Source organism: Moschus berezovskii, chromosome 2 (genome assembly GCF_049115385.1).
Source record: "Moschus berezovskii isolate FMDL1 chromosome 2, NW_MosBer_1.0, whole genome shotgun sequence".
NCBI lineage: Eukaryota > Metazoa > Chordata > Mammalia > Artiodactyla > Moschidae > Moschus > Moschus berezovskii.
Genome location: NC_142461.1, coordinates 133,694,556 through 133,766,644, shown reverse-complemented (window position 1 = coordinate 133,766,644; position 72,089 = coordinate 133,694,556).

Below are 72,089 nucleotides of genomic sequence, written 5' to 3'. Positions count from 1 at the left end.
CTATACCTGGAGAAAACCATAATTCAAAAAGATGCATAACCTCCAAAGTTCTCTGCAGCACTGTTTACAATAGCCAAGACATGAAAACAATCTAACTGTCCAATGACAGAAGAATGGAAAAGAAGATGTGGTTCACATGCACAATGGAATATTACTCAGCCATAAAAAAGAATTAAATAATGCATTTGAAGCAACATGGATGGACCTAGAGATTATCATACTAAGTGAGATATGTCAGAGAGAAAGGCAAATATCATATGATATGATATCACTTATATGTAGATGCTAAAAAAGGAAACAAACTTATTTACAGAACAGAAACAGACTCACTGATCTTAGAAAAAAATTTATAGGTATCAAAGGGGAAAGGTGGGGGGCGGCAGGATAAATTAGGAGTTTGGGATTTACACGTATAAACTCCTTTATATTAAATAATCAACAAGGACCTACTGGATAGCACAGAGAACTCTATTCAATATTCTGTAATAACCCAAAGGGAGAAAAAATCTGAAAAAGAATAGAAAGAATAGATATATGAATATGTATAATGGAATCGCTTTGCTGCATACCTGAAACACAATGCTGTAAATCAACTATACTCTGATATAAAATAAACATAAAAATAAAACTTAAATAGAACCATCATATGATCTAGAAATTCCACTTCTGGATATTTTTCTGAAGGAAACAAAAACATTAACTTGAAAAGGTATGCTCATGTTTACTGCAGCATTATTCACAAGAGCCAAGATATGGATATGGAAGCAACGGAGGTGTCTGCTACTGATGGATGAATGGACAAGGCAGATGTTGAATAAATATTTATGATAATTTAGCCATAAAAGGAAGGAAATCCTGTCATTTGGACCTTGAGAGTACTATACCGAGTGAAATGATGAGAGAAAGACAAATATTATATGATCTTACTTATATTTTCAGTTCAGGCTTTTTTGCTTAACTTATGTGGAACCCAAACACGGAAGCAATTAACATAACCAAGCTGGTACAAACGATTATCAAGGCTTGGATATTTTGAGTATGTTGGCTATCTCCTACATGGTATAATGTTGATTGTTCTCAATTAATGTCTCAATTTGATCTCTATCAACTTCAATTGGTCTACCTGACTGTGGAGCATCATCCAGCAAAAACTTTCCAGCACGAAACTTCACAAACCACTTTTGACACGTTTGGTCACTCAGAGAACCTTCTCCATACACTGCAAAAATCGTTTCTTGTGTTTTAGTTGTGTTTTTACCTTTCTTGAAATAACAAAGCATAATATGCTAAAAATTTTGCTTTTCTTCCATTTTCAATAATAAAACAGCTACAAAAAATTTGCCAATTTTATTATTTTTTTAAATGCATGCCAATATGACAGCTGTCATAATACAGTCTAACAAAATGTTTTGAATGAAGCTGAAGACTAAGTGTTACTAAAGCCATCTTACAGGAAAATCCTGAACGAAATTTTTGGCCAAGCAACTACATCAAATTATTATGTTGTACACCTGAAACTATTAACTAAATTTTTTGTGTCAATTATATCACAGTGAAAACAATTTAACTCAGATTAATGTAAAGATGTACTGTGTTCTTTAATGGGAAGACAATATCGGAAAGCAATGTGTGATATGTTTAAATTATCAAAGAACAAACAGTAAAAATATGGATTATTTTCTGGAACTAGATAAACCAATTTTAAAGTGCACAGGAAAAAGTAAATGATCAAAGAAGAATAATCTGGAAAATTCTGTAATGAGCAATAAAGGTACTACTCCTACCAGTGTAAAAATACTATAATGCATCAATCATTAAATTATAGGATTGGCTCATGAAAAGATAGACTAATCAAATAGGATAGAAAGTCCAGAGATAGACTTGAATACCTATAGGAATTTAGTGTACAATGAACACTGAACATCAAATCAAAAGTAAAGATAGACTTTTTAATAAACAGCATTGGGAAAACTGGGTAGCAAGTTGGAAAAAATAAGGCAGATTCCATACTGATGCTATGTATCAAGTTAAACAAATAGATCCAATGGATCAAAGATTTAAATGAAGAAAATGAAATTTAGAAGTATTAGAAAACAGCAAAGGTGGTTTTTATTATAAACTTGTGAAAGTATTTTATTATAACTATTTAACTGTGACTCAAATTTTGGAAAGGCTAACAGTTAAAAGTAAGTACAAATGAAACCAACACTTTTGCATGTCAGAAATATGCCATTAGCAGAGCTTAAACAAACATAACAAAATAGGCAAGATATCTCCAACTCATAGCACAGACCAAATGCTTACATTCTCAATATACATTAAAAACTTTTAGGAATAGAGAAGAAAAAGACTAACTCTATAGAAAAGTAACCAAAAGATATGAATGGACAAGTCACAGAAAAAAACCAATAGCATAGCCACTAAATCAATAGCATATAAAATGGTGCTAACTTCACTAGTAAAAATGAAATTACTACTACTCTGAGATATAACTGCTTAACCATCAGATTGGCAAAATGCAAAAATGTTATAACATGCTGTTGGAGAGGAGGCTATGGAGAAATGGACACTTTCAAACTTTGTTGGTAGGTGCAGAAAATGAAATAACCATTAGGAAAGAATTTCTGGAATTATCAACCAAAATCTCAGATGCATTTACTCTTGATGTAACTGTCTAACTTTTAAGAATCTCATACATATGTGTAGGAGATTTATTTTGCTGCTGCATATGCTCTGTCATGTCTGACTCTCTGCAACCCCACGGACTATTGCTTGCCAGGCTCCTCCGTCCATAGGATTCTCCAGGGAAGGATACTGAAGTGGGTAGCCATTTCCTTCTTGAGGGGGTCTTCCCAACCCATGGATCAAACCCACATCTCCTGAGTCTCCAGCATTGGCAGGCAGATTCTTTACCACTGTACCACCTGGGAAACCTGTGTGTGTGTGTGTGTGCATAACATAGGAAGATACAGATATTGTATGTAACGTGCATACACATACAAACATACACACATGTGTGCCTAACTATATATCTATGCTAACTTGAAATGACGGCTTATTTTTTGCAGAATTGTGTATAAAAGCAAAGACTAGAATGCAGCATCCAGCAGTATGGGACTACCTGAATAAATCATAGTATATAATAAATTCTGCATCCACAAGAATGACTAAGGAATATCTGTATCAACTACTGACTTGGAAATATCTCTAGGATAAATTTTCATGTTAAAAAAAGCGAAGAATAAAAGTGTGTATATATTTTAGGCTATGTAGTGCAGGAAACACAGGAGAGGCAGGTTCGATCCCTGGGTCAGGAAGATCCCTGGAACAGGAAATGGCTACCCACTCTAGTATTCTTGCCTGGAAAATTCCATGGTCAGAGGAGCCTGGGGGCCTACAGTCCATGGGGTCACAAAGAATCAGACACAAATGAGTGAAAGGGCACAAGACAATATTTTATATAAAAATACATTCATATTCGCTTGTTTTTGCATAAAGGAATACTGAAAGGACAACAAATAAACTAATAAAAAAGGTAATTTAGTGTAGCTAAAGGAAAAAGGTGAGATGGCAGGTAGGAATGAGACTTCAATAAACTGATATTTTAAATTCAGACTTAAATTGAAGAAAGTAGGGAATACCACTAGACCATTCAGGTATGATCTAAATCAAATCCCTTATGATTATAGAGTGGAAGTGACAAATAAATTCAAGGGATTAGATCTGATAGACAGAGTGCCTGAAAAACTATGGACAGATGTTTGTAACATTGTATAGGAGGCAGTGATCAAAATCATCCCCAAGAAGAAGAAATGCAAAAAGGCAAAATGGCTGTCTGAGGAGGCCTTACAAATAGCTGAGAAAATAAGAGAAGCAAAACACAAAGGAGGAAAGGAAAGATACACCCATCTGAATGCAGAGAATCCAGAGAATAGCAAGGAGAGAAAAGAAAGCCTTCCTCAGTGATCAATGCAAAGAAACAGAGGAAACCAACAGAATGAGAAAGACGAGATCTCTTCAAGAAAATTAGAGATACCAAGGGAACATTTTATGCAAAGATGGGCTCGAAAAAGGACAGAAATGGTACGGACCTAACAGAAGCAGAAGATATTAAGAAGAGGTGGCAAGAATACACAGAAGAACTGTACAAAAAAGATCTTCAGAACCCTGATAACCACGATGGTGTGATCACTTACCTAGAACCAGGCATCTGGAGTCCAAAGTCAAGTAGGCCTTAGAAAGCATCACTATGAACAAAGCTAGTGGAGATGATGGAATTCCAGCTGAGCTATTTAAAATCCTAAAAGATGATGCTGTGAAAGTGCTGCACTCGATACACCAATAAATTTGGAAAACTCAGCAGTGACCACAGGACTGGAAACAGTCAGTTTTCATTCCAATCCCAAAGAAGGGCAATGTCAAAGAATGTTCAGACACACAATTGTACTCCTCTCACACGCTAGCAAAGAAATGATCAAGATTTTCCAAGCTAGGCTTCAACAGTACATGAACCAGACTTTCAAGCTGGATTTAGAAAAAGCAGAGGAACCAGAGTTCAAATTGTCAACATCCACTGGATCATCAAAAAAGCAAGAGAATTCCAGAAAAACATCTACTTCTGCTTCACTGACTACACTAAAGCCTTTGACTGTATGGATCACAGCAAACTGTGGAAAATTCTTAAAGAGATGGGAATACCAGATCACCTTACCTGCCTCCTGAGAAATCTGTGTAGAGGTCAAGAAGCAACAGCTAGAACCAGACATGGAACAACAGATTGGTTTCAACTTGGGAAAGGAGTACATTAAGGCTGTATACTGTCACCCTGCTTGTTTAACTTATATGAAGAATACATCATATGAAATGCCCAGCTAGACGAAGGACAGGTGGTATGAAGATTGCTGGGAGAAATATCAATAACCTCATATATGCAGATGACACCACCCTATGGCAGAAAGCAAAGAGGAACTAAAGAGTCTCTTGATGAAGATGAAAGAGGAGAGTGAAAAAGCTGGCTTGAAACTCAACATTCAGAAAACTAAGATCATGGTATCTGGTCCCATCACTTCATGGCAATTAGATAGGGAAATAGTGGAAACGGTGACAGACTTATTTTCTGGGGCTCAAAAATTGCTGCAGATGGTGACTGCAGCCATGAAATTAAAAGACTCTTGCTCCTTGGAAGAAAATCTGTGACAGACCTAGACAGCATATTAAAACGCAGAGACACTACTTTGCTGACAAAGGTTCATCTAGTTAAAGCTACGGTTTTTCCTGTAATCATGTATGGATGTGAAAGTTGAGAAAACTTTCACATAAAGAAAACTGAGTACTGAAGAATTGATGCTTTTGAACTGTGGTGTTGGAAAAGACTCTTGAGAGTCCCTTGGCCAGCAAGGAGATCTAACCAGTCCATCCTAAAGGAGATCAGTCCTGGGTGTTCATTGGAAGGACTGATGCTGAAGCTGAAGCTCCAATTCCTTGGCCACCTGATACAAAGAGATGACTCACTGGAAAAGACTCTCATGGTGGGAAAGATTGAGGTCAGGAGGAGAAGAGGGAGACAGAGGATGAGATGGTTGCACGGTATCATCAACTCAATGGACATGAGTCTGAGCAAACTCTGGGGGATAGTTATGAAGGACAGCAGCCTGGTGTGCTGCAGTCCATTGGGCAGCAGGGAGTCAGACACGACTGAACGACTGAACAACAACAAATTAAATGAATTATAAATAAAATTGACTGCATTTACATAACTTCTTTTCAATAGAAAAGAGTTATTTTCTGGAGAAGGAAATGGCAACCCACTCCAATATTCTTGCCTAGAAAGTCCCATGGACAGAGAAGCCTGGTGGGCTGCAGTCCATGGGGTTGCAAGAATCAGATATGACTGAGCAACTGAACTGACTGAATCAGATTAAATAAAAATATAAAGTTTTCTTAAAACCTCACGCCAATTTTTAGAGCAAAGATATCTGGATAAACTTTAGCAAAGTAAGGCAGTTTTAGAGAATTAAATGAGGAAAGTACCAATCTTTACTTTCAATGTGCCAATCTTTTATTAGGGTATTTTCCTTTTTAGTGGAAGCTGAAAACTCAAAAACCTTGACAAAACAAAATTTTAATGAAATCATTTATGTCAGGTCCTGAGGATGCAATAAGAATACAAATTCTTGCTCTCAAGGAGTTCAGGCTTATAGGGAAGACCATAAAAAAAGCATCGATTATTGCTTAGAAAATCCCATGGATGGAGGAGCCTGGTAGACTGCAGTCCATTGGGTCGCTACCAGTTGGACATGACTGAGCGACTTCACTTTCACTTTTCACTTTCATGCATTGGAGAAGGAAATGGCAACCCACTCCAGTGTTCTTGCCTGAGAATCCCAGGGACGGCGGAGCCTGGTCAGCTGCCGTCTATGGGGTCACAGAGAGTCGGACACAACTGAAGCGACTCAGCAGCAGCAGCATGCAATGTAAGAACACCAAGAACTCTATGCAATATGTAACATGATTGATTCCCTTCTTGGCCAAGGCAGTCTTCCGAGAAGAGACAAAAGCCAAAAGTGAAATGAAAGTGTTAGTAGCTCAATCCCGTTCAGACTTTGTGGGCTACAGCCCACACCAGGCTCCTCTGTCATGGTATTTCCCAGGCAAGAATACTTGAATGGGTAGCCATTCCCTTCTCCAGAGGATCTTCCCACCCCAGGAATCAAATCTGGTTCTCCTTCTTGGCAGGCAGACTCTTTACCATCTGAGCCACAAGCCAGACTCTTAAGCATGACTAGGAGCTTGAAGAAGACCCTGGAAGAGCGGGCGTTGCAGGCACAGGCAACAGCAAGTGCCAGCATCAGTGCTGATGCTTGTGGATAAATCTCAAGTTCCTCAGCCTCAAAGCAGCCCTTCACAAGCTGGCTCTGGCCTATCTTTCTTTCCTTATCTCCTACCATCCTGGAGGCCTGGACATGGGTAAGTGTGGCAGGAATTAGAAAGTCAGACATTGTGGTCAGGCGTTTACTGGCATATAAGATGTCTCCTGGAGTCGAGGATGTCAGGTGCTCTGAAATAGGAGAAGAAGCTGAGCTTATCAACAAAAGGCAGCAGCAGTCTGGGTTAGAGAGAAAAACTGTGACCCAGGGAGACGACACTCAATAAATGTTACAGAGCAAAGCCCACGTGAATGTAACTGCAATTACTGAATAAGTACTGTTCTAAATGCTGCCCTCAGAGACATTTTTTACCTGCATAAGTCGTGTTACACCCTTACGTAAAATCATTGCTTCTCATTACATTTAAAGTGAAATGAAAACTCCCTCATCTGGCCTTCACATTCAGGTCCCACAAACGGTGTGCCCTGCCCCCATCTCTCCCCATGCTCTGTGACACACACTCTCTCTCACAAAGGCCTTTAAGGCCCCCTCTGTCCACAAAGCTCTCTCCTTCTTGGCTCCACTGCCTATATCCTACCTGTCTTGCTCCTCTCACTTTAAATGAGCCTCCTCAGGCCTTGCCTCCTGACCACCTCTCCTCTCTACCACCTAAGTTATATCTCTAAATAAACCTATGTTACCACACCCTATATTTTCTCCCATATTAGATTTTGTAATTATCTGTGTGTAGTCAACTTTCTTGCCTCATGAAACTACAAGCTTCATGTCGTAAGGATTTGTTTTGTTGAGTACTTAGAAAAAAAGGCCCAGCACAGGGTAAGTAGCAAAGATTTGTGAAAAGGATGAGTACATTCAATCTCCATAGCCTTGCAAAAACAACTCCACTTTTTCAGATGTGGAAATCGAGACTCAGAAATGTAGTGTGATCTACTCAACATCTCAAAACATGGGTTCAAATCCAAATCCCATGATCCTAAATGCTATATACATTGTCTCCCAAATGAAGAAGGGCTTCTCATGAAAGAAAGAAAAGTCTGGAAGTGGCCTAGGTGGCTAAAGTGGATGACAACCTTCCCCCTGGCTCTGGTTTATGAGGTTGAGGTTAAGCACAAAGAGCAGGCTCTGTTTGAGGGGCTGAAACGTGAATAAGGTCTGAAATAAAGATGCAATGGAATATACTCTAAACAGGTTGAGTGAAGTGCATTTGCAAAGAAATAGGGCTTTCAGAGGACCCTGTGGAACTGAATTTAGAGACTGAACAGTAGTAAGAAAATGGGCAAGGAAAGAGGGTGAGACTTCCAAGCACCCACAGGGATCAAAGAAGAGATGGATATTTGACTGAATGCTGTGAATACTTAGGGAAGCACGTGGGGACTCTGGGAATAAGCTGCTTGGACATGGTTAGATGGGCTGAACAACCAGGAGTATCAGGACGTACTCAGCCAGTGTGAGGCTACAGTATTCACTACCATCCTTCTCCCTGGACAGACTTCTCCTCTGATGGCCTGTCTGTCCCTCATCAAATTCTGGCGTAACCCTTGGTTCCTCTGAAAACTCCTGCTTCACTGCTATTAGCTGAGCCGTGTCCTGCTGCAAGGGTCTGCTGCTACTGCTGCTAAGTCACTTCAGTCGTGTCCGACTCTGTGTGACCCCATAGACGGAAGCCCACCAGGCTCCCCCGCCCCTGGGATTCTCCAGGCAAGAACACTGGAGTGGGTTGCCATTTCCTTCTCCAATGTGTGAAAGTGAAAAGTGAAAGTGAAGTCGCTCAGTCGTGTCTGACCCATAGCGACCCCAAGGACTGCAGCCTACCAGGCTCCTCCATCCATGGGATTTTCTAGGCAAGAGTACTGGAGTGTCTTGCCATTGCCTTCTCCGGGTCAGAAGGGTCTGCAAGGGTCAGAAGCAAGAAAATAAATCCCAGTCAGTAGCAGGAGTAGAAATGTAGAAATACAAGGTGGAAATACAAGGTGGCCAGGGATGGGTTTTTCAGGAGGAGTTGAAAGTTCCTGGGGTATGTTTAACACCATATCTTATGCTCTTGGAAGTGGGTGTAAATCTGGGTTATCATCCTAGACCACTGAAGAATGTCAAGCCTAAAAGGAACAGATAGGAACATTTAAAAAAAATCACTAAAGCTCCTGACTTCAGACATGTTATAGTATAGTTTAGAAGATCTATATATTTATGTTATATTCAGAGATGGATTAAAAGTAACAACTGTACGTTTATTGTATCAGTCACTAAAAAGCGAAATATTTAATATTAAGAGTGGCTAAGAAAAATTCTACCTTAAAACTGGAATTCAGATAATCCAAAGCAGATATCCCAGGAGGTGTGGAGAAGCAGGCAGATGGCTCCTGAAAGGCGGCAGCAGTGCCCGACTCCCAGCCACCTTTCGCCTAGAGACAGTTGCTAGGCAGTACTAGATTTGCTCATAAATGCACTTTTTACCCAAGGATCAGTATTATGATAACACACATACCTCCTCCCACTCAATTTCTCTGCTCCTGTTTCATTAAAGGCAAGAGACTGATAAACATTATTAGTGATGGTTAATAGTCTTATGGATACTGAATCGTGCTGGGCTGTTTCCTGGACAAAAACATTATTTTTGACTCCTAGGAAGATGTAGAAAAGCCTGAAAGCTACCTGCTTCACTTGTTCTTAAATTTCTTTGAGTCTGAGTACAACTGCTGTCCAGGGAGCAGAATTACGGAATAATGGATCTGAGACTAATTTTTCTTTCAAGTTCTTTTGTTGATTCATGAACAAACTAATAATTAATTAATTATTACTACAAATTAATAATTAATCTAAATGCAACTCATTTAGATTAATGGGAAAGACACAAGAATTTGACATACATAAAGAAAACAAAGATGTTTTCATTCTAGAATTTTAAGGTTTTACCTTTATTTGTATCGATGCTAGTGAAGTGCTCAGTAATACAATAAAGGAGAAAGCGTTATTGGCTTTGTTTTTGTCAGGTTGGTTTATTTCTCTTCATCAGTTCTTGTCTCATTGCAACAATAATTTGGAGTGACAGACTAAAAGGTGCAGACCAACAGACAAGTTAAAGCTCAGTTCAGCTCAAGCAGACAAATCTTTTATTAATCAGACACTCCCAAAGGAGTCTTTCTATCGATCATCCTTTGATAGGTCATCCTTCCTATCGATCCCTCTTGGCTTCCCCCTTTATACTTCCAATCTCCTCCTCTTGGTTATGCCTGGTGCACAGTAGGGCTTGTACCCACAATCAATCAGTGAAAGGGAATGGAAATGGGCATACGGTTAAGGCCGATTGACAACTGTAAGGTATATAACAGCAGGCTATGGTGTCTGTCTTCCCATAATTCAGTCCGTTATAATTCCCGCCTGCCAATGCAGGATATATAAGAGACACTGGTTCGACCCCTGGGTCTGGAAGATTCCCTGGAGGAAGGCACTGCAATCCACTCTGATAGTCTTGCCTGGAGAATCCCATGGACAGAAGAGCCTAGAGGACTATGGTTCATAGGGTTGCACAGCGTTGGACACGACTGATCCCCTGAAGGAAGGGAAGATAACCTGGAAGAAGGGAATGGCTACCCACTCCAGTATTCTTGCCTGGAAATCATCTATTTAAAACCATAAAGTAAAAATAAAGGAGCATGCCAATTCTTTTCATGTCATTTATATACGTCTATTATTTAAATAAAAACTACATTCTTACCACTTTCACTCTCCCAAATCTATGATTTTGGGGGTCAAAATTTGTTTATTTTGTCTTTCTTTTCCTAAAGCCCTAATTCTGTAACTTACTTGAATATGCATGTAAACAATTTCACATCCAGGAGATTTTCCTATGGATCTAAAGTAACGTTAATGATCAAGTGAAGATTTTTGTTGTTGTTACAGAAGGAAATAAAATAGAACAATACTTCTTATATTTATTTTAGATATATTTAGAATGCCACATAAAATAGCTTCTTGTAGATTTCTCTTATATGTGAACTAGGGCACTATTCATAGATAAGCATTTTTTTAAAGGATACTATTAAGATGTTTTCATATCACTGTAGTTTATACATATTTACAACATCCTTTTTTGTTAATAAAAATTTATATAATGCTACTTTCCAGTATATAATGTATCTTCATTTTTAACACATTACATCTGGAACAATTAATAAACCTCAACAATTAAAGACATTGTTTTCAAAATGATTTTGGGGTAAAAATACCTCATGTCATATATTTTACATAGCTTTATATAAATAAGAAAGCCTTCCTCAGTGATCAGTGCAAAAATAGAGGAAAACAATAGAATGGGAAAGACTAGAGATCTTCAAGAAGACTAGAGATGCCAAGGGAACATTTCATGCAAAGATGGGCTCAATAAAGGGCAGAAATGGTATGGACCTAACAGAAGCAGAAGATATTAAGAAGAGGTGGCAAGAATACACAGAAGAACTGTACAAAAAAGATCTTCACGACCCAGATAATCACGATGGTGTAATCACTCACCTAGAGCCAGACATCTTGGAATGTGAAGTCAAGTGGGCCTTAGAAAGCATCACTATGAACAAAGCTAGTGGAAGTGATGGAATTCCAGTTGAGCTATTTCAAATCTTGAAAGATGATGCTGTGAAAGTGCTGCACTCAATAGGCCAGCAAATTTGGAAAACTCAGCAGTGGCCACAGGGCTAGAAAAGGTCAGTTTTCATTCCAATCCCAAAGAAAGGCAATGCCAAACTACCGCACAATTGCACTCGTCTCACACGCTAGTAATGCTCAAAATTCTCTAAGCCAGGCTTCAACAGTACATGAACTGTGAACTTCCAGATGTTCAAGCTGGATTTAGAAAAGGCAGAGGAACCAGAGATCAAATTACCAACATCTGCTGAATCATCAAAAAAGCAAGAGAGTTCCAGAAAAGCATCTATCTGCTTTAATGACTATGCCAAAGCCTTTGACTGTGTGGATCACAATAAACAGCGGGAAGTTCTTCAAGAGATGGGAATAGCAGACCACCTGACCTGTCTCTTGAGAAATCTGTATGCAGGTCAGGAAGCAACAGTTAGAACTGAACATGGAACAACAGACTGGTTCCAAATAGGAAAAGGAATATGACAAGGCTGTATAATGTCACCCTGCTTATTTAACTTATATGCAGAGTCCCTCATGAGAAACATGTATGGATGTGAGAGTTGGACTGTGAAGAAAGCTGAGCACTGAAGAATTGATGCTTTTGAACTGTGGTGCTGGAGAAGACTCTTGAGAGTCCCTTGGACTGCAAGGGGACCCAACCAGTCCATTCTAAAGGAGATCAGTCCTGGGCGTTCATTGGAAGGACTGATGCTAAAGCTGAAACACCAATACTTTGGCCACCTCATGCGACAAATTGACTCACTAGAAAAGACTCTGATGCTGGGAGGAATTGGGGGCAGGAGGAGAAGGGGACGACAGAGGATGAGATGGCTGGATGGCATCACTGACTCGATGAACATGAGTTTGAGTGAACTCCGGGAGATGGTGATGGACAGGGAGGCCTGGAGTTCTGCGATTCATGGGGTCGCAAAGAGTTGGACACGATTGAGTGATCGAACTGAACTGAACTGACTCTTAGCCTTTCAATGTCCAACAAGCCTCTGCTCTAGTCACCCTATGCCCTCCTCAAAGTTCCTGGCACCGAGCAGACATAATCTGATTTTCTCTGTCCCTCTCCAAACCTTCATTACTGCCTCTAAGTCTGTTTTACCTGGAAAACTCTTAAGGTTTTTGTCTCTAATCATTTCCTAATTTAGTTATCCCATAAAACTATTCTGAATTCCCATTCCTCCATAAAGAGTCCTCGATTTTTCACACTCACACTAATAGAACACCCTCAATTAGTAACTTAAGTATTTTTTAATTGAAGTATAATTGATTTACAATGTTGTGTCAATTTCTGCTGTACAGCAGTGATGCAGTTATATTAATAATGTTTGTATCTTCTTCCATTATGGAAGATATAAAACATATTTGCTATATATGTATTACATATATAGGATATTATATACATATAATACATATATCCTCTTCCATTATGGTTTATCACAGATATTAAATATAGTTCCCTGTGCTGTACAGTAGAATCTTGTTGTTTATCCTTTTTATATACACCAGTCTGCATCTGCGAGTCTCAAAGTACCGATCCAACACTCCCTCTTCCCCTCTCCCTTGGCAACCACATGTCTGTTCTCTGTGTGTGTGAGTCTGTTTTGTAGGTAAGTTCATTTGTGTCATATTTTAGATCCCATATATACTCACTGGTAACTTTCAAGTCAGTTGCCACCTCCATATATTCTAGAATGCTATCAGTCAAGAATCTTAACTCATAATGAGAGCTGATACTTACATAGAGCTTACTCTGCATCAAGCGCCAATCTACTTTATCTATAACAAACTCAATTATCCACATCAACTTTATGAAGTGGAAACTATTAAAATTCTTAAATTGGGGCACAAAGAGCCTGTATAACCTGCCCGCTTAGTAAGTGGCAGAATTGGGAATCAAATCCAGACACAATGGTTCCATAGACCATATGCCCTAAACCACGAACCCTTACTACAGGTTCCCTTCGGTTCAGAAATTCCTATACAATATTGAGATCACCCTCATCACCTGATCAAAGAGAAACAAAGGAGGAGAGATAATCAGTTACAAAAAGTTACATAAAGCAGTGTTTTTCAAAACTGAATATGCTGTGAATCACCTATGGGTCTTTTAAAATGCAGATTCTAATTTAGTTGATATAAGATGAAGACTGAGATTCTACATTTTTAACAAGTCCCCCCATGATGCTGACGTCACTGGTCCATGTATTTCACACCAAGTGACAAGAACAAGGAGAAATGTAAGCTGAGACTGGAACTCAGTTTTGACTTATTCCCTTCACTCTTATCCCAAACATTATGCTAATAGTTAAGGAGGAAGAAAAATGTGACTAAGAGAATTTACTGGGAAAAAATGTACTTCATTTTCAATCATCTTCTTGCTGATCATGAAAGGTGAGTACAGTTTATGATGCTTTTTTCCACATACATTTTAATATTGTAGTAGTATAAAAAATACATTTAGGGACTTTGCTTGTGGTCTGGTGATTAAGAATCCACCTTGCAATGCAAGGGACATGGGTTCAATCCCTGGTCAGGGAACTAAGACCCACAGGCCACAGTGCAACTAAGCCCGTGCAAGACTGTGCCACAACTAATGAAAGACCGTGCCACAACTAAGGCCCAACATAATCAAATGCATAAATAATTGTTTTGCAAAGTACATTTCCACAGTGCAGAGCTTTACCGGTTCTCTCAGATCTGCCTGAGCACTGAGCTTGTCCAAGATTTATCATCTATAAATTTACTATTCATTTCTCTGTATCCCATTGATTTGTTGCTCTGGGCAGTGCCTTGGGGATATGGGATTGAAGAAGGAAAGAGTATGTGGTAGGAAAACAAGCTTTCCAAGATACCAGAAAGCTGGAGTCCGGACACCACTTGTGAATATTTGGGCATTCAGTCTAGTTTTTCCTCTGAATGAGTTCATCACTGAGTTAGACTAGAAAACCAGAGTCCCAGATGTCAATTTTTTTTTTTTTTTACAATGGGGTATATATTTCCTAAAGAAAAGTGAAAGTCGTTCAGTCATGTCTGACTCTTTGCGATCCCATGGAATATACAGTCCATGAAATTCTCCAGCCCAGAATACTGGAGTGGGTAGCCCTTCCCTTCTCCAGGTGATCTTCCCAACTCAGGGATCGAACCCAGGTTTCCTGCATTGTGGGCGGATTCTTTACCAGCTGAGCCACAAGGGAAGCCCAAGAATACTAGAATGGGCAGCCTATCCCTTCTCCGATGGATCATAGTGACCTAGGAATTGAACTGGGGTCTCCTGCATTGCAGGCAAATTCTTTATCAACTGAGCTATCAGGGAAGCCCATATATTTCCTAAGGGCTTCCTAAGTAGTGATTTATGTCCTTGGTACACAGAGCACAAGACAAAGTTAAGCTTTCCAGATCTGGAAAGACTTGCCTCGTGTAGCTAGTGTTAGCAGTTGTAAATCCCTCTTTTCAGGGGCTCTGGTGGGCAAGGGAAGCTGCACTGAGATATGCCAGGAAATGTGGACAGCTGGTTTCCATTAAGTCTATGTGACCTTAGCCAAATACACAAACATGTCAGAACTTGAGGAGAGTGTGTGTGTTCTCTTTCTAGCCATCTATTACTATTTAGGGGCTTCCCTGGTGTCTCTAATTTATTTAACTAATATGCAGAGCACATTATGAGAAATGCCGGGCTGGATGAGTTACAAGCTGGAATCAAGACAGGCAGGAGAAAGATCAATAACCTTTGGTATGCAGATGATACCACTCTAATGGCAGAAAGTGAAGAGGAATTAACAAGCCTCTTGATGAGGGTGATGGAGGAGAGTGAAAGAGCCAGCTTAAAACTAAATATTAAAAACTAAGATCATGGCATCCGGTCCCATCAATGGCAAATAGAAGGAGAAAAGGTAGAAACAGCAACAGATTTCCTCTTCTCGGAGTCTAAAATAACTGCAGATGGTGACTGCAGCCATGAAATCAGAAGATGATTGCTTCTTGGCAGGAAAACTATGACAAACCTAGATAGTGTGTTAAAAAGGAAAGACATAATTTTGCAACAAAAGTCCGTATAAGCAACGTTATGGTCTTTCCAGTAGTCCTGTACAGCTGTGAGAGCTGGACAATCAATAAAGAAGGCAGAGCACTGAAAAATTGATGCTTTTGAACTGTGGTGTTGGAGAAGACCCTTGAGAATCCCCTGGACAGCAAGGAGATCAGTCCTGAATACTCACTTGAAGGACTGATGCTGAAGCGATACTTTGGTTACTTGGTATGAACAGCCAACTCATTGGAAAAGATCCTGATGCTGGGCAAGGTTGAAGGCAGAAGGAGAAGAGGGCGACAGAGGATGAGGCGGCTGGATGGCACCACTGATATAACGGACATGAACTAAGGCAAACTCTGGGAGATGGCAAAGGACGGGGAGGCCTGGCATCCTGCAGTCCTTGTGGTCGTGAAGAGTTGGGCATGACTTGGCAACTGAACAACAACTGCTGGCTCAGATGGTAAAGAATCTGCCTGCAATGCAGGTTTGACCCCTGAGTCAGGAAGATCCTCTGCAGGAGGGGATAGCTCCCCACTCCAGTATTCTTGCCTGGAAATCATCTATTTAAACCCATAGAGTAAAACAAAGGAGCATGCCAATTCTTTCCATGTCATTTATATATGTCTATTATTTTTTAAAAAACTACCTACTCCACCCCTTTTTCTTACCATTTTTACCTTCCCCAAATTTATGATTTTGTGGGTCAAAATTTGTTTGCTTTGTCTTTCTTTATCTAAACTCCTAATTCTGTAACTTATTCTAATATGCATGTAAACAGTTCCATATCCAGGAGCTTTTCCTATGGATCTAAAGTAACATTAACCACCAAGTGAAGATTTTGTTGTTGTTACAGAAAGAAATAAAACAGTACAATACTCCTTATATTTATTTTAGATCTATTTAGAATGCCACATAAAACAGTTCTTTGAGAGCTGAAAAATAAACCTTGTAGATTTTGCTTATATATGAGAACTAGGGCATTATTCAAGGATAAGCATTTTTTTTTTAAAGGATACCGTTGAGGTGCTTTCAGTTCACTGTAGTTTACACATATTTAACAAAACATGATCTTTTGTTAATAAAAATTTATATAATGACACTTTCCAGTATATAATGTATCTTCATTTTTAATACATTACTTCAAGAACAATTAATAAACATGAATTATTAAAGACATTGCTTTAAAAAAGATTTTGAGGGTAAAACTGTCTCATATCATACATTTTACGTAGCTTTCTGGAAGTATTCATTGAAAATCAATAGCTTTGAGACCTGTCGTGCTGTTTTACTAACTTGCCTCCTCCTTCCACAGTATAATTAAGTGTGTTGGGGAGGGGAAACTTATTTTGTTGCCCTCAACATTTCATTAATTAGTTACAGAAAGGCGTTTTGCCCATGAACTTTTTTAAATTGAGATACAATTGATCTGTGATACTACATTAGTGTCAGGTGAACAACGTAACAGATTCAAAATTTTTACAGATTATGCTCCATTTATAGCTTTTATACAGTATTGGCTATATTCTCTGTGCTGTACAGTCTATCCTTGTATCTTATTTAGTTTGTGCCTCTTAATCTCCCACCCCTATCTTGCTCTCCTCCCCTACTCTCTCCCCACTGGGAACCACCAGATTGTCGTCTGTATCTTTGAGTCTGTTTCTTTTTGCTATATTCGCTAGTTTATTTTTTAGATCCTACATTAAGTGATAGCATACAGTATTTAACTCTCTCTGTCTGACTTATTTCACTAAGCATAACATCCTCCAGTTCCATTCATGCTGTTGCAAGTCCCATGAACTTTCATTAATAGCAGATTGCCTTTAGAGGGCCACGTCAGGCGCTGTGTTCTTTTTGTAACAGACTTCTCAACATATATCCCCAAAAAGGAGTAGGAAAAGAGAAAGCTCTCTCAGATAACTCACTATTCCAGCACTGATTCCTGCATCAAGTACAGAGGCTGATTTCTTGGTTCACCATCTCCCGCCCCTGATTAAGTCAAGCCCTTGTCTTTTGTAGACAAAAGCTGTGTTAAAGAGCACAAGAGAATCTAATGCCATTTCATTAAGGCGGCACTGAAAGTGAAAGTGAGGTCGCTCAGTCGTGTCCGGCTCTTTGTGACCCTATGGACTGTAGCCTACCAGGCTTCTCCGTCCATGGGATTTTCCAGGCAAGAGTACCACAGTGGGTTGCCTTTTCCTTCTCCAGGGGATCTTCCTGGCCCAGGGATCGAACCCAGGTCTCCTGCGTTGCTGGCAGATGCTTTACCCTCTGAGCCACCAGGGAAGCCCAAGGTGGCATTGGAGACCAAAAAAAATCCTTTGAATTATGTAGAGGATATCATTTCATTGACAGATGGGCTTCGTGTACTCAACGTACTTCAGTAAGTTTTGTAATTGTGAGCTATCTGCTTTTGGCAATGCTACAGAGTTATATATTCCAAACTTAGGAGAATATAAATTTGAAAGGATTAGACTTTTCTAAAAATACACTTGAATTAAATGTGGAAGACTTGAGGTGAAGAAAGAATTTAAAAGCTAATGATATTATCTCTTGATAACCTTTTCAAAAGCACAAGACTGATTTATCACATGAGGAATAAGCAGACTTCACACCCAAATACCAAGTTTTTCAGAAAAAGATTTTGGAGGAGCAAACAAAGAAAAAAGAATCACAGCTACAGTTTGGCAGGTAAACTAAAGCTGTATAAAAAGAACATTAAGGGATTTGCCGGGTGTTCATGTGATTAAGACTCCAAGCTTCCACTACAGGTGAGCTGGGTTCCATCCCTGGTCAGGGAACTAAGATCCTGAAAGCCACGTGACACAGCCAAATCAGCAACAGCAAAAACCCCATGGCTGCAAAAAGCGGAACATTATAACGAGAATGATAACTAGTATCATGTTACATGAAAAATTTATTTGGATTACAGAATAGTGTAATCTCTTCAGTCACAAAGATAAAAGCAACTAAAAGTCTGCTGTAGAGTAGAACTGATTAAACAAGCAAATAAGAAAAATTAGTCCACTGGTCCCGTCAAGATCTTACTGCCTATTTTTTAAAATTATTTTTTCCAGTTTAAAAATTTTTTTTAATTTAAACTTTTCTTTAGATTTATTCTTTTTTTTTCTTTTTTACTGGAGTATATTTGATTCACAATGTTGTGTCACTGCATCTTTAGAGAGACAAACTGAGAGATGTAATCAGAAGCTTCAGGCCCTGTAGAAAATGCTACATCAAGTGAACAGCTTCAGGAAACTGATTAAAGTTATCCTGCCTCCATTTCTAGCTCTGTTCTGTTCTGTTCAGTCGCTCAGTTGTGTCCGACTCTTTGCGACCCCCAGGCTTCTCCGTCCATGGTATTCTCCAGGCAACAATACTGGAGTGGGTTACCATTTCTTTCTCCAGGGGATCTTCCCGACCCAGGGATAGAACCCAGGTCTCCCGCATTGGAGGCAGACGCTTTAACCTCTGAGCCACCAGGGAAGCCCATCAGTCTACACAAGAATGGCACCAGGACAGTTGTCTCTGTGTGTGTTCCCACTCTGAATTCAAAGGCAGCATTCATCAATGGCCCAGCCAAGGTTTTCAATAACAAACTCACCACTAGGTTGCAGTCTTAGCTCAACCCCTCCTTTGAGAACAAATTACTAGGCATAAAATAAATAAACTACAAGGATATATTGTACAACACAGGGAATATAATCAATATTTTATAGTAACTATAAATGGAATATAAGCTTTAAACGTTGTGGATCACTATGTTGCGCACCTGAAACATATAATGCTGTATGTCAATTATAGCTCAAAAAAATCCGTTCATACGCAGTTAACCATTTAGTGGTTTAACACGTATTACTTTTCTCTTGTGACAGAAGCTGACACAAGCCATATTCAGTTTAACAATCAGTTCACTGGCCCATCCAAATGCCGTGCAGGCACACTGTTTTTCAAGAGCATCAAAACCCCCATATTGCCTGTCAAAATGTTCCTACTCATCAGCAGGCAGCCTCCTTAAGAACGTCCTTCCATTACAAGTGCATAATCATGTAGCCCCCCCCATATCATCCCTTGGGTATTTTAAGCCTCTAGTTTCAATGTAGAACAAATGGTTAAATAACCAGTACAAAATTTTCCTCCTCTTTGTTTCATTGCTTCTACTGGGTCCTGAGATCTCCATGTAAGGCCATGGGGGTTGACTCCTTTGAAAAATCCACCTGTCTGTAATTGTTGTCAGCACTTGCACTAGTAGTTTCCCAAAAAAACTTCAGGTAATATTCATTCTGTAATCCCTAAAGGCGTATTTTTAAAGGAATATGGCACTTCTCATTTTAAAAGAGAAAATCCAGAAGTAAAACAGGGAAACAAAACAATAATTTCTTATTTGTAATGCATTTGAATTCTTTTGAATATTTTCTAATGGAAGTGCCTGTAAATATATTCCACAAATGACTCAGTTCTGTGGGTGTTTTAGGGTGGAGGAGATAGCTATCATGAACTTTTCTGGAGAAAATACTGAGAAAAAGCCTTTAGGTGAACATGTTTCTGTTTTCCTGGCTTTGGCCTGGAGATGGGAAGAGTATTCAGTAAGCAAGTAAATACCAAAAGCAGGGCAGGGGGAACAGCTTTTGCCTCCCCCCATTTTCTGGAAGCAAGGTCTTTCTGCAAGCCCCCCCTCCCTGCTGCCCCCGCTCCCGCTCCCACTCCCGCCCCCGCCAAACGTGGGCAGACACACAGAAGCTAACAGGTTAGCTTTCTGGGCTGAGAAACTTATCAGATGGTGGCCATGGGCAGGGAAGATGACCATCCTCAGAAGCTGGCTTTCTCAGGCAGGACTAAATGGCAGTCACAAATTTCAGAGGGGAGCTTGCTCACTCAACGTGTGCCCCCATGTTGGGCAGTGTCAGCATCACCACTGGCTTAGAGCTTGTTAGAAATTTAAATTCTTAGGCCCTACCCTGGTTTTGGTGGTTTAGTTGCTAAGTCGTGTCCAACTCTTGTGACCCCATGGACTGTAGCCTGACAGGCTCCTCTGTCTATGGGATTCTCTAGGCAAGAATACTGGAGTGGGTTGCCATTCCCTTCTCCAGGGGATCTTCCCAACCCAGGAATCGAACCCGGGTCTCCTGCATTGCAGGCAGATTCTTTACCAACTAAGCCACAAGGGAAGCACTAGACCCTACCCTAAATATACTTAGTTAGAATATCTGGGGCTGACACTTATAGCTTACTATGAATGATGTTGGATTCATGATCTCTGAAGAAAAATATTTAGCTTCGGGACCAGGTACCAGGCTTGATCACTCAAGAGCTTTTGTGTAGCAGAGTTTTATTAAAGTGAAAAAGGGACTGAGAAAGCTTCTGACATAGACATCAGAAGGGGGGTGGAGAGTGCCCCCCTCGCTAGTGTTAGCAAGGGAGTTAGATACATTTTTAATGGGTTGCTACAATAAATCAAAAGAATGTCTCAAGGTTGTAAAGATCTTACTATACCTACTCCCATAATTTACATTTTAAGATAACAGGATTAGCCAGAAGGTTTTCAGGAAGGAGAAACTGTCCTCAAGCAGGATGCATTCAGTTCAGTTCAATTCAGTCGCTCAGTCGTGTCCGCCTCTGCGATCCCATGAATCACAGCATGCCAGGCCTCCCTGTCTATCACCAACTCCCGGAGTTCACTCAAACTCATGTCCATCGAGTCAGTGATGCCATCCAGCCATCTCATTCTCTGCCGTCCCCTTCTCCTCCTGCGCCCAATCCCCCCCAGCATCAGAGTCTTTTCCAGTGAGTCAACCCTTCATGTGAGGTGGCCAAAGTATTGGAGTTTCAGCTTTAGCATCAGTCCTTCCAATGAACACCCAACACCGATCACCTTTAGAATGGGCTGATTGGATCTCCTTGCAGTCCAAGGGACTCTCAAGAGTCTTCTCCAGCACCACAGTTCAAAAGCATCAATTCTTTGGCGATCAGCTTTCTTCACAGTCCAACTCTCACATCCATACATGACCACGGGAAAAACCATAGCCTTGACTAGACGGACCTTGGTTGACAAAGTAATGTCTCTGCTTTTTAATATGCTATCTAGGCTGGTCATAACTTTCCTTCCAAGGAGTAAGCGTCTTTTAATTTCATGGCTGCAATCACCATCTGCAGTGATTTTGGAGCCCACACAAATAAAGTCTGACACTGTTTCCACTGTTTCCCCATCTATTTGCCATGAAGTGATGGGACCAGATGCCATGATCTTAGTTTTCTGAATGTTGAGCTTTAAGCCAACCTTTTCACTCTCCTCTTTCACTTTCATCAAGAGGCTTTTTAGCTCCTCTTCACTTTCTGCCATAAGGGTGGTGTCATCTGCATATCTGAGGTTATTGATATTTCTCCTGGCAGTCTTGATTCCAGCTTGTGCTTCTTCCAGCCCAACGTTCCTCATGATGTACTCTGCATATATGTTATATAAGCAGGGTGACAATACACAACCTTGACGTACTCCTTTTCCTATTTGGAACCAGTCTGTTGTTCATGTCCAGTTCTAACTGTTGCTTCCTGACCTGCATACAGGTTTCTCAAGAGGCAGGTCAGGTGGTCTGGTATTCCCATCTCTTTCAGAATTTTCCACAGTTTGTTGTGATCCACATAGTCAAAGGCTTTGGCATAGTCAATGAAGCAGAAATAGATGTATTTCTGGAACTCTCTTGCTTTTTCCATGATCCAGTGGATGTTGGCAATTTGATCTCTGGTGCCTCTGCCTTTTCTAAAACCAGCTTGTATATCTGGAAGTTCATGGTTCATGTATTGCTGAAGCCTGCCTTGGAGAATTTTGAGCATGACTTTACTAGCGTGTGAGACGAGTGCAATTGTGCAGTAGTCTGAGCATTCTTTGGCATTGCCTTTCTTTGGGATTGGAATGAAGACTGACCTTTTCCAGTCCTGTGGCCACTGCTGAGTTTTCCAAATGTGCTGGCATATTGAGTGCAGCACTTTCACAGCATCATCTTTCAGGATTTGAAATAGCTCCACTGGAATTCCATCACCTCCACTAGCTTTGTTCGTAGTGATGCTCTCTAAGGCCCACTTGACTTCACATTCCAAGATGTCTGGCTCTAGGTCAGTGATCACGTTATCGTGACTATCTTGGTGGTGAAGATCTTTTTTGTACAGTTCTTCTGTGTATTCTTGCCACCTCTTCTTAATATCTTCTGCTTCTGTTAGGTCCCTACCATTTCTGTCCTTTATCGAGCCCATCTTTGCATGAAATGTTCCCTTGGTATCTCTAATTTTCTTGAAGAGATCTCTAGTCTTTCCTATTCTGTTGTTTCCCTCTATTTCTTTGCATTGATCACCGAGGAAGGCTTTCTTATCTCTCCTTGCTATTCTTTGGAACTCTGCATTCAGGTGCTTATATCTTTCCTTTTCTCCTTTGCTTTTTGCTTCTCTTCTTTTCATAGCTATTTGTACTATAATCCTTAGTACAGAGTTTAAACTGAGTTGATTGTTCTGTAATCGTCAGTTCCGAGTTTAAAGAAAAAAAGTTTTATGTGACTAAGGCTAAGGAATGTAGAGAGAGAGAGAAAAAAAAGATGTTTGTTCTTCACTCCTCCTTGAGAATTCCAGACCCCTATCTCCATTTTGAGAGCCCCAGACCCCTTTCTCCTCCTTGGGGACCCCGGACTTCTTATCAACCTGCCTAAGAATTGATTCTCTCAAAATCAAGGAATTTACATTTTAATAAGCTCTATAGATAACTGATTCATGTTAAAGCTTGAGAAGCACTGGTCCATAGCCATTGGAAGCCTAAAAGTGAGGCTGAGTCTGTCAGTGAGGCCCACAGGAGGCTTTGCCCAAGTTTTGAAGGATCAGCAGTCTCCTTCAGCCACCAGGCGACAGGGGCCACTACTCCTCATGGAGAGGAGGCAGCCAAGAGAGAGTCCTGGGGTCCCAGGAGCCTGTCTTGTCCCTGTGTCTTAAGAACATGTAAGCCACCTACCTCTCTCCCCAGGTATCCGGCCTTCCTGGAGGAGGAAAGAAGATAGATAAGAAACTTGGTATCTCATGCAAGAAAACCCAAGAACTACCCAGAAGAATTATTTAAAATATTGGATAGGACTTTTTACTGGATTGGACTTTTTTTTGTTTTATTGTTTGTTTTTCTAAGCAGAGAATGGTGAGTATGGGAAGAAGACCGGATCAGCTACAAAGTGAAGCTGCTACAAGCTATCTGTACATTTGAATTGTGTTAACATGCATTGTAAATTTCCGAGAGTGAAAGGCTGTATAGCATTTCCACACTTATTTCCATGCAGATCCCTATTTTCCCCTCTAAAAATAATAAAAGCTAACCCTGATTGTGCACTTATTATCTGCCAGGGACTGTATTAAGTAAGAACACTTAAATAGAATAGAGAATAGAATAACAGGAAAGTAGATTCCATGTCATTACCATTGTAGCAGTGGATATGCAATGAAGTGAAGGCTTAAGACTTGGGGGTCCTCCATGGAAACAACTAAAAATGTTCATCACTCAGTGAAGGAATGAATAAAGAAGATGTGGCACATATATAATTTAATATTACTCAGCCATGAAAAGGAATGAAACTGCTCTTTGCAGAGACACGGATGGACTTAGGGACTGTCATACAGAATGAAGCAAGTCAGAAAAACAAATACTGTATATTAACACATATATCTGGGATCTAGAAAAATGGTACAGATGAACTCATTTGCGAAGCAGAAAGAGACACATTGTAGAGAACAAACATATGAAAATCGAGGGGAGAAAGGGAGGTGGGATGATGGGAGATTGGGATTGACATAGATATATATATTCTGTGTGTGTGTTAGTCACTCAGTTGTATCCGACTCTTTGTGATCCCATGGGCTGTAACCCACAGACTATTCTGTCCATAGAATTCTTGAGGCAACAATACTGGAGTGGGTTGTCATTCTGTTCTCCAGGGGATCTTCCTGACTCAGGGATCAAACCTGGGTCTCTTCCATTGCAGACAGGTTCTTCACCATCCGAGCCATCAGGGAAGCCCACATATATACTACGATTCATAAAATAGGTCACTAGTGAGAACCTGCTGTACAGCACAGGGAACTGTACTCAGTGCTCTATGGTGACCTCAATGGGAAGGAAATCTACGAAAGAGGGGATAGACACATACATACAGTGGATTTACTTTTCCGTACAGCAGAAAATAACATAACATTGTAAAGCTACTACACTCAAGTAAAAATTAATTTAAAAAATTTAGGGGTTCTCACTTGTATAACCCCTTCCAAGGCCATGTGTCTAATTTCATATTGTTTTCTTCAAAAAGGCTGCTGTATTTCAGCTCCACTATCCTTGGCCACCTGGCTGCCACCTACATTAAATGCAAGGTCAGTGATAGAGGTTACCTGGTAAAGAAAAATAACGGGGAAAAAGATGTGCCTTTGCCAGCTATACCTTGGAGATTAGGAAACTGAGATACAGTGGGCTGGAGGAACTTATTCAGTTAAAAAGTACCAGTTTACCTCAAGAGCTGAGGTTTGAGCCTTGGCCACCTGACCCCATGCTCCACACTCTTAATCACTATGCTATCCTGCCTCTCAAACTAGTTTTGGAATTTGTTTATAGTAGACTATGTCAGGCATCTTGGGGAAAAATTAATCCACCTACATACACTCATGCAAAGTTAAAGAAGCACATGTGAGTTGAAGAATAAAGCAAGCCCAATTCTGCCAGATGGGGGAACTGAGTCCAGGCTGATAGTTTTCACCTTACACTCAACTCTGGGCAGGCCATAAGAGGGAGGAAGAGATTTATGAACCCAGAGTCAGGCTCAGCAATGGAAACAAGCCCTATCAGTGGTCCTTCAGAATCAGAAAATAGCTGAAGTCACAATGGAAAGAGCAAATGGTGATGAGGATGGAGGGAAGAGCCATAGGGCTACAACCGGGGTATGCATAGATGCGGAGCGTGCTCATACTAAATTCTTTTCCTCTCTTTCTCCTGTTCAGTTCAGTTCAGCTGCTCAGTCGTGTCCAACTATTTGTGACCCCAGGGACTGCAGCACGCTAGGCCTCCCTGTCCATCACCAACTCCTGGAGTTTACTCAAACTCATGTCCATTGATCGGTGATGCCATCCAACCATCTCATCCTCTGTCGCCCCCTTCTTCTCCCACCTTCAATGTTTTCCAGCATCAGTGTCTTTTCAAATGAGTCAGTTCTTTGCAGCAGGTGGACAAAGTATTGGAGTTTCAGCTTCAGCATCAGTCCCTCCAATGAATATTCAGGATTGATTTCCTTTAGGATGGACTGGTTGAATCTCCTTGCAGTCCAAGGGACTCTCAAGAGTCTTCTCCTGTAGGAACCTAAAACTGGAGTTGCAATCATAGTCAGCTGAACTTGGACCAGAATGAGAATACACATCTTCTGATTAATGTTCCAAGTTTGACCAACATTAAAGGTTTGTGTAGAATTCTGCAAAACAGGGCACTGGGAGTGCCTTCACACACACACAGATGCACAAATGTATTGCATGAGCACAGATGTCCCAGACTCAGAATGGTGCCCATTATGTTGATCTCACAGAGATGGAAAACAACACGATCAACTGGGAGCAGCCATGTTGATATAGGGCAGAGCCTGGACCTTGCCGAGTGAAAAGCCAGAGGAAGTATAACCCACTGGCCCCTGAGTATTTCCCCTGTCCCTCACTCCCTGACCAGGAAAGGAAGCAAAAAACAAAGCCATTTGCTTTGAGACACAAACAGTGCCTCTAGTGGAGGGGTTGAGAATACCCTAAGGGAGAAGTGGACTGTTGACAGGGAAAGTGGGGAATAATAGAACTCATTAAGTGAAGTCGCTCAGTGGAGTCCAACTGTTTGTGACCCCGTGGACTGTAGCCTACCAGGCTCCTCCATCCACGGGATTTTCCAGGCAAGAATACTGGAGTGGGTTGCCATTTCCTTCTCCAGGGGATCTTCCTGATCCAGGGATCAAACCTGGGTCTCCCACATTGCAGGCAGACTCTTTACCAGCTGAGCCACAAGGGAAGCTCAGATTAAGGAGCACAAGCATCTTTCCTCTCCTCTGTTTTCCCCACTCTCCTTTCCTTCCCCCATCCCTTTCTCATGCAAAAGTGTGTGCGCACACACATATACACACGTTCCCTTTGAGAAATATAAACCAAGGCTTAGGCTTTTGTTCAAAGTAAAACAACCAAGGCAATATACTATGCCAAAAAAATAAAGCTTAAAGACAAAAATAATTAATCTCTGAGGAACACAAGCATTTTGAAACAAAGATAACAAACCCAAACAAATTACAGCAAAATTGAACAATATCAAAAACAGCAAAGGACTTCCCTCATTGTGGTCTAGTACCTAAAACTCCACTCTCCCATTGCAGGGGGCTAGGGTTCAATCCCTGGTCAGGGAACTAGATCCCACATGTGACAACTAAGAGTTTGCATGCTGTTAGGGAAAGCACACTGATTGAAACCGCCCACCCTGGCCAGGGACCATAGCAACAGTTTGCATGAGTTAAGACAGGAGATCCTGGTAAGGAACAGGGAACTACTAAGCCTCCACCAACCAGAAGAGTTTGAGAAAAGTGAAAAGGAGACACCACATGTCCGACCACCTCCCAGAATCCTTCTCCCAGCATCCTTCTCTCTGGCATACATCTTGACTGAACAAGGCGTGCACCACCAGGAAGGACTCTGAGTCAGATGATTGGCTAAAGACAACCCCGAAACTAATCCCATCACCATAAAACCTGGACTGCAAGCCATGTGACAGAGCTGTTCTCCTGGGTTCCCTTACCCTACTGCTCTCCACCCAGGTGCCCTTTCCCAATAAAATCTCTTGCTTTGTCAGCACATGTGTCTCCTCAGACAATTCATTTCCGAGTGTTAGACAAGGGCCCAGTTTCAGGCCCTGCAACAATGCCACAATTGAAAAAAAGATCCCGCAGGATGCAGTCAAGATTGAAAATCCCACAACTAAGATCACAACTTGGACCACAGGCCACAACTCAGACAAATAACTGCAGCCAAATAAATAAAATAGTTTTTAAAAATCCAAAGCCAGAGAAAATTCTAAAGGCTTCAAGAAGCAAAAGGAAAAACAATAATAAAAAAGGAAATTTAAAAAGACACTGTAAAAACAAAAATCATGCATTAAACTGTTCAACAGTAATATTGGTTAGAAGACAACATTGGAGTTATGCTTTCAAAATTTGGAAGGAAAAAACATTTAAACCTAAAATCTTATTTCCAGCTAAACTGTAAATGCAAGGACAAAATAAATATTACAGAAAGTTTACCATAAATCCTCTTTGAAATAACTATCATAGGCCTTATTCCAGGTAAAAAATCTAAGAGCCCAGGAGCAGGCAGTGAGAAATGTGTGGAAGACTAAAGCATTGAGTACTTTATTATTGTTTAAATCAGCAATTAGTACAAATAAACCCACCTGATCAATATGAATCTGGAATTTAAACACTAAATGATACAAATAGGAGCTTGTGGTTGCATAGGTCAAAGTGTGTTAAGAACCGATTAACAGGACTTCCCTGGTGGTCCAGTGGAATCTGCCTGCCAATGCATGGCACAGGGACTTCCCAGTCCCTGGTCTGGGACGATTCCACATGCCTCGAGGCCAATGAGCCCAGGCACCACAACTACTGAGCCCTTGAGCTCTGGAGTCCCTGAGCCACAGCTACTGAAGCCCACACACCTAGAGCCCGTGTTCCACAACAAGAGAAGCCAAGCAATGAAAAGCCCACGCACCACAGTGAGACAGTAGCCCCCACTTGCCCCAACTAGGCAAAGCCCGTGCATAGCAACGAAGACCCAGTGCAGCCAAAAATAGATAAATCAATAAAAATTAGCTTTTAAAAAAGAACAAAAAGATTATTGGTTTGCTTGTGGTAAAGACTGAAAGTGAAGTCGCTCAGTCGTGTCCGACTCTTTGTGACCCCATAGACCGCAGCCTACCAGGCTCCTCTGTCCATGGGATTTTCCAGGCAATAGTACTGGGGTGGATTGCCATTTCCTTCTCCAGGGGATCTTCCCAACCCAGGGCTCAAACCCAGGTCTCCCACATTGTAGACAGATGCTTTACTGTCTGAGCCACCAGGGGCTCTGGTAAAGACTGAGATATTGATAAACTTTAGGTAAATGCCCTTGGGCTAGAAGAAGCACAGGCTGGAATCAAGATTGCTGGGAGAAATATCAATAACGTCAGATACGCAGATGACACCACCCTTATGGCAGAAAGTGAAGAGCAACTAAAAAGCCTCTTGATGAAAGCGAAAGAGGAGAGTGAAAAGGTTGGCTTGAAGCTCAACATTCAGAAAATGAAGATCATGGCATCTGGTCCCATCACTTCATGGGAAATAGATGGAAAAACAGTGGAAACAGTGTCAGACTTTATTTTTGGGGGGCTCCAAAATCACTGCAGATGGTGATTGCAGCCATGAAATTAAAAGACGCTTACTCCTTGGAAGGAAAGTTATGACCAATCTAGATAGCATATTAAAAAGCAGAGACATTACTTTGCCAACAAAGGTCCATCTAGTCAAAGCTATGGTTTTATCAGTGGTCATGTATGGATGTGAGAGTTGGACTGTGAAGAAAGCTGATTGCCAAAGAATTGATGCTTTTGAACTGTGGTGTTGGAGAAGACTCTTGAGAGTCCCTTGGACTGCAAGGAGATCCAACCAGTCCATTCTAAAGGAGATCAGTCCTGGGTGTTCATTGGAAGGACTGATGCTAAAGCTAAAACTCCAATACTTTGGCCACCTCATGCGAAGAGTTGATTCATTGGAAAAGACTCTGATGCTGGGAGGGATTGGGGGCAGGAGGAGAAGGGGATGACAGAGGATGAGATGGCTGGATAGCATCACCGACTTTATGGACGTGAGTTTGGGTAAACTCTGGGAGTTGGTGATGGACAGGGAGGCCTGGAGTGCTGCGGTTCATGGGGTTACAAAGAGTTGGACACGACTGAGCGACTGAACTGAAGTGAACTGAAATGCCTTTGATTCAGTACCTTAGGGGTAATCACCAAAAATCCAGGGAGGGAACACAGCCCCTCCTATCAAGAGAAAATGGGATTAAAGATTTACTGAGCATGGCCTTGCCCACCAGAGCAAGACCCAGTTTTCCCCACAGCCAGTTCCTCCCATCAGGACGCTTCCATGAGCCTCTTCCATCAGAGGGGAGAAAGGATGAAAACCACAATCACCGAAAACTAACAAAGCTTATCACTTGGATCACAGCCTTGTCTATGAAACAATGAGCCATGTCGTGTAGGGCCAACCAAGACAAGACAGGTCGTGGTGGAGAGCTCTGACAAAACGTGGTCCACTGGAGAAGGGAATGGCAAACCACTTCTGTATTCTTGCCTTGAGAATACCATGAGTAGAATGAAAATGCAAAAAGATATGATACTGAAAGATGAACTCCCCAGATGGGTAGGTGCCCAATATGCTACTGGAGAAGAGCTGAGGAAAAGCTCCAGAAGGAATGAAGAGAATGAGCCAAAGCGGAAACAATGCCCAGCTGTGAATGTGTCTAGTGGTGAAAGTAAAGTCTGATGATGTAAAGAGCAATATTGCATAGCAACCTGGAATGTCAGGTCAATGAATCAGGGTAAATTAGATGCAGTCAAACAGGAGATGGCAAGAGTGAACATTGAGATTTTAGGAATCAGTGAACTAAAAAGGACAGAATGCACAAATTTAATTCAGATGATCTTTATATCTACTACAGTGGGCAAGAATCCCTTAGAAGAAATGGAGTAGCCTGCATAGTCAACAAAAAAGTTGACACCTGTCAGAATGGCTGCTATCCAAAAGTCTACATGCAATAAATGCTGGAGAGGATGTGGAGAGAAAGGAACCCTCTTACACTGTTGGTGGGAATGCAAACTAGTACAGCCACTATGGAGAACAGTGTGGAGATTCCTCAAAAAACTGGAAATAGAACTGCCATATGATCCAGCAATCGCACTCCTGGGCATACACACCGAGGAAACCAGAATTGAAAGAGACACATGTACTCCAATGTTCACTGCAGCACTGTTTATAATAGCCAGGACATGGAAGCAACCTAGATGTCCATCTGCAGACGAATGGATAAGAAAGCTTTGGTACATATACACAATGGAATATTATTCAGCCATTAAAAAGAATACATTTGAATCAGTTCTAATGAGGTGGATGAAACTGGAGCCTATTATACAGAGTGAAGTAAGCCAGAAAGAAAAACACCAATACAGCATACTAACGCATATATATGGAATTTAGAAAGATGAAAATGATAACCCTGTATATGAGACAGCAAAAGAGACACAGATGTATAGATCAGTCTTTGGGACTCTGTGGGAGAGGGTGAGGGTGGGATGATTTGGGAGAATGGCATTGAAACACGTATGTTGTCATATGTGAAATGAATCACTAGTTCAGGGTCAATGCATGTTATAGGATGCTCGGGGCTGGCATGTGGGGATGACCCAGAGGGAGGATAAAGGGAGGAGGGAGGTGGGAGGGGGGTTCAGGAGGGGGAACTTATGTAAACCCGAGGCGAATTCATGTCAATGTATGGCAAAACCAACCAATATAATATTGTAAAATAATTTGCCTCCAATAAAAAATTAATTAATTACAAAAAAAAAAGTCGGAAATGCAATCTCAAAAATGATAGAATGATCCTGCTTGTTCCAAAGGCAAACCATTCAGTATAACAATAATCTAAGTCTATGCTCACAGTACTAATGCCAAAGAAGCTGAAGTTGAACAGTTCTATGAAGACCTACAAGACCTTCTAGAACTAACACCAAAAAAAGATGTCCTTTTCACCATAGGGTACTAGAACCTAAAAGTAGGAAGTTGAGAGATACCAGGAGTAACAGGCAAGTTTGGCCTTGGAGTACAGAATGAAGCAGGGCAAAGGTTAATAGAGTTTTAGAGTTTTGCCAAGAGAACGCACTGTCATAGCAAACACCTTCTTCCAACAACATAAGAGAAGACTGTACACATGGACACCTCCAAACGGTTGATACTGAAATCAGATTGATTATATTCTTTGCAGCCAAAGATGGAGAAGCTCTATACAGTCAGCAAAAACAAGACCAACAGCTGAGTGTGGCTCAGATCATGAACTCCTTATTGCAAAATTCAGACTTAAATTGAAGAAAGTAGGCAAAACCAATAGACCATTCAGGTATGACCTAAATCAAATCCCTTACGATTATACAGTGGAAATGAGAAATAGATTCAAGGGATTAGATCTGGTAGACACAGTGCCTCAAGAACTATGGATGGAGGTTTGTAACAGTGTACAGGAGAAAGTGATCAAAACTATCCCAGAAAATGCAAAAAGGCAAAATGATTGTCTGGGGATGCCTTACAAATAGCTGAGAAAAGAAGAGAAGCAAAAGGCAAAGGAGAAAAGGAAAGATATATCCATCTGAATGCAGAGTTCCAAAGACTAACAAGGAGAGAAAAGAAAGCCTTCCTCAATGGTCAATGCAAAGAAAGAGAAGAAAAAAAGAGAATGGGAAAGACTAGAGATCTCTTCAAGAGAATTAGAGATACCAAGGAAACATCTCATGCAAAGACAGGCACAAAAAAGGACAAAAACAGTATGGACCTAACAGAAGCAGAAGACATTAAGAAGAGGTGGCAAGAATACACAGAGGAACTATACAAAAAAGATCTTAATGACCCAGACAACCACGATGGTGTGTCACCTAGAGCCAGATATCCTGGAGTGCGAAGTCAAGTGGGCTTTAGGAAGCATCTCTACGAACAAAGCTAGTGGAGGTGATGATATTCCAGTTGAGCTATTTCAAATCCTAAAAGATGATGCTGTGAAAGTGCTGCACTCAATATGCCAGCAAATTTGGAAAACTCAGTAGAGGCCACAGGACTGGAAAATGTCAGTTTTCATTCCAGCGCCAAAGAACATTCAAACTATCACACAATTGCACTCATTTCACATGCTAGCAAAGTAATGCTGAAAATTCTTCAAGCCAGGCTTCAATAGTACAGGAACTGAGAACTTCCTAATGTTCAAGCTGGATTTAGAAAAGGCAGAGGAACCAGAGATCAAATTGCCAACATCTGTTTGATCATGGAAAAAGAAAGATCCAGAAAAAACATCTATTTCTGCTTCATTGACTATGTTAAAGCCTTTGACTGTGTGGATCACAACAAACTGTGAAAAATTCTTAAAGAAATGGGAATACCGGACCACCTGACCTGCCTCCTGAGAAACCTTTATGCAGGTCAAGAAGCAACAGTTAGTACTGGACATGAAACAACAGACTGGTTCCAAATCGGGAAAGGAGTACATCAAGGCTATATATTGTCACCTCGTTTATTTAACTTATATTCAGAGTGCATCACTGGAAATGCTGGGCTGGATGAAGCACAAGCTGGAATCCAGATTGCTGACAGGAGAAATACCAGTAACCTCAGAAACAAAAATGACACCACCCTTATTCCAGAAAACAAAAAGGAACTAAAGAGCCTCTTGATGAAGGTGAAAGTGGAGATTGAAAAACCTGGCTTAAAATTCAATATTCAAAAAACAAAGATCATGGCATCCGGTCCCATCACATCATGGCAAATAGATGGAGAAACAATGGAAACAAACTTTATTTTCTTGGGTTCCAAAATCACTCCAGATGGTGACTTCAGCCATGAAGTTAAAAGACACTTGCTCCTTGGAAGAAAAGCTATGACCAACCTAGACAGCATATTCAAAAGCAGAGAGATTACTTTGCCGACAAAGGTCCGTCTAGTCAAAGCTATGGTTTTTCCAGTGGTCACGTATGGATGTGAGATTGGACCATAAAGAAAGCTGAGTGCCAAAGAATTGATGCTTTTGAACTGTGGAGTTGGAGAAGACTCTTGAGAGTCCGTTGGACTATAAAAAGATCAAACCAGTCAATCCTTAAAGAAATGGGTCCTGAGTGTTCATTGAAAGGACTGATGCTGAAGCTGAAGCTCCAATATTTTGCCACCTGATGGGAAGAACTGACTCATTGGAAAAGACCCCAATACTGGGAAAGATTGAAGACAGGAGGAGAAGGGGACGACAGGCAAAGATGGTTGGATGGCATCACCAACTCAATGGACATGAGTTTGAGCAAGCTGGGAGATGCTGAAGGAAAGGGAAACCTGGTGTGCTACAGTCCGTGGGGTCACGGGGAGTTGGACACTACTGAGCCACGTGACACAATGTATATTCTGACTCTAATGCAGTGAAATTAGAAGGGAAAACCATTCACAATATTCACAAGGTTATCCTCTTCCTCTGTTTTTGGTTATAGCAAACTATATTACTGGATGAACCCTTCTATTGAAAAAATCTAAATATACGATTTTTAAAGATTTATTTAAATTAATGAGAATTGACAAGATTGTAAGAAATTACTAGGCAAAGCCTGAAGGGCACAGAGGAAGGTAAAGAGGTAAGCTCATACAGGGTCCTCTTTTGACCTGAAGGCCAGTCGCAGTAAATTTGAACTTTCATTTTGATAATTTCATTTGAATGAGAAGATCAGAAAAAAAGCTCGGTGTCAGACAAGGTGAGGGATCTAATGCTAGACATCTCTCACGATAAGCTGGGATCTCACAGGCTCTGAGACTGGGGTTAACTGGAGACAAATCAGCACGTATACGTATAATAGTGCACATTTCCATGACTGCAGCGGGCCGAGGGCCCTCAAGTCTTGAACTTGCCTCAGGGTGGCACATTATAGTGATAAAATTAATGTTCCTAGGTATCTGATAGAAGCCAATTTAAATTTTCTCTGGAAAAAAGTAACTTTATTCTAGATCTCAGAATTTTCTGTAATATTTTTTTGAGTACAATGGCTATAAGGCAGCCAAAGGTAACCGATAAATAGAACACAACAAATAAGAACTGGATAAAACAGCAGAGAAAAGAAACAGACCTATAAACCTTCAGATACCAGAATTATCAGTTACAGACTAGAAAACAACTACGTCTAAATAAAGAAGACAAGTTTGGAGGGAAAAGTTTGCAAGGAAGAAGAACCTAAAAACTGATAGATTATATCCAAAGAAACCAAAACCTCTAGCACTGAAAACTACAATGAACCAGATTAAGAACTCGTGGATAGGTGAAAGAGTAAATTACAAACAGCTGAAGAGAGAATTGGTATAAGGAAGAAAACATACAGAATGCAGCCCTGGGAGATAAAAAGATAGAATAAAAGGACAGAATAGAAGGTCTAACAATCAACTGGAGTCTCAGATGAAAGAAGAGACTGATCAATATTTTCAAAGATAGCAACCAAGCTGTGTATAGAATTTATGAAAGACACCTTTTTATGTATTCAAGAAATCCAAACAACCAACAAGAAAACTTACAGCTGATTTTTACAGCAACAATGGACACTAAAAGGAAGTAGAATGGCATCTCTGTTGTGGTGAAAAATGACGGTCAAACTAGATTCAGCAAAAATATTTTTTAAGAATAAAGGCAAAATAGTCATTTTGTGACAAAAATGAAAGCACTTATCAAAATAAAACAGTAGTAATAATGTCTTGCAAGGTTTAAAAATTATGTATTTTTCCTGTAATGGTGAACCTGGTGATCCCAATCAATGGACCCTTTGAGAACAACTAGAAAAATTGGCGTCAGAGAGCCTGTAAAGAATCACAGTGCCAAGGCCCAGGAGAAGAAATACAGATAGAAAGCCTGCTATTAGGAACATCTACTAATTACTGAAGAATCAGCTAATTAGGCCAAAAGCTAAAATGAGCTTTTCATAGACTCATAGGGTTAGCAGCATAAAGACGAAGTTCAAGACCTATTGAGTGGTAAATGAGGCTAGTAACACCCCCGCTTCAGGTGGCATCCCCAAATGCTACACCTGAGGAATAAGTGAACTAAAATATAAAAGTCAGCTTCAAATCACCAAACAACTAGACTGAGTTAAAATAATCTGAGATCACTTGTACTGCCTGCAAGGGTAAATCTTCTTTGGAAGAAAAACAGCAACAGTCTGGCCTCAAAATGTTCTACAAATTTTCAGAGTCAATTCAAGCTCTCAATCTAACAAACTAGGCATACTAGAAAACATGCTGAAATAGCAGACAATAGAAAAAGATGAACAAAGACAGATACTATCAGATAGGGTACTGTTTTTAAAATAACACAATATTTTCAAGGAACTACAAACAAGATTTAGAATTTTGACAGAGAACTAAAAACTATACAAAATAGCTGAATAGGAATTCTAGAACTGAGAAGTACAATAGTAAAGCAATAGATTGTTTTAAGGCAAGTTAGACAGCTTAAGAAAGGACTGATGAACTGGAATACAGACCACAAGAAAATGTCCAAACTGAAGGACAGAGAGAAGAATAGAAAGTAGAGAGAACAGCGTAAAAGACAGAAATTGCAGTGGGACAGTCTGATATACATGTAATTGGTATTCCAAAAAGGAGAAAGAAAATGGGACAGAAATGTTTGAAGAGATGATGACTGATAATTTTTCAAAAACAGTAACAAGCTACAGATTCAAAAGAATGATAAACAAAGGAGAATAAACATAGAGGAAAAACACTAAGGAATATAATTGGAAAACTGCTAAAACAAGTAGAAAGAGGAAAAAATCTTAAAAACAGATTACCTGCCACACCCACTGCCATACACAGGAGGCTTCCCTGGTGGCTCAGAATGTGAAAGAAACTGTCTGAAATGCAGGCAACCCAGGTTCAATCTCTGGGTCGGGAAGGTCCCCTAGAGAAAGGAATTGCAACCAACTCCATTCTTGCTTGGAGAATCCCATGGAGAGAGGAGCCTGGTGGGCTACAGTCCATGGGGTCGCAAAGAGTCGCAAAGAGTGGTTAACCCTTTCACTTTCACCACCACACACACACAAAAAACAATGTAATTCATACCTGAATTTAAAACATAAAAAAAGCCAGAAGACAATGAAATGATACCTTTGAAGGACTGGAAAAAAATCCCATAACCAATTAAAAATAAACATTAAACAAGGACATTTTCAGATAAAGCTGAGAGAACCGGTCACCAAAAGACCCATTCTAAATGTGGAAGAAAAATGATGCCATATGGAGGTTTGGGGGTGTACGAGAAAATGGGAAGAACGAAGACTGAAGATCATGGGATCCAGTCCCATCACTTCAGGGCAAATAGATCGGAAAAAGCGGAAAGAGTGACAGACTTTATTTCCTTGGGCTTCAAAATCATTGCGGACAGTGACCGCAGCCATGAAATTAAAAGATGCTTGCTCCTTTAAAGAAAAGCTATGACAAACCTAGACAGCATATTAGAAAGCAGAGACATCACTTCGGTGAAAAATGTCCATATAGTCAAGGTTAAGGTTTTTCCAGTATTCATGTACAGATGTGATATTTGACCATAAAGAAGGCTGAGTGCCAAAGAAATGATGCTTTCAAACTGTGGTGTTGGAGAAGACTCTTGAGAGTCCTTTAGACAGCAAGATCAAACCAGTTAGTCCTAAAGGAAATCAACCCTGAATACACATTGGAAGGACTGATGCTGAAGCTGAAGCTCTGATACTTTGGCCACCTGATCCGAAGAACTGACTCACTGGAAAAGATCCTGATCCTGGGAAAGATTGAGGGCAGGAGGAGAAGAGGGAGACAGAGGATAAGATGATTGCACGATATCATCAACTCAGTGGACATGAGTCTGAGCAAACTCTGGGGGATAGTTATGAAGGACAGCAGCCTGGTGTGCTGCAGTCCACTGGGCAGCAGGGAGTCAGACACGACTGAACGACTGAACAACAACAAATTAAATAAATTATAAATAAAATTGACTGCATTTACATAACTTATTTTCAATAGAAAAGTGATATCTTCTGGAGAAGGAAATGGCAACCCACTCCAATATTCTTGCCTAGGAAATCCCATGGACAGAGAAGCCTGGTGAGCTGCAGTCCATGGGGTCACAAAAGAGTCAGACAGGACTTAGTGACTAAACAACAACAAATTCATCATAGCACTATTCACAACAACAAAGATATGGGTACAATCTAAATGTACATTGACAGATGAATGGCTTAAAAATGTGGTACATATATACAGTGGAATACTATTCATCTTTACAAAGAAGGAAATTCTGCAATATATAACATGGATGAACCTTGAGGGCACCATGTAAAGTGAAATAAGCCAGTCACAGAAAGACAAATACAGCATGATTCCATTTATATGAGATACCTAAAATAGTCAAATTCACAGAGTCAAAGAGTGGAACACTGGTTGCCAGGCATTGGGGGAGGGGGAAATGAGTTACAGGCATAAAGTTTCAGCTAAGCAAGATGAAGAAGCTCTAGAGATCTGCTGAACAACACTACCTACGGACAACACTAATATATTATGTATTTAAATTTGTTGTGTGTAGAGCTCGTTAGGTGTTTTTAACCATAATAAAATAAATTTTAAAAAACTGGTGGTAAAAAAGGTCACCTAGCCTAAGTAAAATATTTTTAATGGATCACATGTTAATTAGGTAAATAGATATCAATTTTAGTAAAAAATCTATTGTTATTAAACATTTTCAACTAACTTCCATAAAAAGTGCTGTCTTCATGTATTATATCCACACATATATGTATATACATATACATACAAGCTTATCTACACATGCATATGTATACACACATATATGCATGTAACGATGTTGAGTGTCTTTTAGTGAAACTCTTGCTTACTCTATTGAGTTGTCCCTCTCTCAGTAATGAAAATAATTATAAGAAACATCAGGAGGAAAATCTCAAAATATTTAGAAATGAATGAAGGCTTATTAAAAGAAAAGGGGAGGAAGATGTAAATAACAATATATGGAGCAAAAAAGTTAAAATAGTCAAAAGGATAACAGATTTTTTTAAGTTATGAAAGAATACCATAAATGAATTAGTGAACTTGAAAAATTAATGAAATGAAAATATTGAAGATAAAATTTTAAAATTGGCCAAGTGAAAGAAAACTTGAGTAGATCAATAAGTACTAAGAAAATTTAATCAATTATTTTTTAAAAAACTTTAAAAACTGGCTAAAGCCCATAATTTCCAATTACTGGGAAAGCTACTCAATTAATTTTATAACACTAGTATTCCCTTCATACAAAATATAATAAGGATGGGAGAAGCAAAGGAAATTATGGGTAAGGGAGATCGATCCTGGGTGTTCATTGGAAGAACTGATGCTAAAGCTGAAACTGCAATACTTTGGCCACCTCATGCGACGGGTTGACTCACTGGAAAAGACTCTGATGCTGGGAGGGATTGGGGGTGGGAGGAGACGGGGACGACAGAGAATGAGATGGCTGGATGGCATCACCGACTCTGTGGACATGAGTTTGAGTGAACTCCGGGAGTTGGTGATGGACAGGGAGGCCTGGCGTGCTGTGATTCATGGGGTCGCGGAGAGTCGGACACGACTGAGTGACTGAACTGAACTGAACTGAATACATATAACATTGATGCAAAAATACTAAATAAGGTATCAAGTAATAGAACCCAGTGTGCTATAAATAATAATAACAAGGACAAGAAGAGCAACAAAACATCATGATCAAGTAGAGCTCATGCCAGGAAGGTAAAGTCTAAGGAGGGAAGGCATATGACCAACTCAATCAGTTCAGTTGCTCAGTCATGTCTGACTCTTTGTGACCCCATGGACTGTAGCATGCCAGGCTTCCCTGTCCATCACCAACTCCTGGAGCCTGCTCAAACTCATGTCCATTGAATTGGTGAAGCCATCCAACCATCTTATCCTCTGTCATCTGCTTTTCCTCCTGTCTTCAATCTTGCCCAGCATCAGGGTCTTTTCCAATGAGACAGTTCTTCACATCAGGTGGCCAAATTACTGGTGTTTCAGCTTCAACATCAGTTCTTCCAATGAACACCCAGGACTGATCTCCTTTAGGATGGACTGGTTGGATCTTCTTGCAGTCCAGGGGACTCTCAAAAGTCTTCTCCAGCACCACAGTTCAAAAGCATCAACTCTTTGGCACTCAGCTTTCTTTATGGTCCAATCTCGCATCCATACATGACCACTGGAAAAACCATAGCTTTGACTAGATGGACCTTTGTTGGCAAAGTAACGTCTCTGCTTTTGAATATGCTGTCTAGGTTGGTCATAGCTTTTCTTTCAAGGAATAAATGCAGAAAAATAATCTGATTACATCCAAAATCTATATATGTTAAAAAGCTCTTAACAAAACTAGAAATGGGAAGAAGACCCCTTAGTTTGATAAAATTATCAAAAAACCTTAGCAAGAATCATATTAATGGAAAAACTTAAAAAGCGTTCCCTTTACATTCAGGAACAAGATGAAGATTCTCCTTATCACTGTAGTAGAACACTTCAGGTCCTGGCCAATAAAAGTTAAAAAGTATATAACTAAAAAGAAATAAGAAATAGGGTAGAAAATGAGCGTAACAAAATTTGTGGCATTCCCCTTTCCAACAAGTAGAAGGCAAGATATCACAATAGTAACAAAAACCCCAAAACTAAGAAGACTCTACATAAGTCAACAATGACTACATAAGGAAAGTCTAGAAAATTCTCTAAAAGTTAAACATAAGACTACAAAATTTTATTAAATTTACAAGATCTGAATAATTGGAAGTATTATTAATACATTTATTACTAGAATCATGACTCAGGTAGAAGAGAGAAGGAAAAATGTTATTCTAAACTGAAAACATAATGTTGAGTGAAAAAATAAGTGAATTTATACAATTTATATAAAATTTATAAACCAAAGACTAAACTATGTATTTTTAAGGATACATACTGCTCATTTCCACATACATACACATGAACATATATACATTCCTGGTATGAACTCTATTTCTTGATCATGATGTGTTTTTACATATATCCATATATTCTATTTGAAGGATGAACATTAAAGACCCACAGAGGCTTATTTCTCCTTGCACAAGTGCCTTCAGGGGTGACCTAGTCTGGGCCTGAAAGACTTAATCTCTCTAAATACCTAGCTTAGTTTACCTCGAGTTGGAAGAGACGTTGCTGGCACACTCACAAAGTTAGAATGATGGTAAAAATCCTCCAGATGCATTTTCAGTGTAATATCATACCTCTGCTTGGGTTTATTAATGCACTCCACGTGATGGCTAATGGATACTGGGCACACTGGGGCTCAGTCTCCTATTTGACATGATGTCCCACTCAGTAATTCGATGACCAGAAATGGGACTCAGCCATGAAAAGGAATCTGATTTCATTTCTGGGAAGGAAAGAAGCAAAGTAACAGAAACATTCCAACTCAGGTTGTATTTTGTTTTCAAAGTGGGCATTTTGATGAGCTATCTGGGTCACCTGGCAGCTCTGAGGCATGGCTCAATTTGCAATCTCCCTGCCCTGTCCACACACAGAACAGAGCTTTCCCTGCACTCTAAGAGGTTCTCTCCTCTCCTGGAGGCCTAAATCATCTGCTCTTCCCATAGAATTAGAATCACTGCTTTCCAGTTCTTGACCACTTGTCTTTGGAAAGATTCAGTTCAGTTCAGTTCAGTCGCTTAGTCATGTCCTACTCTTTGCAACCGCATGAATCACAGCACGCCAGGCCTCCCTGTCATGTCCACAGAGTCGGTGATGCCATCCAGCCATCTCATTCTCTGTCGTCCCCTTCTCCTCCCGCTCCAATCTTTCCCAGCATCAGAGTCTTTTCCAGTGAGTCAACTCGTCGCATGAGGTAGCCAAAGTATTGGAGTTTCAGCTTTAGCATCAGTCCCTCCAATGAACACCCACGACTGATCTCCTTTAGAATGGTCTGGTTGGACCTCCTTGCAGTCCAAGGGACTCTCAAGAGTCTTCTCCAGCACCACAGTTCAAAAGCATCAATTCTTCAGCAATCACCTTTCTTCACAGTCCAACTCTCACATCCATACATGACCACGGGAAAAACCATAGCCTTGACTAGACAGACCTTTGTTGGCAAAGTAATGTCTCTGCTCTTTAATATACTATCTAGGTTGGTCACAACTTTCCTTCCAAGGAGTAGTTCAGTTCAGTTCAGTTCAGTCGCTCAGTCGTGTCCGACTCTCTGTGACCCCATGAATCACAGCACGCCAGGCCTCCCTGTCCATCACCAACTCCCGGAGTTCACTCAAACTCATGTCCACAGAGTCGGTGATGCCATCCAGCCATCTCATTCTTGGAGTAAGCGTCTTTTAATTTCCTGGCTGCAGTCAGCATCCACAGCGATTTTGGAGCCCCCAAAAATAAAGTCTGACACTGTTTCCACTGTTTCCCCATCTATTTCCCATGAAGTGATGGGACCAGATGCCATGAGTCATAAAGACACGGTTGTGATCTTGCAGCTAGTCTTTGAGCTTCTAAATGCTCTGAGAGTTAGATCCTGGGACACCGCGGAAGCCCCTTGCCTCAATGGGTGTGCTCCACATTCTTAATCTCTTCAGGCAGGCTGATGTGTGTGAGAGAGGATAAGACTCGTTCTCAGCAATGGTAAACATAGCCACACCAACTGCCAGCATCCATTAACATGGCCAGAAATATTTCCTTCCCCAGTTTACCTTCCTGAATATCACAGATCACAACTTCTAGATCATTTTTAAGACCAGGTGACTCTATGGTAATAAGTAGTGATGTTATTTACATTACAGAGTCATCCTATATAAGAGAAGGAAATAATCTTGCTATTCTGCTGATTCTACTATATTTGTCTACCTTATAATGTCAACTTTCTTTATCATTCTTTTGATTTCAGCTTACCTTTAAGCAGAGTCTGTGCTAAATTCAGGATTTAAAAGAAGTAAATGACCTCATGCGACGAGTTGACTCACTGGAAAACACTCTGATGCTGGGGAGGATTGGGGGCAGGAGGAGAAGGGGACGACAGAGAATGAGTTGGCTGGATGGCATCACCGACTCGATGGACATGAGTTTGAGTGAACTCTGGGAGTTGGTGATGGACAGGGAGGCCTGGCGTGCTGTGATTCATGGGGTCGTGGAGAGTCGGACACAACTGAGCGACTGAACTGAACTGAACTGAACTGAAATGACCTCTAAAGAAAAAAATACTGAATTCATTCCTTGATATCCAAGGGAAAATAGTGGACAGCAGGATGCGAGGACCACTGTTTTGTATGAGTCTGGAAAACAATGCACTTTAGTCTCTGTGAGGATTTGAATATAATGATGCCATGGTGATGCTTGGCAGCTTTCTTAGTGATTTATTGTCTTCCAGTGTGATATTCTATCTGAATGTTGTCAGTTTAAAATATTTTTATCTTACTGAAAAATAGCTTAACATGTTTTTGCCAAATATACCCTCATTATGTGATATTTATGGAAGCAGCAGGTATGAGTGAGTGGTCCAGGCATTCTGACGTTGGGCCACTGTATTTTGTTGTGATTTTTGTCTAGATCTCACCATACACCAGACCAGTGGTTTTCAAACTGTGATTCCTGGGCCAACACATCAGGATCACATGAGAACCTGTGAAAATTCAAATTATCAGGCACTACACCAGAGCAACTGAATTGGAAACTCTGGAGTTTGTGTCCAGTAAACTCTTTTAAGAGAAACTTCAGGTAATCCTGATGCTTGCTTAAGTCTGAAAGCCACCACCACAGGTCAATTATTCCCTCAGTATGCAGCATCCATTGTAGCACCAGGGAGGGCTAAAGGAATCAAATTTTCTTAAGCCAGGCAATTGCATTTTTAATCAAATGTACTGGGGCTTAGAGGGCAAGTCCACAGCTTGAGGTTACAGTTTCTTTAGAAAGAAAATAACAGTCCTACTTTGAGAACTCTAGAAAAGAAGCAAATCCTGGGATAGGTAATAGGCATTTAGGAGGATACCCTAGTTCTCAGGTTTGCGGGATTATTTCCCCCTTTCTAGCCTGGTGGATAACTTGGGCCTTGGGAAGAGGAGGGGTCTTTTCCTCCTAGGACAGAGTGGCCAAGCGGAGACAAGTGCCTCCCCAGCAGATGGGAGGCTGTGGGCTCACATCCCAGCAGAGGATTGACTGGGGTCCTGGGAAAGGCATTGTCCACCCAGCAGAGGGATCTTGTGGGACAGTGTCAGCAGAAGGTGACATGCAGGCCTGTGAAGGAGCCTGTGTGACAGTTTCGGGGCACTGTCAGATAAAACCCGAGAAAACAGTGTAGAGGCTACAGGCAGGACGGATGCCACAGGCAACGTCATGTTGGTAAAACAAATGAAGTTTACACCAACTGGCTGAAGATACCTGGACACGCATTCACACCTGCTGCGTGGGCTCGATACCACAAACTCCTTCACTTCTTGTTTGCTGACCTCTTCTAACACTGCCTGCCTGCTTTTCTTATATCTCACAATATGCATACATTTTCCCCTTAGCCCTGGCTATAAATCAATGAGATTTGAAAGGCAGGAAATACAATTTCACAGTTAATTCAAAGGTGTTGTAAAAACATATCTTATTAATACAGATTATTCCTCCATATCTCCTACAATATTATAAACCAGCACCTGAGAAATAATCAGAAAGTAAAGAAAACAGAAACCCCACATAGCAATGTTGAGAGAGCTAGCTAGCCTTTGCCTTTTGCCAGTAAGAATTTGAGTAAGTGAGGCAAATTTTAGTTAGAGTCCAGTCAACCTTTTAGGCCTCTTTGACTTTTGTTTGAGAGTCTGAAATTTATGTTTAAAAAATTTTAGAAGGAAATATGTTCTCCTCTATCTTGAAATGAGGTCTTTGTGAGATTTTATTGAGAATCCTAGGGAGTCAAGAAAAACAAACACGGGTGGGCAACATAGCATTTATTACTTGCTCATCACATGCTTTCTATTCTCTCTAAACGTCATAAACTCCCATTTTCTTTCTGATCCCAACAGACTCTTCTTACACGTGTCTTATGGCTTTGATATCCAGGCTGCCCAGAGAAACATCTTGCCTAAGATATTCCCTGATTTGTGCCCCCTGAATCCAGTCATTTCAATAACTTCAGCATTTGTTCAGGGGATGGCCACATTCTACAGGGAGAAGTTGCCATATAAGCACCAAGAATAATTCCTAGTTAAATCAGAGGGAATTTCCTATAAAGTTTCCAAACTTTATAGGAAAGGTTTTTTTTTTTTTATATAACCTTATAGTATATAAGGTTTTTTTTTTTTATAGTTTTCTTTATGTAACCAAAAGTGACTACAATGGTTAATAGATCTTTTGGAGTTGTCTCTATGTAAAATTTGGACAACTTCTTTATTTCTACATGAAGCAGAAATTGTACCACCAGAAGAGTTTAGTGGCAAATATACTGGATTATCAGTAAAGTGGCCAAGTTACTTCTCCAGCCTATCATTTCTTCATCCATAAAATGAACGAAGTAGACTCTGATCTTTAGCAATGTTTAATAGTAATTAAGGTCAACTCCAGAAAAAATTTTTATGCTGTAAAATTCAATTTGACGTGTTCTGTTGCATCACCTCACCTTGTCTAGCTGTTTCTATGCACAGAATACTCATAAGTGTTATCGGATGACTATCAGACCATGTTTCCAAAACTGTGTCCTGGCATTGCTTTCCTGAGACACCCATGCCTGACTTTGTATGACTCCACTCTTTCAGCAAGGCACTTCTGGAACAAGCAGTACTCAGGCTGGTGAAGGATGAGGCTGGACAACATCCTGAAATCAAATAGACTCATCTAAATAGCCTACTCCTACTGGCAAACCAGCCCAGTTCCATATTTCTCTAACTGAAATAAAAACGCACTTCATTTATTTCTCCAACTTGAAGTCCTGAGACCAAGATCATGTAGATGGATAATAAGACAAAATGAAATGTTAGCGAAAACTTGTTTTAAATAATTGCCTCTTTCATGCCAGATGTTCAGGTACTTTTAAATATCTTTTTTTAATTTACCGTATTAACAACCCAGTGAAGTAACTATTATTCTTCCCATTTTACAGATGAAGACAAGGTCTCAGAGAAATTTGGTGACTTGTCAAAGGTCACACATAAGGAAAGGCAGAATCAACTGGAATCCAGGTCAGTTTGAATGCTCTCCCTTCTGTATCACCCTGTCTCCCATGTTTTAGGTACTGACTAATAAACATGTGACAGCACAGCTATTTGAGGAAAAAGTACTGTATTCCACATAAATATGGCCCTTCTCTTCAGTACACCTAGACATGGCCCACACAGTTGCCAAAGATTACTTAACAGTCTCTAATTTCACCTCTTCTCTCTCCAGCTTATGTTTCTTGCTGGCAGAATAGTAGGATCTAGGAATAGAATCTCCTCAGTTGGGTGAATTTAAGCTGTTCCTCAGTGATGGTCACCACTTAACATTACCACAACAAAAAACATACCTCTTGAGTTGCTATACAATTGTTTAACCTAAATCCTAATGAGAGAATATGTTTTAATGAACTATTAGCACCTCTTTTTGAGACAGAGACAAAGAATACAGTCACTTAAAAACATTTCTTGAAGTGGTCTCATTTCTTGGCAATTTAGGATGAGGCTGATTGCTTTAAGATACTTTCTTTGGACTATGATTAGGATTCGCTCAGATAAGAGTTAATCTGCATCCAAGAGATAAAGACCTTATGACGGTCAAATCCAGAATCATCCATGAGTACAGAAAATAGGTGATAAGGAGAGAGGCTAGAAAAATGTAAAATTACCAATGTTCAAGAGCTAGACAACAACTAGGAACAGAGACGTCAGCAGAGATAGAACAGGGTGCGCAGATACTGGACAACCAGAATAAGGACTAGGATGAGAACTTCCAGATGATGGCACAGATGGTTAGAAATGTACGAAGGAGCTTTTCCTCGGGTAGGAACTATAGCAAATCAGCAAAACTGAAAACATTTTTATAAGACTGAGAGTGTATTTGGAAATATATGAACTGGCAACCTCCAGTGACAGAATTTTCAGATATCCTTGATCTCAGTGTCATTTGGCGCCTCAGAACAGATAACACAGAGGAATATAAGGTCAGTTAGATGTAAGCATAAAAATACAATTAAATCCTAGTATGATGTATCTACAGCTTTAATTATTACGCTACCTCATATTACATAACTTATAAATAAGAAAAATACACTCAAATTTTTATGCTGTTAGTTTGAAGTGTACAGCAAAGTGATTTATATATATATATATATACACACACATATATGTGTGTGTATACACACACACATGTATATATAGATATATTCTTTTCTAGATTCTTTCCATTATAGGCTATTATAAGATTTTGTATATTGTTCCTAGAGCTTCAGTAGGTGTGTGCATGCTCAGTCATATCTGACTTTTTGTGACCCCATGGACTGTAGCTCACCAGGAAACTTAGTCCATGGGATTGTCCCAGCAAGAATACTGGAGTAAGTTGCTATTTCCTTCTCCTGGGATCTTCCCAACTCAAGAAAGGTGGATTCTTTACCACTGAGCCACCTGGGAAGCCCATACAATAGGTTCAGTTCCATTTGGTTCAGTTGCTCAGTCATGTCTGACTCTTTGTGACCCCATGGACTGCAGCAGACCAGGCTTCCCTGTCCATCATCAACTCCCAGAGCCTGCTCAAACTCATGTCCATTGAGCCAGAAATGCCATCCAACCATCTCATCCTCTGTCATCCCTTTTTCCACCTGCCCTCAATCTTTCCCAGCATCAGGGTCTTTTCCAGTGAGTCAGTTCTTTGCATGAGGTGGCCAAAGTATTGGAGCTTCAGCTTCAGCATCAGCCCTTCCAATGAATATTCAGGACTGATTTCCTTTAGGATGGATTGGTTGGATCTCCTTGCAGTCCAAGGGACTCTCAAGAGTCTTCTCCAACACCACAGTCCAAAAGCATCAATTCTTCAGTGCTCAGCTTTCTTTATGGTCCAACTCTCACATCAATACAAGACTACTGGAAAAACCATAGCTTTGACTATACAGACCTTTGTTGGCAAAGTAATATCTCTGCTTTTTAATATGCTGTCTAGGTTGGTCATAGCTCTTCTTCCAAGGAGCAAGTGTCTTTTAATTTCATGGCTTCAGTCACCATCTGCAGTGGTTTTGGAGATAAAGAAAATAGTCTGTCACTGTTTCCACTTTTTCTCCATCTATTTCCCATGAAGTGATGGGACTGAATACCAAGATCTTAGTTTTCTGAATGTTGAGCTTCAAGCCAGCTTTTTCACTCTCCTCTTTCAATTTCATCAAGAGGCTTTTTAGTCCCTCTTCACTTTCTGCCATGAGGGTGGTGTCATCTGCATATCTGAGGTTATTGATATTTCTCCCAGCAATCTTGATTCCAGCTTGTGCTTCATCCAGCCCGGCATTTCACATGATGCACTCTTCATAGAAGTTAAGTATGCAGCGTGACAATATACAGCCTTGATGTACTCCTTTTCTGCTCTGGAACCAGTCTATTGTTCCATGTCTGGTTCTAACTGTTGCTTTTCGACCTGCAGATTTCTCAGGAGTCAGAGAGAGGAGGTACTTATTGTTATTTATTTTATACATAGCCATGTGTATATTTTAATCCCAAACTCCTAATTATCCCCCCTTTTCCCCTTTGGTAACCATAAGTTTGTTCTCTATGTCTATTTTATAAACAAGTTCATTTGTAAATTTTTTTTTTTTTTTTAGATTCCACGTGCAAGCAATATCATATGATATTTGTCTTTCTCTGTCTGACTTACTTCACTTAGTTTGAGAACCTCTAGGTCCATTCATGTTGCGGCAAATGAAGAAACATAATATACTCGTGTCTCTTTTGCCATGGTTTAAAAAGTTTATAAATTAGGTGCTAATCTTGTTACACCACTTGAATACCGAGACTAAGTTCCATTGTTCCCACTTATGCTTCTTGTATCAGTTCTTTGTCATTTTATTCTCATCCTCATTCACTCATTGTTCAAGTACTTATTTCTGGCACTTTCTCTGTGCCAGGAAATCTGTAGATGCTAGGGGAAGAGATGAGTAAGAGAAGGGCCCCACTGCCAAGGAATTTGATTTGGCAGGATAACTAGATTCACAATCACATAACCCCAATACAGTGTGACAAAGTTGGTCAGTGGTGCGCCTGCAGTTTGCCAGGATTTTAGAGACGGGAGCAGCATGGAAACGTTACTAGGAAGCCTTGAGGGTCCACTAAGAATGGAGACAGTGAATATGCAGTGGAGTCAACTCACTCTGCTGCTACAGCAAAATCACAAAAGATATCAGACCAGGTCAAAAAAAAGCAAAGAAACCAAGTGGATTTATGGTAGACCTAGAGATTTGTAAGGGTTGCTGGATAGGAAAAAAAAAAAAGGATCAAAAGATACGGGATATTAATACTTTTCATGAAAGAGGTCAGTATAAAGTAGCCAGGCAAGAGAATAAGCTAAAAGAGGTTAGGTGAGTTTGCAGATAAAAAGAAAAGGAGGAGGGTCAAAGAAACCAGAGGTTTCAATGAGATTTTAAGGGCCAGGAAAGAGGGAGACAGTGAATTAAGAATTTTGGTTCAATAAACCAATCAGCCCACAATCAGGGTATTCATACAAGTTTTATTGCTCAAACAGTGAGAGGAAGTGAAAGAAAGTATTAATCATTACTCCAGGCAGCCGATGTAAACTGAAATGTCCCTAGGATACCATTACCCAATCAATAATCCACATGTTAGATAGACACCGTGTTAGTTACTAGGGATAAGGTAGAAAACCAGGCACCTGTCATCCTGGAGTTTATAGTCATCTAGGAATGACAAACATTGAACAAGACATTATCACAGTGATGAATGTTGCTAAAAAGGGAAATGAAGGAGCCATGAGAATTTATTACAGAGGAAACCAACATCTCCTCACAGGTCAGCAAAGGATCCCGTTTGCTGAGACTGCAAAGGTGAGTAGGAGTTTGAAGGTGGAGAAGTGAGGCATGAGTGCACAGGCAGAGGGAAGAATAATTACTAAAGGTCTTCAGATGGAAGAGAACATGATGTTTGATTCCTGAATTCCGTCGGCTTTATAAAAATCCTTATCATTTTTTCTTGTTGTTTATTTCCCTTATGTTTCACACTCCTTCCTTCACCGCTTTGAACATTTAAAGCATACATTGTAAACATTTCATTCTGGTCATTCTTCTCTTTCAAGCTTTGGCTCCTCTTCCTTTCATCTGCTGACTCTCACAGAGAGGTGTTTGATTTAAGGTGTGATTTATCGTTTGTGACTGTCATTAGAAGAGAGTTCCCTCCGGGGAAATAGACTCCAGGGTACTGCTCTTCTCAACTTGAGCAAAACAACCAGATTTCTGTTCAGGTTGACTTCCCAGCTTCAGGTCCCTTCACACAAGGAATGTGACTTTAGACTCTCCATCTGCATGTGACACAGATCTGGGGTTTTGATTTCTTGTAGGTGAGGTTTTCTCATTTGTGATCCTGGGATATTATAAACCTTCTTCTTGTTTATATGGGCTGCTGGGAAGAGTTTCCTAAGTTTCATTTCAAAGTTGCCACAATCCTTTGTGACTCCCAGATGTATTGAAATAGCTCAGTTCCAGGTTTCCTCCGAGGGCCTGGAACCTGCGCTCTCCTTCCAGGGCAGTTAAGTTGTTGGAACCAGTTTCCACATCTAAGGCCTATATCTGGTTCCAACAATTCTATGAGCTGTTTGGGCATGAGTCTACTTAGCACTCTGATTTGACATTCCCTCTTTCATTCTGACATATGGAGGGACTCTCTTGGTTTCAAGTAAGCCACATAATTAAAGGTTTATCCATATTTTATTCTGTGTTTAGAGCAGAAAATAATTATTTTGCATCAGCTTATGTTATAATATGGTACATTTTATAAACTGTTTTAAAAAAGTGTTCATTCATCCAAAACATGTTCATGGGGGAGGAATAAGATGGCGGAGGAATAGGACGGCGAGACCACTCTCTCCTCCACAAATTCATCAAAAGAACATTTGAACGCGAGTAAAGTCCACAAAACAACTTCTGAATGCTGGCAGAGGACATCAGGCACCCAGAAAAGCAGCCCATTGTCTTCGAAAGGAGGACTGAACAACTGAGCCTTAAAAAGTGTCCACCCACCCCCTAGTATCAGGGCGGAAATTAGACACTGAAGAGACCAGCAGACAGAAGCTAAAACAGAGGGAACCACCTTGGAAATGACAGATAGAGACGTCTAGAGACTACTCCAAGAATAAGACCAAAAACCAGAGGCAAGAGGCTTAAGCCCGAATCCTGAGAACACTAGAGAAGTCCTGACTCCAGGGAACATTAATCGATAGGAGCTCATCAAACGTCTCCATACCTACACTAAACCCAAGGGTCAACAAGTTCCAGAGCAAGACATACCACGCAAATTCTCCAGTAACACAGGAAACTAGCCCTGAGCTTCAATATACAGGCTGCCCAAAGTCACTCTAAACCCACTGACATCTCATAACTCATTACTGGACACTTCATTGCACTCCAGAGAGAAGAAATCCAGCTCCACCCACCAGAACACCGACACAGGCTTCCATAACCGGGGAACCTTGACAAGTCACCTGTCTAACCCCACACACAGCAAGGAAACTACATAATAAAGAGAACTCCACAAACGGCCAGAAGAGGGAAAGGCCACCCCAAGCAAAGCATTATAAGCAAGATGAAGAAGCAGAGAAATACCCAGCAAGTAAAGGAACAAGATAAATGCCCACCAACACAAACAAAAGAGGAAGATATAGGGAATCTACATGAAAAAGAATTTCGAATTTTGGTGGTGAAAATGATTCAAAATCTTGAAAGCAAAATGGAGTTACAGATAAATAACCTGGAGAAAAGGATTGAGAAGATGGAAGAAAGGTTTAATAAGGACTTAGAGGAAATAAAAAAGAGTCAATATACAATGAATAATACAATAGATGCGATCAGAAACACTCTGGAGGGAACAAACAGTAGAATAACAGAGGCAGAAGACAGGATAAGCGAGCTAGAAGATAGAATTGTAGAAATAAATGAAACAGAGAGGAAAAAAGAAAAACAAATTAAAAGAAATGAGAACAATATTAGAGACCTCTGGGACAATGTTAAACGCTCCAACATTTGAATCATAGGAATCCCAGAAGAAGAAGACAAAAAGAAAGATCATGAAAGAATACTTGAGGAGATAATAGTTGAAAACTTCCCTAAAATAGGGAAAGAAATAATCACCCAAGTCCAAGAAACCCAGAGAGTCCCCAACAGGATAAACCCAAGGCGAAATACTCCAAGACACATATTAATCAAATTAACAAAGATCAAACACAAAGAACAAATATTAAAAGCAGCAAGGGAAAAACAGCAAATAACACACAAGGGGATTCCCATAAGGATAACAGCTGATCTTTCAACAGAAACTCTTCAGGCCAGGAGGGAATGGCAAGACATACTTAAAGTGATGGAAGAAAATAACCTACAGCCCAGACTAGTGTACCCAGCAAGGATCTCATTCAAATATGAAGGAGAAATCAAAAGCTTTACAGACAAGCAAAAGCTGAGAGAATTCAGCATTACCAAACCAGCTCTCCAACAAATGCTAAAGGATCTTTTCTAGACAGGAAACACAGAAAGGGTGTATAAACTCGAACCCAAAGCAATAAAGAAAATGGCTACGGGATCGTACTTATCAATAATTACCTTAAACGTAAATGGGTTGAATGCCCCAACCAAAAGACAAAGGCTGGCTGAATGGATACAAAAACAAGACCCCCATATACGTTGTCTGCAAGAGACCCACCTCAAAACGAGGGACACATACAGACTGAAAGCAAAGGGCTGGAAAAAGATATTCCATGCAAATAGAGACCAAAAGAAAGCAGGAGTAGCAATACTTATATCAGATAAAATAGACTTTAAAACAAAGGCTGTGAAAAGAGACACAGAAGGAAACTACATAATGATCAAAGGATCAATCCAAGATGAAGATATAACAATTATAAATATTTATGCACCCAACATAGGAGCACCGCAATATGTAAGACAATTACTAACAAGTATGAAAGGGGAAATTAACAATAATGCAATAATAGTGGGAGATTTTAATACCCCACTTACATCTATGGATAGATCAACTAAACAGAAAATTAACAAGGAAACACAATCTTTAAATGATACAATAGACCAGTTAGACCTAATAGATATCTATAGGACATTTCACCCCAAAACAATGAATTTCACCTTTTTCTCAAGTGCACATGGAACCTTTTCCAGGATAGATCACATCCTGGGCCATAAATCTAGCCTTGGTAAATTCAAAAAAGTTGAAATCATTCCATGCATCTTTTCTGACCACAATGCAGTAAAATTAGATCTCAATTATGGGAGAAAAACTATTAAACATGCCAACATATGGAGGCTGAACAACGAACAAATCATAGAAGAAATCAAAAGAGAAATCAAAATATGCATAGAAATGAATGAAAATGAAAACACAACAACCCAAAACCTCTGGGACACTGTAAAAGCAGTGCTAAGGGAGAAGTTCATAGCAATACAGGCACACCTCAAGAAACAAGAAAAAAGTCAACTAAATAACCTAACTCTACATCTAAAGCAACTAGAAAAGGAAGAAATGAAGAACCCCAGGGTCAGTAGAAGGAAAGAAATTGTAAAAATTAGGGCAGAGATAAATGCAAAAGAAACAAAAGAGACTATAGCAAAAATCAACAAAGCCAAAAGCTGGTTCTTTGAGAAGGTAAATAAAATTGACAAACCGCTAGCCAGACTTATCAAGAAACAAAGGGAGAAGAACCAAATCCATAAAATTAGAAATGAAAATGGAGAGATCACAACTGACAACACAGAAATACAAAGGATTATTAGAGAATACTATCAGCAATTATATGGCAATAAAATGAATAACCTGGAAGAAATGGACAAATTCCTAGAAAAATACAACTTTCCAAAACTGAACCAGGAAGAAATAGAAAATCTGAACAGACCCATCACAAGCACGGAAATTGAAACTGTAATCAAAAATCTCCCAGCAAACAAAAGCCCAGGTCCAGACGGCTTCACAGCTGAATTCTACCAAAAATTTAGAGAAGAGCTAACACCTATTCTACTCAAACTCTTCCAGAAAATTGCTGAGGAAGGGAAACTTCCAAACTCATTCTATGAGGCCACCATCACCCTAATCCCAAAACCTGGTAAAGACCCCACAAAAAAAGAAAACTACAGGCCAATATCACTGATGAACATAGATGCAAAAATCCTTAACAAAATTCTAGCAATCAGAATCCAACAGCATATTAAGAAGATCATACATCATGACCAAGTGGGCTTTATCCCAGGAATGCAAGGATTCTTCAATATCCGCAAATCAGTCAACGTAATACACCACATTAACAAACTGAAATATAAAATTCATATGATTATCTCAATAGGTGCAGAGAAAGCCTTCGACAAAATTCAACATCCATTTATGATAAAAACCCTCCAGAAAGTGGGAATAGAAGGGACATACCTCAACATAATAAAAGCTATATATGACAAACCCACAGCAAACATTATCCTCAATGGTGAAAAACTGAAAGCATTTCCCCTAAAGTCAGGAACAAGACAAGGGTGCCCACTCTCACCACTGCTATTCAACATAGTTCTGGAAGTTTTGGCTACAGCAATCAGAGCAGAAAAAGACATAAAAGGAATACAAATTGAAAAAGAAGAAGTAAAACTTTCACTGTTCGCTGATGACATGATCCTCTACACAGAAAACCCTAGAGACTCTACCAGAAAACTACTAGAGCTAATCAATGATTACAGTAAAGTTGCAGGATATAAAATCAACACACAGAAATCCCTTGCATTCCTATACACTAATAATGAGAAAATAGAAAGAGAAATTAAGGAAACTATTCCATTCACTGTTGCAACGAAAAGAATTAAATACTTAGGAATATATCTACCTAAGGAAACAAAAGACTTGTACATAGAAAACTATAAAACACTACTGAAAGCAATCAAAGAGGACACTAATAGATGGAGAAATATACCATGCTCATGGATTGGAAGAATAAATATTGTAAAAATGAGTATACTACCCAAAGTAATTTATACATTCAATGCAATCCCTATCAAGCTACCAAGGATATTTTTCACAGAACTAGAACAAATAATCTCACAATTTGTATGGAAATACAAAAAACCTCGAATAGCCAAAGCAATCTTGAGGAAGAAAAATGGAACTGGGGGAATTAACCTGCCAGACTTCAGGCTCTACTACAAAGCCACAGTCATCAAGACAGTATGGTACTGGCATAAAGACAGAAATATAGATCAATGGAACAAAATAGAAAGCCCAGAGATAAATCCACGCATCTATGGACACCTCATCTTTGACAAAGGAGGCAAGAATATAAAATGGAGAAAAGACAGTCTCTTTAACAAGTGGTGCTGGGAAAACTGGTCAGCCACTTGTAAAAGAATGAAACTAGAACACTTCCTAACACCATACACCAAAATAAACTCAAAATGGATTAGAGAGCTAAATGTAAGACCAGAAACTATAAAACTCCTAGAGGAGAATGTAGGCAAAACACTCTCCGACATAAATCACAGCAGGATCCTCCATGACCCACCTCCCAGAATATTGGAAATAAAAGCAAAAATAAACAAATGGGACCTAATTAAAATCAAAAGCTTCTGCACAGCAAAGGAAACTATAAGTAAGGTGAAAAGACAGACTTCAGAATGGGAGAAAATAATAGCAAATGAAGCAACTGATAAAGGATTAATCTCCAAATTATACAAGCAGCTCCTGCAGCTCAATTCCAGAAAAATAAATGACCCAATCAAAAAATGGGCCAAAGAACTAAACAGACATTTCTCCAAAGAAGACATAAAGATGGCTAACAAACACATGAAAAAATGCTCAACATCCCTCATAATCAGAGAGATGCAAATCAAAACCACAATGAGATACCATTTCACACCATTCAGAATGGCTGCTATCCAAAAGTCTACATGCAATAAATGCTGGAGAGGATGTGGAGAGAAAGGAACCCTCTTACACTGTTGGTGGGAATGCAAACTAGTACAGCCACTATGGAGAACAGTGTGGAGATTCCTCAAAAAACTGGAAATAGAACTGCCATATGATCCAGCAATCTCACTCCTGGGCATACACACCGAGGAAACCAGAATTGAAAGAGACACGTGTACTCCAATGTTCATTGCAGCACTGTTTATAATAGCCAGGACATGGAAGCAACCTAGATGTCCATCTGCAGACGAATGGATAAGAAAGCTTTGGTACATATACACAATGGAGTATTATTCAGCCATTAAAAAGAATACATTTGAATCAGTTCTAATGAGGTGGATGAAACTGGAGCCTATTATACAGAGTGAAGTAAGCCAGAAAGAAAAACACCAATACAGCATACTAATGCATATATATGGAATTTAGAAAGATGCAAATGATAACCCTGTATACGAGACAGCAAAAGAGACACAGATGTATAGAACAGTCTTTGGGACTCTATGGGAGAGGGTGAGGGTGGGATGATTTGGGAGAATGGCATTGAAACACGTATGTTGTCATATGTGAAACGAATCACTAGTTCAGGGTCAATGCATGTTATAGGATGCTCGGGGCTGGTATGTGGGGATGACCCAGAGGGAGGATAAAGGGAGGAGGGAGGTGGGAGGGCGGTTCAGGAGGGGGAACTTATGTAAACCCGGGGCAAATTCATATCAATGTATGGCAAAACCAACCAATATAATATTGTAAAATAATTTGCCTCCAATAAAAAATAAATTAATTACCAAAAAAAAAGACTTGTTTACAAAATAGATCTGTCCTCAATAAACTTGACCTGATTATTTATATAAAAAAAAAAAACAAAAAAAAAACAAAACATGTTCATGGAGCACCTATGATGTTCTAAGGACTGCAGGACTCAAAGGTAGAAAGTGCGGGAAGAGGGTCATGAGATCAAGAATGAGACAGAGTTGTGCAAAACATGTTAAGAATGTGGATTTTTCTTGACAGCAAAAGAGCAGCTATTGAAAGATTTTAAAACAAGTTTGCATTTTTAAAATGCAGAGTAGAAAATGGATCAGATCCCAAGAAGAATAGATGTGGGAGAAGTGCTCAGTCATCCAGTAAGTGATGACAGTGGCTTGAACCGGAGAGTGAGGACAGATTACGGAAGGTACTTAAGAGGTATTCAGGTAACTAATTTAGTAATACTTGCATATGGACTTAGTTGGGAAAGAGAGATGAGTCAAATGCCAGTCCTAGGTGCTTGGGTTGAGTATCTGAGTGGTTGTTAATGGCATTTAATGACAGAGAGAGAGTATAAGGACAAGGAAAAAACTTCATGGAAACTATCTCAGGTTCAGTTTGGGGCATGTTGAATTTAAGGAACCGGGTATCACGTGACATCATGATGATATCAGGGTAATATCAAGTAAGCAGCAGGCTATTTGGACTGGAGACTTAGAACATAAGTCTGAGCTGCAGATGAAAAGAAAATGGAATTCTGTGGAGTAGATGAGGTTTCCTGAAGAGAGAGGGTAGAGTGATTCTAAAATTCACGGGGAACCACAGAAGACTCTGAATTCCCAAAGCAGTTTTGAGAAAAAAAACAAAACAGGCAGTGTCATCCTTCCAGACTTCAGACAATACTACAGAGCTACTGTCATCAAAACAGTTTGGTCCTGGCACAAAAACAGACATATAGGTCAATGAAACAGGAAAGAAAGCCCAAATAAACCTGTGCACCTATGGTCAGTTAAACTATGACAAGAAGGCAAGAATATACAGTGGAGAAAAGACAGTTTCTTCAGTAAGGGGCACTAGGGAAATTGGACAGCTCCATGTAAAATGATGAGATTAGAACATTTCTTCACCCTTTTGTATATTATTTAAAAAAAAAAACTCAAAGTGGATTAATGATCTAAATGTAAGACTGTAAAACTCCTAGAAGAGAACGCAGTCAGAGCATTCATTGATGTAAGTCACAGCATTATTTTTTGGATTGCTCTCCCAAGGCAAAAAAATAAAAGCAAAAATAAACAAATAGGACCTAATTAAACTTAAAAGCTTTTTCACAACAAAGGAAACCACTGACAAAAGTAAAAGACATGTTATGGAAAGGAAGAAAATATTTGTACATGATAAAACCAACAAAGGGCTAATATCAAAATGATATAAACAGTTCCTATAACTCAGTATCAAAAAATCCGAACAACCAAACAAAAAGTGGGCAGAAAACCTGAATAAACATTTTTCCAAAGATGACTTACAGATGGCCAACAGGCACATAGAAAGAAGCTCAACATCACTAATAATTAAAGAAATGCAAATCAAAATCAAATGAGATATCACTTCAGACCTATCAGAATGGTTATCGTCAAAAGGTGTCCAAATAACAAATGTTCACAAAGATGTAGACATAAGGGAACTTTTTTTTTTTTACCTCACCATACAACATGTGGGATTCTCCCTGACCATAGGTCAAACTCGTGCCCCTGCAATGTAATTACAGAGTCTTAACTACTGGACTGCCAAGGAAGTCTGAGAAAAGGGAACCTTTGTATATTGTTGGTAGGAATGCAAATTGGTACAGCCACTATGGAAAACAGAATGGGGAACTAAAAAAACCAAAAACAGAACTACCATCAGTTCAGTTCAGTCGCTCAGTCATGTCCAACTCTTTGTGACCCCATGGACTGCAGCACACCAGGCCTTCCTGTCCATCACCAACTCCTGCAGCTTAATCAAACTCATGTCCATGAGTCAGTGATGCCATCCAGCCATCTCACCCTCTGTCATCCCGTTCTCCTCCCACCTTCAGTCTTTCCCAGCATAAGGGTCTTTTCCAATGAGTCAGTTTTTCACATCAGGTGGCCAAAGTATTGGAGTTTCAGCTTCAGCATCAGTCCCTCCAATGAACATTCAGGACTGATTTTCTTTAGGATGGACTGGTTGGATCTCCTTGAAGTCCAAGGGACTCTCAAGAGTCTTCTCCAGCACCACAGTTCAAAAGCATCAACTCTTCAGCACTCAGCTTTCTTTATAGTCCAACTCTCACATCCATACATGACTATTGGAAAAACCATAGCTTTGGCTAGATGGACCTTTGTTGGCAAAGTAATGTCTCTGTTTTTTAATATGCTGTCTAGGTTGGTCATAACTTTTCTTCCAAGGAGCAAGCATCTTTGAATTTCATGGTTGCAGTCACCATCTGCAGTAATTTTGGAGCCCAAGAAAATAGTCTGTCACTGTTTCCACTGTTTCCCCATCTATTTCCCATGAAGTGATGGGACCAGATGCCATGATCTTAGCTTTCTGAATGTTGAGTTTTAGGCCAACTTTTCACTCTCTTTGACTTTCATCAAGAGGTTCTTCAGTTTCTCTTCACTTTCTGCTATAAGGGTGGTGTCATCTGCATATCTGAGATTATTGATATTTCTCTCAGCAATCCTGATTCCAGCTTGTGCTTCAGCCAGTCCAGGATTTCTCATGATGTACTCTTCTTATAAGTTAAATAAGCAGGGTGACAATACACAGCCTTGATGTACTCCTTTTCCTATTTGGAACCAGTCTGTTGTTCCATGTCCAGTTCTAACTGTTGCTTCCTGACCTGCATACAGATTTCTCAGGAGGCAGGTAAGGTGATGTGGTATTCCCATCTCTTGAAGAACTTTCCACAGTTTGTTGTGATCCACACAGTCAAAGGCTTTGGCATAGTCAATAAAGCAGAAATAGATTTTTTTTTGGAACTCTCTTGCTTTTTTGATGATCCAGCGGATGTTGGCAATTTGATCTCTGGTTTCTCTGCCTTTTCTAAATCCAGCTTGAATATCTAGAATTTCACAGTTCACATTACTGCTGAAGCCTGGCTTGGAGAATTTCAATCATTACTTTACTAGCATGTGAGATGAATGCAATTTCGGTAGTTTGAGCATTCTTTGGCATTGCCTTTCTTTGGGATTGGAATGAAAACTGACCTTTTCCAGTCCTGTGGACACTGCTGAGTTTTCCAAATTTGCTGGCATATCGAGTGCAGCACTTTCAGAGCATCATCTTTCAGGATTTGAAATAGCTCAACTGGAATTCCATCACCTCCACTAGCTTTGTTCGTAGTGATGCTTCTTAAGGCCTCCTTGACTTTGCATTCCAGGATGTCTGGCTCTAGGTGAGTGATCACACTATCATGGTTATCTGGGTCATTAAGATCTTTTTTGTATAATTCTCCTGTGTATTCTTGCCACCTCTTCTTAATGTCTTCTGCTTCTGTTAGTTCCATACTGTTTCTGTTAGTTCCATACTGTTTCTGTTCTTTATTGTGCCCATTTTTGCATGAAATGCTCCCTCGTTATTTCTAATTTTCTTGAAGAGATCTCTAGTCTTTCCCATTCTGTTGTTTTCCTCTATTTCTTTGCACTGATCACTGAGGAAGGCTTTCTTTTCTCTCCTAGCTATTCTTTGGAACTCTGCATTCAAATTGGTATATCTTTCCTTTTCTCCTTTGCCTTTCCTCTTCTTTTCTCAGCTATTTGTAAGCCCTCCTCAGACAGCCATTTTGCTTTATTGCATTTCTTTTTCTTGGGGATGATCTTGATCACTGCCTCCATCCATAGTTCTTCAGGCACTCTATTAGATCTAATCCCTTGAATCTATTTCTCACTTCCACTGTATAATGGTAAGGGATTAGATTTAGGTCATACCTGAATAGTCTAGTGGTTTTCCCTACTTTCTTCCATTTAAGTCTAAATTTGGCAATAAGGAGTTCATGATCTGAGCCACACTCAGCTCCTGGTCTTGCTTTTGCTGACTGTATAGAGCTTCTCCATCTTTGTCTGCAAAGAATATAATCAATCTTATTTCGGTGTTGACCATCTGGTGATGTCTATATGTAGAGTCTGCTCTTGTGTTGTTGGAAGAGGGTGTCTGCTATGTCCAGTGCATTCTCCTGGCAAAACTCTATTAGCCTTTGCCCTGCTTCATTTTGTACTCCAAGGCCAAATTTCAAGAACTACCATAAGATTCATCAATTTCACCCCTTGATATATATCTAAAACAATGCACACTCTAATTCAAAAGATACATGCACCCCAATTTTCATAGCAACACTATTTACTGTAGATAAGATATGGGAGCATCCTAAATGTCCATCAACAGACAAATGAATACAAGAAGATGTATATATGTGTGTGTGTGTATACAAAATGAAATGTTACTCATCCATGGAAAAGAATGAAATTCTGTAATTCGCTATAACATTGAAGGACCTAGAAAACAATATTCTTAGTTAAATCAGACAAAGACAAATATTGCATGTTATCACTTACATGTTGAATCAAAAAACACAAATGAATGTACAGCAAAACAGAAAGACTCATAGATAGAGAAAAGTAGTCTTACCAGCGAGGAGAGGTATATTAATTTAAGGGCGTGGAATTAAGAGATACAAACCACTATGTAAAAAATACATAAGCAACAGGATCCGTTGTATAGCACAGGGAATTATAGCCATTTTCTTGTAATAACTTTTAATGGCATATAATTTGTAAAAATACTGAATCACTATGTTGTATGCTTGAAACTAATAAGTCAAGTATACTTCAGTAAAAGAAAGAAACAAATAAGCGAGTTTTTAGAAAAAGAGTATAGACTGAAAAGAGAAGAGGGCATGTTATTCACCTTGAGGAATTCCATCACCTAAGGGTTAGGTAGAGGTAAAGAAAAGCCAAGAAAAGTATAGCCGGAGGGAATGTAATATCAAGGGTGACTTTTCTCCTTAAGATGCAGTGGATTGAGGATATTTGATGACAGGAAGCACATCAAGGGGAAGGCTGAAGTCACTGTAGAGAGGAAAGACAACTGCCAACATAAAGTCCCTGAGAATCCAGAAGAGGATAGGGATTAAGGGAAGAGGTAGGATTGTTCTTTGACGGGGACACAACGCTGAAACAGGAAGGAAGGAAGGCAGATTGGGGACAGATGCGGACAGCTTCGTAAAGCTGATTTTGAAAAGCCGTGGTACTTCTCTGATAGCGCGTTACTTTCTGTGTGAAGCTGATAGTGAGTTCACCTGTTCCATGTAAGCGTAGGCAGAAGGACAGAGGCTTGAGGAAGTTTAAGACTGAATTGACTGTAAAGACACACTGGGGTTTCCAGGGAATGTTGACAGCTCATAAATTTGCTTTTTTGTATGGTTTATTTCTATTAGTGACTCCAGCCTGGGTGCAAGTATAAAGAATATGGGTAGCTGGATTCATTCAGCGAGGGCTTTGCCAGCTTGGGGATTTGACAGGTGCTACAAAAAGACAGTGAGGTGAGGTGAATTCGAATACTGACAGGAAACTGGTGAAAATGATGGTTTATAGAGTATACACTGGATAAGGGAGGAAACTAAATACAGGAAGGAGATGATTCGATGAAGATAGGAGAATGGTGCTAGGGTCTGAATGTTTGTATCCTGTCAAAATTCACATGTTGAAATACTAACCTCCAAAAATGATGGTATTAGGAAGTAGGGTTTTGGGGGAGCGGGGTGTGCTTAAGTCATAAGGATGGGGTCCTCATGGATAGGATTAGTGCCCTTGTATAACACAAGAAACTCTAGAGAGTTCCCTGGCTCCCTTGTTTCCACCTTGTGGGTACATCGAGAGGAGGTGCTGGCTATGAACCCAGGAAAAGGCTCTCCCCCAACTATGCTGGCACCTTAATCTCAGACTTTTATCCTGTAGAACTGTAGGAAATAAAGTTTTGCTTATAGGCTACCCACTCTTTGGTATTTTGTTACAGTAACACTAACAGACCAAGATGAATGGTCAATGGACTGAAAGTAGTTAAGTGAAGTAGTGGTAGATCCAAGTGAGCAAGCCAAAAAGCTCAATGTCTATAAACTAAGAATGTGACATTTCTAGAAGTGGTTTCAAAAGTGGAACTTTCCAGTGATGAGTTCTAGAGTCTGAATCTGGGAATGGTAGCTGTACTAGTCAGGAAAATATAAGCTATTCTGCATTAAAAGATTGATTCCAATCTCAGATAAAATCTCAAATAAAACAAAGCTTTACTTATCACTCAAGCTGTTTTATTTTGGCATGCTGCCATTTCAACACATAGCCTTCAGGTTTCTATGGCAGGGGATGAAAAGACTGTACTGAGTTCTTAGATGCTTTGTTCTGGAAGCAAAACATGTCACTTCGGCTCACAATCCTTTGTCCAGAAGTAGTCACATGGCCCCATCTGCAGTGCCCCATTCGCAGTGGGGCAGGAATTTAAAAGAGCACATGGATATTTAGTGAGGAATAAAAGTCTCTCCACAGCAGCTGAGAGGGATGAAGGAGATGATTAAAAATAAAGTGATTACAGAATGTCATCTTTGATGAGCTGCTAGAGTGTGGTAGAAAGGAAAACTGAATGACGTGCTATGGCCTTCAGTGAAAGGGAGGACAGATGCAAGTTGGTAAATAACAGCAATGAGAAGAGAGCTGGATGGTGAGTCTCAAAGAAGAGTGGAATTTTCTCTTGGGTGGAGAAGAAAGTGCCCAAGAGAAAACGATAAAGAAATTTATCACCTGGGCAACAGGAATCAAGCCGTTCCATTAGACTGCCTGGGAATCTGGACTGCTGCTGCTGCTAAGTTGCTCCAGTCGTGTCCGACTCTTTTGCGACCCCATAGACGGCAGCCCACCAGGCTCCTCCATCCCTGGGATTCTCCAGGCAAGGACACTGGAGTGGGCTGCCATTTCCTTCTCCAATGCATGAAAGTGAAAAGTGAAAGTGAAGTCGCTCATTCGTGTCCGACTCTTAGCGATCCCATGGACTGCAGCCTACCAGGCTCCTCCATCCATGGGATTCTCCAGGCAAGAGTACTGGAGTGGGTTGCCATTGCCCTCTCCAGGGAATCTGGACTATTGCTCAATAAAGTCTTGTAGAGAGATTAGAGCCGCCATCCAGGTGATCTTCAGAAACACAGAATGCTGTTGTGTGGTAGGAAATTATTTCTGAATATAAATTGATGTCTTTCCTTGTATTTCTTTCTCCCTATTGTGTTTGCCCCTATAAAGAGCTGGTTGTACTCATTGCCTCGAGGTAAGAGTTGTCGCAAGGTGGAAAGCAAAGGGTCTGAATCATGCTCCTAAGTTCCATTGTACCAGTCGACCATTCTATGACAAGAATGGAAAGGTGTGATAGCCAGAACAACGGCTCCCCTAGAGACAACCATGTCCTAATCTCTGGAACCCCTGAATGTGGTAGGCTAGCTGGCAAGGGGGAAGTAAGATTGCAGATGAAGATACTAAACATCTGACATTAAATTAAGGAGACTTAAATGTCCCACAAGGATCTCTGAATACGGAACAGGGAGGCAAAAGAGTCTGTCAGGCTTATGCAGCACGAAAGACCTGACTGACCAGCAATGGCTTTGGAGATGGAAGGGGGCCATGAACCAAGGAATGCGGGCCAGTTTTAGAAGGAAAAGGAAAAGAAGAGCATTCTCCCCTACCACTCCCAGAGGGCACAGAGCTCTGCCAACACCCCCATTTTAGCCCAGTGAGACCCTCCTCAGACTTCTGAACCTGAAGATAAATTAGTGCCGTAATGTGTTACAGCTGCAGTAGGAAACTATCATGAAGGGCACAGACACAGTTTTGAGAGCTGGAAGTTTAAAGAGGGAATTACCCAGGAGGAGGAGCAGTCAAGCAGTGCCCAAGCAGAAGCACAAACCCGTCATGGAGATGAGTTAACAGCAGAGCGAGGAGCCCAGGACGCTGCTCCCCCACGGAGCACAGAGGCAGGCGGCAGGCTTCCTGAAGTAGGGTTACGACCTGAGCTTCAAACCTGGCACCGTGCAGGGAGACAGCAAGACCCCCATGGAAAATGGCACCTTAATTAGCCTCAGGAAGAGTTTGCTTTATTTTGGCCACTAGTATTTTGTCTTTTCCAGTGCTATACCCATAATACTGTTTTTGTTTAGTCCGGTGATTTTGTAATGAGGTAACCCGGCTAGCCTGAACTAGAGTTCTTGGTTCTCCTTTCCTGTAGGTTGGGGTGGACCCCAAGAAAGATTTTTTTTTTTTATGGAGGGGGATGGGCATGGGGAAGCACATGGAACCTTAGTTCCCCACCAGGGATAGAACCCCTGCCCCCTGCAGTGGAAGCTGGAGTCTTAACCTCTGGCCACCAGGGGAGTGCCCCCAAGAGAGGTTCTTGTGGGTGATAAATATAAAAGATAAAGGAGGGCAGAAAGGAAAGAGCAGCTCAGCTGTGAGGTCACTTGATGCTGCTGAAACCACCACACCTTCCCCTGGAGCTTCCTTTTTCTTCTCCAAATCCTGTGCCAAGTGTGGGTGTTTAGGTCCCTGAAGAAAGCCCTGTGTTTGTATTAGTTTCCTACTGCAGGATAACCCACCCCACCATGACCAGTTGCAATGAGAACTGACACAAGTACGTCTTGTCAGCTCCATCTCAAACTGTGGCTTCTGGCTGGTTCTTGCTTCCTCCTACATTATATCCATCTTTCTTTCCCATCTGCCTGCCGTGGACTTCAAAATCCCAGTTTAGATGTGAATATAACAGCCTTCCAGAGACTACTTAACCAGCTCCCCCATTACACAAAATCAAGTTACTGTAATAAATACCTTGAATATGATATGTGTGTGTTTATATGTGTTAGTCACTCGGTCGTGTCTGACTCTTTGTGACCCCATGGACTGTAGGCTCCTCTGTCTGTGGGATTCTCCAGGCAAGAATCCTGGAGTGGGTTGCCATTTCCTTCTCCATGAATATAAGAGAATGTGTATGACAGAAGGCCAACAGGCACACAAAAATACGCTTGACATTGCTAATTATTAGAGAAATGCAAATCAAAACTACAGTGAGGGATGACCTCACACCAGTCAAAATGACCAGTAATACACACTGGGGAAGGTGTGGAGCAGAGGGAACTCTCCTGTACTGTTGGTGGGAATGTAAATTATGCAGCGACTATGGGAAGCTCTGTACAGGTTCCTCAAAAAACCAAAAATAGAGTTGCCATATGATCCAGCAATCCCACTCTTGGGCATAAGTCCAGAAAAGATGAAGACTCTAAATTGAAAAGATCCACTCACCCCAATGTCCATAGCAACACTGTTTACAAAAGCCAAGGCATGGAAACAACCAAGTGTCCATCAGCAGACGAATGCATAAAAAAGAGGTACATCTACACAGCGGAATATTATTCAGCCATAAAATGAGTGCATTGCTGGCATTTGCAGCAACATGGATGAACCTACAGGTTATCATACTGAACGAAGTAAGTCAGACAAAGACGAATATTATATCACTTATATGTGGAATCTGAAAAATAATGCAAATTAATTTATTCACAAAAGAGAAACAGTCGCACAGACATAGAAACCAAACTTATGGTTATCAAAGGGGAAAGGAGTGGAGGATAAATTAGGAATATGGGATCAATAGATACAGACTACTATATATAAAATAAAACAAGGATTTACTGTATAGCACAGGAACTATATTCAATATTTTATAATAACCTATAATGGAGAACAACCAAAAAAAGAAAAAAATATAACTGAATCACTTTGCTGTACATCTGAAATTAACACAATATTATAAATCAACTATACTTTAAGATAATGTGTATGTATACAGGAGGCAGGAGGAGAAGGGGATGACAGAGGATGAGATGGTTGGATGGCATCACTGACTCAATGGACATGAGTTTGAGCAGGCTCCAGGAGTTGGTGACGGACAGAAAGGTCTGGCGTGCTGCAGTCCATGGGGTCGCAAAGAGCTGGCCATGGCTGAGCACCTGAACTGAACTGATGTGTTTCCCCTGAACCCTTGGTCTCCATCATATTTGTTTTATAACCAAAAATTATTTTCAATTTCTGTGATTTGTAGGAGTTATATTTAGTGCCGCTCATGGATTAGGAGCGACAATGGCAACCCACTCCAGTACTCTTGCCTGGAAAATCCCATGGATGGAGGAGCCTGGTGGGCTGCAGTCCATGGGGTCGCTAAGGGTCGGGCACGACTGAGCGACTTCACTTTCACTTTCATGGATTATCATTCTGGTCATTTACTCTTTTAAATTATCCCTCAGTATTTTTATGAATAGTATTTTTCTTGGATCAGTAGAACATGAACAACTCATTCAGATAAAGTAATCATTTGTTTCCTACTTAAAGCTATCTTTAAAATGCTACCCCTCACCTCTCCTCTAACACCCTCCAAAAAAGCCTTGAAAGGATCATTCAAAATACACAACAGATATACTGCTAATAAGGAAACAGTGATCCATGAATAAATTACGAATAGTGACACAAGGCAAGGCAATGTTTGTGATTCAGCTCAATAGACTTTGCTGGCAGGAAAACATCCTGTAATCAATCCTTTGATTGCTGGAAAACATAGTTCAAAATAAAAAATGAAGTAATCCTGCACATACAGCCAGAAACATAAGAACAAACACTGCAGACTTGTAATTCCCCTCCCTGGGCCTGATTTGAAACAAAATTTAAGCAGCCTGGAAAGGGTGGGAGATATGATAGTCAGATACTCCTGTGTTGGAAACCATGGTTCTGGCACTCTGCAGCTCTGTGATTTTAAGCCAATGATTTAACTTTCAGAAGCCCAATTTTCTTGTCTACAAAATGGCAGTAATAGTACCAAACTCGTAGGATTGTGGAAAAGATTAAAAATAATATGTAAAACTTCCAGCACATAAAAGACTATTATTAAACACCCCAAATAGCAGTTGCATCTCCTTTGTTAGTACCTTTAAAAACATGTCTCTGAAAACGATGTCCTAGAAAATCCCTATAGTTGAGTGCATATGTGTTTACCAATTGCTTAGGCCCATTCATCTTACTTTCCAGCTATAACACCCACTGAGGTCAAACTAAAGTAGTGCAGGAGCTCGCCCTTTTCACGGCTGGGGAAGACGGAAGTTCTTGGCAGGAGTGTGGAACCTTAGAGAAAGAAAGGCCCTTGCCCTCATCCAGGCAGCTGCTACTTAAGTAGCTGCACTGCGTGCCTGGTCACAAGACAGGGGAGGACAGAAAGAGGGCCGGCCCTCCTGGCCCAACCTGGAGTTGAGTGCGTGAGAAGACTACTTTCCTCTCCAACTGCCTCCAGCTGTGTCCCACCTTCTTCTATAAGTTCCTGTGGTCAGGTTACCAAGCCAGGGCATTCCCGAAGTGAAAATACACCAACAGCTGTGTTTGGAATCTATAAATAACATTTTAACAATTATACACAGGGTCAAATTTAACACCAAGCCTGCAGGAAACTTATCCCCAAAATAAGAGATGAAGAGATCACATGACCCTCAAATAGAGTGAAATTATTATGGAGAAAGGAAGACATGAAAACAAAACATTATTGTGCTCCAGACAATAGTTTACAAAATTGTGGGGCCAAGGGTGGTGGTGGTAGTTTAGTCACTAAGTCGTGTCCGACTCTTGTGACCCCATGGACTGTAGCCTGCCAGGCTCCTTTGTCCATGGGATTCTCTTGGCGAGAAAACTGGAGTGGGTTGCCATTTCCTTCTCCGTGGGATCTTTCCCACCCAGGAATTGAACCTGGGTCTGCTGCATTGCAAGGGTCAAGGGTACATAACCTTAAATAAAATTCTTTATTTCCCCCTAACTATGCTATAAGGTATCCAAGAATATTTATTTTCTGATTCTTGCCACAGGTATTATTATTACTTCAGGTTAGTAGTTAATGACTTTTTTAAAAGCTGTGAACATTCATCTTTTGCCCTCATATACATGTTTGCGGTGGCTTCCCTGGTAGCTCCAGAAGGTAAAGAATTGGCCTGCAATGCAGGAGATGCAGGTTCAATCCCTGGGTTGGGAAGATCCCCTGGAGAAGGGAATGGCTACCCACTCCAGTATTCTTGCCTGGAGAATTCCACGGACAGAGGAGCCTGGTGGGCTATAGTCCATGGGGTCTCAGAGTCTGACATGACTGAGTACCTTAGCACATGCCTGTCTGTACTATTGATAAACTTTTCTACCTATGGTTTGAGGTTTCTGTAGATACAGGATCCAGAAGAGCATGAACTTCATGAATAGAGACATAATCTTAAAAATGAAAATTGACAACTGTGAAGAAAATTTCTTCTGTATTTTCTTCTGCTTCTAGCAATAAGCCCAATACAAGTGAAATTCTATTCACATAGGTTAGAATTAGACAGCAGAACCAAGGTGGTTTGAGACATAAACAAGTGGAGAAGAGAAGGCTGCCCTGAGAAAGCCTGGCAAGGAGAGTGGATTCAGCTCACTTGGGAAGAACGGCTTCCAAGATGGCTCACTATTGTGGGTGGCACACTGGTGCTGGCTACTGTCAGGGGACTTCATTTCCTCTCTACAGCCCTCCTTGAGGGATGGCAGCTGGCTTCTCCCACAGTAAGCAACCCAGGAGACCCAGGCAGAAGAATACTTCCTATGACCTTGTCACAGAGATCACAGACTTTTGTGCATGAGTCACCAGGCCACCCCGACTCACTGTGGCAGTGAATCATTTCAGTCGCTCTGTCGTGTCCGACTCTTTGTGATCCCATGGACTGCAGCACGCCAGGCCTCCCTGTCCATCCCCAATTCCTGGAGTTTACTCACACTCATGTCCATTGAGTCCTTCCTTATTAACAAATAAAAAGAAACTCAATGATTTGCTAGACTAGGACTTTAATACTATTGGAAATGGCAGCAGCCCCTGAGATGGGCAATATCAATCTTTCTCCAAGGGGAGGCAGGTATGTATAAGAAGGGAAATGGAAGATGAGCTTAAATGTGTTTACCATTCACTTACATTTACAAGAACTGTTTTGGGCTAAGCAGTGTCATGATGGGGTACCATACACATCGTGCCAAAGGACCAGAGACACAGAGCTTCACTGTATAAGAAATCAGCTCTCTGGAAAAAAAAAAATTAAAAAGAAAAAAAAAGAAATCAGCTCTCTGGTACCTGGCGCAGTGGAGCCAGTGTCAGATTTTTGCATGAGCACATGCAGTTTGGGGAAAGGCTTTAGGGCAGACTACCTCTTCAGAGTAGTCCTAAATGGACTCATAGCTCTAAAGAATCTTCAGATTTAGGATTCAAGACTCAGGACTTAATCCCCAAACTTAGGACTCTAGGGAGTCCCACGACTTTTTGGAAGTAACACTGACATTGCAGGATGTCTGCCTTTCAGCGTCACGGGCACAGTGATCTCCAGCTGTCTGCGTGATATGTATGGTCACAATGTCTTCAGAACATTGGCAGTGGACAGGGTTATTGGAAATTAGAGTTATCTTTGAAATCCTTACCTAACTCTTGGATATACTAACATGTCCTTTTATATGAAAAGCAAAGTAGCTATGGGGAGATATAAGCAATTAACAGAATTCTAGAATTCTCAAGGATGGATGCGTTCTAAAGGAAGAGAAGGCTTTTATTTATTTATTTTTTTAGGTGTTCATAGATTAAGAAAAAAAGATTGAATTTTGTTTTGAGTTTTAATATAATCTCATATTTTTAAAGAAATACACACTATTTTAAATTTACCACAATTTTAAGAGGTGAAAAATATGACATAGCTAATTAAAATAAATTCTCCTGAAAAACCTCCAAGTCAGTGGAGGTGAATGATCACCTGTGACTGGAAAAATAAATAAATAAAATAAAGGAAAAGAAACAGAATAAGAAAATACCTGAAGATGAATTCAGGGTGCAGATAGGTCTGTGTAGTCTCAAAGAGAACATCCAGACACAGGGTAGGGGTGATGTACAGTCAGTTACAGGAAAGATTCAGACTTAGGGTTCGATGGGACTATAGTGACCCCTGCTGGAGCCTATCTTTTTATTTTTAAATTCGAGAACTCAAGTCAGGGCCTGTGTAAAGAAAATTACAACTTCTACAGAGTAATTGAGTTTGAAAGTTGGATAAAGGCTTAGAGAGCATTTAGCATCCCCTCATTATTTCATAGCTGATGAAATGGGTCTTTAGCCCACAGAGTTTAAAATGACTTGCTTTAGGTCACAGAACTGGGATTACCAGGGAAAAAAGACATCTGCCCAGTTTGTGGGCCTATTCATACCGGTGGAGTTTTGTGTCACAGCAAGTAAAAGTATTTGAAGCACACAAAATGAAGAGGTCCAGCAACATATCAGGAATTAAACTTCTTTTAAAATAAACTATTTGGTTGATTTGGTTAGTAAAGACTCAGTTTTGCTGAAAAGACAAATTTCTAATCCACCCTAACATGACATTTATTTTTCTTTCTTTCCTTTTTGGCCTTTATGAGCTTATACAATGTCATATCAGAATTAAGTGTATTTTTGGAATGTTAATTTCTGTCCTTCACCGAGTTACCTATGTTCCCTACCTCTGCTGTTTTGATCCTTTTAAAATATTTCTTTGGGCTTGAGTATGCTTTTTATGCCCTTCCCCACTGTCTACCTGTAAAAATCTCCTGACATTGTATTAAGAAAAAGGATGGAAGGGAAATAACACATACGGGAATTGTTCTTATATCAGGATTTTCTGGACAGCCTGACTCTAATTCTTCCCCTCTACTCAGGGCCCTGGGGTCACCCGTTCCTGAGTGCTCTGCTTCTTCATCTTTCTGCTTCTTCATCTTTCTGTCTTCAATCAACATCTCTCCTTCTCCAATCCATAAATCAGAGTTCCCAGGACACAGGCTGACCCTGGGGTTTGTGCATTTCTTCTCCTATCACTGTACTAGGGAGGCAAGATCCCGGTCCCTGCTTATATTCCTAGGTAGCTATGAAAATTTTGGCAAAGTCACTTTTCTTCTTCCACATTTTCAGTTCTGTGACATTTAAATGAATACAATATTGGCTATATTTACTTCACAGAGTTTCAGTTCAGTTCAGTTCAGTCATTCACAGTGTTTAGTGAGGTTCAAATAAGATGAAGTATTTGAAAGAGATTTGAAAAACAGAATTTTGCATAGGATAATTTCTGAGATATTATTTTTTTCATTTTCTTTGTAATATTTTTCCTCTCCAACTATTATTCAAGCAGGTAGCCAGATTCTTTTCTCTCTTTCTTTTTTTTTTTTTTGCTGGTGGAATTTTTTGCATAGGGAGAACTTAAGCTATCTGAGGTTTAAAAATTTCCTCTTATCTTTTATAGAAAAGATTATGCTAGGAACTCTTGGAGAAGGAAGGAAGAGGAGAGATGTAGGCAATGAGAACAAGATGGAAGTCTGTCCCACTTAGACTAGAAAGGTTATATAGGTTTATTGCTTTCACACAGCACAGCCTGAGGTTGCCCCTGAGGAAGGTGGCAAGACCTCCAGATAGATGACTCCATGACAGAGATATTAAAACCTGACTGTCTGCTCTGCTTGCAGAGAGACAGACAGAAGTGAAGATCTACATCAGTTCATGGGCAAGTGCTATTTGACCAAGCAGTCAGGGGCTTAAAGAAAGGATTAGCAGACTGATTAAAAGGAGGTCTGAAGAAGACTTATGTGGATGGGCTTCTCAGAGTGGGCAGACTGAGGATATTTGTGTCCTGTGCAGAAGT